This window comes from Thamnophis elegans, chromosome 2, assembly GCF_009769535.1.
Source record: "Thamnophis elegans isolate rThaEle1 chromosome 2, rThaEle1.pri, whole genome shotgun sequence".
NCBI lineage: Eukaryota > Metazoa > Chordata > Lepidosauria > Squamata > Colubridae > Thamnophis > Thamnophis elegans.
This window is the reverse complement of record NC_045542.1, coordinates 119,771,841-119,843,929: the sequence shown is the minus strand read 5'-3', so window position 1 is coordinate 119,843,929 and position 72,089 is coordinate 119,771,841.

The following is a 72,089-nucleotide window of genomic DNA, read 5'->3' as shown; positions in this document are numbered from 1 at the left end:
TGTATTTTGAAGCAGTTTTATTTTATATCTTGGTGGGGAAGTGCAAGATTTACTGAAGGAGTGTTTTATGGCACAGCTTTACATAATATGTGCACATAGGGAATCCAGGGTAGATTATAAATGCTTCTGTTTGTCTTTACACATAAATTACAGAGACTTTGTAATTATTCCCAGGAAACTAAGTAAGGGCTGAGGAAATGTAGGAACAAGGGTGCTATGCAGTTAATTGTAAGCACTGTCATGCCAGTGGCCTTCATGAAACTCATCAAAATGTATACTTTTAGACCAGCATTTTTTGATGTCCTTTAGAGCCTGTACATTAATCACAGTTGTTAGTTTTCAAAGTATTATATACATGGAACAGATGCTGTTTTATTTTTGATAAAATATAGGAAGTTGGGGAAGTGAGACTTGTGAGGAAGGTTGCAGGTCATTTATTTCAATCGCCCCCTTTAATTAATGTATAAAGTGGATTGAATAGATTAAAGCATTTCACTATTGATGCTCATTGGTGGAATAAAGGCAAAATTAAAAAATATATTTTTGCCTATATTTTATTATACACATTGTTTATGTACTTCCCAATTCTGTTGTATGGTTGTATGGTTATTAACATATGAGTTTCTCTGTATGGTCATATCATAACATAAGTGCAGTGAACATAATTAGATTAACTACAACAGGGTTGGGTACTTTGTGTCTCAGTGTCTTGTGGAAATCATGTTGTCAACTTGTATGTACAACCATATCCCATCCAATGACCCCTTCCAGTCCTATAATATGGTTTATATATGACATACATGACATACAACGATAGCAATTGTATCTGGATGATCTCTGATTATTGACCAGATTTCTAACATAAAATACTTGCTTTCCAAAGCATGGAGGGCTAATGGAGAAAAAAGAGGCAGAGATAGCAAGCACTCTTATTCTCATGATTCAGCTTCTCTGGAAAGTTTGACAAATTGCCCAAGAAGGGTTTAAGACCCAAGCAACCAAAATATGAAGCAAAAACAATAGAATCAAAGCATATGAAGGAACAGGAATTCTTAGTAGACTCTTCATTCCTTACTATTGATCAGACGAGGAAGGAGATGATCAGGTCCACCCAGGCAATTGGCATGCTGTACTACAGGAATGACTTGCAAGTTAATGTTCAAAAAAGTTCAGTGTGGTTAATTATAAAACAGCACTGCTAGCAATGGGATGTAGCTGAAAACAATTAACTCAGAAACTAATAAATTCTAGATAATTTTGCATTCTTTTGACCTATTTTGCAGAGACTCTGTCCTAAGATTGATCAGTCTCTAAGGTTTTCTGGCTAGCAGGGGAGATTTAATGGTTGGGTTGAAACATCACATTAAACCATAACTTGATTTAACCCTGATTTATTAAACAACCCATAATGATTACATTAATGCAGAACATTGAATAGCAATAGCACTTAGATTATATATTGCTTTATAATGCTTTTCAGCCCTCTTTAAGCAGTTTACAGAGTCAGCATATCGCCCCCAACAATCTGGGTCCTCATTTTACCCATCTCGGAAGGATAGAAGGCTGAGTCAACCTTGAGCCTGGTGAGATTTGAACTGCCAAATTGCAGGCAGCCAGCACTCAGCAGAAGTAGTAGTCCTTCACTCTAACTACTGTGCCACTGTGGCTCATGGAAATGGAACGCAATGCAAGAACCTGCCCCAATGCAGACCATATAATTGAGCATATAGTATTGCTTCCAACTAAGTGTTTTATTTACCTTGAGTTTCTCAGGAATTAGGGTGGATATGGAAAGGTCTATAATATCTGGGCCACAAAAATCTAGATGTTGATTTTTGATTGAAAACCCTCCTCCTGTGACAGATGGTTTTCCTATTGATAAGGTTACACTCTTAATGTTAAAGAGTAGATTCAGGAAAGATGTTTCTTACTCAAAGTTTCAAAAAATGGTTATATGTTAAAAATGACAGACAGATCCCTAATATCAAAAGTGTGTGAGAAAAAGAACAGGGATATGACCCTAGATACACATTTCACGTCAAGACTATTAGAATTCTCATGGCATTCTTGTGTTGTTACTGTAATCTTTTTTTAAAGAAAAATTACCAATCTAAGCAGAAAGAAATGTTTTGCTTGGACTGATTATTTTCAGTCCTGATTACACCTCAAGAAGCCTTATATCCCTATCTGTTTCTTTAGCCCAGAAATGAAAAGAAGCCAAGTTGCTTTTGAAGAACACCTATTACCATGAAATAGGAAACATGGCAAGAGCTAATGATAATGAAAACAATTAGAAAGATTTATTATTGTCATGAAATAGTTAATGCTGCACTCCATCTTTTCCAGTGTTCATTTTTTCATAATAAATATGAGTAATATAGCTTGAATTTACCTGAAAGAGGATTCCTGTTGCTGTAAACCATCCCAGGTAAAAGGGGCACATTTGCTGAGATAGGTAAATTTAGTTGAACTTTAGACCTTACCATACATGCTATGTTTATCTGTAAAACTGTAATCCATCCCTATCTAATATAGAAGGCAGTAGAATTATTTCTGTGACAACATGTGTAGTATTCTGCTCCAAGGGCTCTTTATGTAATCAGTTTTCATTCATATGATTCATCTAGGCTTCCAGACTAGAAATTTATAAAGTGACACAGCCATTGGTGCAGCAAAATAAAACCTGTCTGCCTTGTAAATTTCTCACCACAGTGAGGGCTGGGTTGGTGATGCTATAAATGACTAAGAGTCCTGTGGGATCTTATATAAACAAACAAGGATGAACTGGCTTTATGTACTTTGTGAGCTGCAGAGAATATTATCCTACTAAAATAATGATTTCAATCCCTTTATTTTATTTATTTGTTCAATTGATACAGTGCCCATACATGACTCTGGGTAGCTCACACAATTTAAAAATAAAAACCATTTTTAATAAACAGTTAAAATAAAATAAAAGCATTTAAACAGTTTAAAGTTTAATTTCTGGAACAGTACACTCTCTACAATTGACAACCTCCATACTGCCAGTGGATCCCCAGACCCATTGATAAAACCATGGGTTAAAAATGTCTAAAAGGCCAACAGGGTCTTGGTCAGTTCAACCTGACCAATCATACTTCAAAGGGCAGGTGCTGTGACAGAGAGAAACGGCTCTTCTACTGGGTCACATCAGAAGGCATTTCTTGGTAGACAGGACTCATAATCATTGTTCCCTCTAAGGTGCACGGCTGCGCGGCTGCACATGTGCCAAGAAAACACTGCGCAGCCATTTCTAACTGCGTGCAGTGATTTCTGTCACAGGCTCCGGAAGCTGAGGGGAATATCTGCTGCCGCCTGCTCCTCCTCCAAAAGCACTGTCGGATTTGCTGCCAACGCTGCAGCTGAGGTGAAGCCTCCAAAGCTCCCGTAGGCGCCCCCCCATGGCAGCGGCGGCGGTGCCTCCCCCTCCGCTCGGAGCACCTCAGCTGGGCTCTGGGTTACCCCTGCCGCCGCCTCCACCTCTGCCATGCTTTTGAGAAGCCATGAGACCTTTTTTCCTGCTCCCGTCCCCTCCGCCGCCTTTCTACTAGCTCCTGCGGCCAAATGGCTCCTCAAAAGCACGGCGGAGGAGGAAGGGGGAGGGATAACGTGGGGGCCAGCTCAAGTGCTCTGCTGGGCAGCAAATATGTTGGTGCTGTTGGAGGAGGAGGAAGAGGCGGCAGCAGCTATTTAGTGGCGGCGGGGGCTCATTGGCATCTTCAGCGGCAACCCTGCCCCCACTGAAAAAAACCGAAGATGGAGCAGATCCATGCAGATGACGTCACGGCAACATGACTGGAGAAGGAATTCTGGGAGGTGAAGTCCACAAGGCTTAAAGCTGTCAGGTTTGAAGACCCCTGGGTTTTTTTTCCCTAAAGGGTTAGGGGTGCAAGGGTCTTGTAACTTGACAGCTTTAAGACTTGCATGCTTCAATGCTAGAGTTTCTGAGCCAACATTTTGGTTGCTAAGCAGGACCGTTGTTAAGTGATACTGATATTATATAACACTTTTAATTAAGCGGGTACCTTGAATAAACATAACTTTGAATTTCAAATAATACTGATTTCGTTGTTGTCTTAAATGACATCTGTGAAAAAAATTCAGGTGCTCAGGCATGAAAATATGCCGCTCAAACACTATACTTTTCTGCTCACACTGAACAAAAATTAGAGGGAACATTGCTCATAATATGCTCTCTTGCCAGATCTGATGATGGGATGGGTAGATGTAATGAGGGAGTCATTGTCTCTCAGATAATCTGGTCCCATGCCACATAGGGCTTTATAGGTTATTACCAGCATCTCAAACTAAACCTGGAAACAAACCACTAACAAATCTTGGCAAAAAGGCAGAAGTGCTTTGCCGCTGCCTCTTTCCTAGAGGTGAGCGAGAATGATTGGCCCAAGATCACCCAGCTGGCTTTTTGCCCAAGGTGTAGGACTGGAACTTGGGATCTTCCCATATCTAGCTTTAACCACTACACCAAACTGGTTCTCCACACTAGCATCTCACAAAGCAGAGGTGTAATGTTTGCTTATTGAAAAGCACACCTATAATAAACACACATTTGCTCATTTTGCAAATCTCTGCTATTCTTCTGGCAAAGAAAAGGAATTGGGAAGCGTCTTCAAATTTTCAATTTAACCTATAGTCCCAGGGTTTCCAGATGGTTCCTCATCCAAGCCCTAAAATCAGATTTGACCTGTCCTAGTTTCTCAGGTAATTAAATATATACATGCTGCTATACTACTCATCAGAGAAATTGGCAAATATTGTATGTTTAATTGCAATATTTTTGTCCAGTGATTTAACCAGTTCAAACACTCAGTGAAAATGTTTCCAAGTTCTTTCGTTTGAAGATGTGCATTTCACAGCACTCTGGAAGCACTTCTTCAACTCCCTCCTTACCCAAATGTTTTCGAATCTTAGGAATCACATTTTGAATAACATTTTCTTTAAGTGCAAATTTACTTCCAACTATTACTATCATGGAGATAGTAAGGATCTAAGATTTCCCAAACTGTGTATTCGTGATTCTTGTATCTTTTCCAAGAACTAACTCAAATATTTCAAATTTCTGGGTAGTAGTCTTAGAATATAATAAGGTAGCCACCATATTCTAATTTATTATTTATTTATTTAAAGGACTTGTATGGCCACTCCTCTTAGGAAATATGACCCTGGACTGCTAACAACAATTATATAAAACCAAATACCATAAAAAACAATAATACACAATACACAATATACACAAAAACAAAAATCTAACTAATCTCTGTGATGCTTTTCAGCTCCAACCTTACCCTATGCCAATACTTTGCAGAGGGGGGCAGGACCAGCTCTTTACAGCCTTCAGAAAGGTTAAGAAGAAAGGGGTCAATATGGGTGTTTATAGGGCAGGGGCTGCTGGAGAAAAGTAATGCTTCTTAATGATAAAATTTAAAAGAATGGACCTGGAACATGCTTGTTTTGTGAAATGGGCAGATACCCTCAGGGAACATTGATAATACTGTGGCATGTACTGTAAGCCTTTAAAGATAATAACCAGAACCTTGAATTGTACCTGGAGAAAAAACTGAGGGCCAGTGCACCTTGTGTAACAGACATGCAACATGGGTGGACCTCGGAGCACTCAACACTGCATCAGCCAGCACATTATGAACACAATTGTAAGGGTAATCCCATGTAGAACACATTGCAGTAATCCAACATGAAAGTGGCCAAGGCATGTGTGACCATGAACAAGGTCTTACAGTTCAGGTCTGGCCTCTACTGATGAGAAGTTGAATCTGTGTGCCTCCTTCGGCAAAGAGATATTAACATTCCTTGGAACTAAGCACATGCCAACCACTAGGATGCCTTGACCAACCAAGAGGGGAATAGGTTCAGAGTACAGATGACTGAGCTCACAGCTAGGAGAACCCTGCCCACTCTTTCAGGCTCAACCAGGTCAGATCCCTTCCAGGTAACAGGACTGATATGTGTCAGTCGCTTCCATGGATCTGAGCATCCAAAATTAAACTCTGAGTGAAGTTGAGCAACTTTATCTAATAGATGCCTGAAAATATTCCCCACAGTGCCCGAGCATGGGCTTCCCCATCTCCTCTGTACCAAGGGGGCACGTGGTCACTAAATACTGGACCATTAGTCAGTTATTTTAGACATAATAAAAGCAGAGAAATAGGTTCACTTTGTTGTCGTTGTTGAAAGGTAAGTCCTAAAAATGCTCTTACCTGTGCTTGGTTGACATTTTGTCTTCCTCCAGAGGCAACTGGACATCTCTAGTGTTGTTTCTCTTCTCTGGTAAACTATGAGAATTTGAATAAAGGGGAGCCACTCCAGGGTCTCTGACAGGTGGTCATTCCAAAATGTAACAAGGGCCTCTGCTGAACTGTGCCAGAGAAAAATCCCCAAGCTCCCTCTGAGACCACCATTAACTGGTATTAATGTCCCAAAGATGCTTTTCCAAAAGGCAATTGTACTGTCTTGATTTTTCCTTGAAATCATTTCTCTTCTCATCCAATAAGCTTCTTTACTAATGACTGATGACTGAATGGTGGGGAATGGAAGGATTTATATTCTTTTCAGTTATCTGGTCATTAATACTCTACGAATTGATTCTTAGCACTCTCTGAGAGTTATTGAGACCTCTTGAGGGGTTATTTGTATTCTCAGAGTCACCTGAATCAAAGGGTAAAAAGGCATGGAACCTTCTTTGGACTTGTATTGTAGACTGGAGATAAGTGGTATTGTATCCCTTTCTCTGTGTTGAGAGAGACAGCTGTTCAATTTTAACATAAATGATTTCTTTGACTCCTCTTTCAAACCAGTGGTCTTCTCTGTCCAAATATGAACTTTGCTGTCTTAAAAAAAACAAAAAAACTAAAGTCAAGGTAAAGAAATACTTTGGGTGCCAACTGCTTTATGCGGCTCAGTCTTCATCCAGCACAGCTTTACTTCAATGAGATTATCAGTATTTCTTTGACTAGTGAGGGTACTTATAGATTTCTTTATATGGGCCAGCTATTACAAAACTTTGGTGATGATTCTGGTAGTACAAGCAGAATATGTTTTCCACTGATTGTGTGCTTAGTCAAACTTCATTAGCATTTTCAGTAGAGCACTACCTTGATTCTAATCAAAGTCACATTCTGTCACATTAGGAGGCCTCTGAATAGGAAATTCAAAAAGATGATTTCTAGCCTTAAATATCTCCTATCTTCAGACTGCCTGTGATTTCTGTACAATTGCAAATTCAGAAATATAAACAATGATGAACTGCAAAAGAAAATTTGCAATCATTATTTCCCCTTTGATGCTTGGTTGCATGGGGAAAATGTGTAAAACAAAATCTTTCTCATCTACCATTGGTCAACATTACCTCTGTTCCAATTTTCAATCTCTTAATGACATTGTTTAGAAAGCCACCACCCATCCTTGACAGATGTTCCAGTTGATTTAGGTAAAGCCCAACATTTGGAGAAGTACAGAAATAAAGAATCTCTGATGTGGATACTCCCTTCCCCCCAAGAATAATAAAGACTACTATGGAATGTTAATTGAATTCTATTTTGAAAATAGGAGATAAAGAGGAGATAAATAGAATGGAATGGTTGGGCAGCAGCAAGTACTATAAATTAAATGTAAATGGCAATACATTTAAAAGTAAATGGCAATACATATTTGTGAATTGTGACAATTATCTGACACGAAAAGCACTTTTTAACAAGGAATAAAGCTACATATGGATCTCTCCAACTGTGTTGATTTCTGATGTAGGACTGGAAACTGCTCGTTGTTGCTAAGGTACAACTTCCACCATTGTTCTTTACTGGTGTTACCTAATGGAGCCACTCAGAGTTATGATTCTGAAATATCTATGGGATTTTAGGTTTTCCATGTTGACCTTAAAAACAATGCACTGACATACTGTATGTTATTGAACATATTAAAATTAGTGCATACGTCCTGGTAGGATGGGAACATAAACCAAATGAGCCATTCAAGTTTTTTTTAAGGGGAGGGGCGGCAGAATCAATGAGTAGGATTTGACTCTTTCTAATTCAGTGGATGTAACCATGTGGCTTTCTTAGCAGCTATGTGGAAATGGTATGTAAATATATTTTAGTGAAATGTTTTGCAATTTCTTTGCCTATCTAAATAATAATGTATTTCCTATGTTCTCTCATTCAAGCACTAATTAGGTTGAACCCTGTTTATATTTTGAGATCTGCCTTGGGACACAAGTCAGTCACAAGGAGCCCAAGTCAAAACTTAACACTATTCAGACTCTGGCGCCAACTCTTCAAAGTTATTAGGAGATACCTGAAAGATCTGTTAGGATATCACAAGTAGTGGTCAGGATAGCCTATTACACAATTTTTAAAAAATGAAGTTAGAAATAGAGCCGAGGTGGCGCAGTGGTTAAATGCAGCACTGCAGGCTACTTCAGCTGACTGCAGTTCTGCAGTTCAGCTGTTCAAATCTCACCGGCTCAGGGTTGACTCAGCCTTCCATCCTTCTGAGGTGGGTAAAATGAGGACCCGGATTGTTGGGGGCAATATGCTGACTCTGTAAACCGCTTAGAGAGGGCTGAAAGCCCTATGAAGCGGTATATAAGTCTAACTGCTATTGCTATTGCTATAGAAATCACTGTCATATATATATATATGATGAATAAGATAAAATGAATTTGAATACCATGGGATATAGCCCATTTCTCAGGAAGAGGTAGATGCCTGTTGTAAAAGTATGTATATCTATAGCAGGAAGAACTAACAGCTCCTTGTTCCTCATTCTGCAACTGCAGGAAGCTAACCAAGAAAAGAAACAAGTCTAGAGCAGGGCTGTCAAACTCACGGCCCATGAGCTGGACGTGTCATGCACTGGCCATGCCCATTTCTGGTTTAGCGAAGGGGAAAAAGTCCCAATATGTCACATGACACCAGAGTTTGACACTCCTGCTCTAGAGAATAGCCCAGCATGCTTTTAACAGAGATTTTCATTGGCTTTGTATACAAGACATGCATTTGCTAAACATTGTGGCCAGTCCTAGCCTCCCATTGTATCTATTTACCATAAAATAATCAATGTTAGCACCATCTCTGAGAATCCACCCATTTATTTTCTGGACTGAAGTAATTGCCATCCAGGGTAATATATGATTTTGTGTGTGGGGGTCCCTAATTCTAACTTTCTTCTCTTAAGAACATCTCCATTTTTTAATAAGATTCCTTGATGTTTAGTTTTTTGTTCTATTGTGACTTGACAAATGAATCTGGGAACAACCTTCTGCAAGCTCTCCCACATTTCCACAGCTATTCTAGGCCACAGGCACAATTTCCAAGAACATTGACAAATCCCACAGATAAAATACTCTCACGTCTAGAAGGAACTTAATTTCTCTCTCTCTTTCTTTCACTGTCCATTCATTTGATAAACGGCTTGATGTGAGTTTCCAATTGGAACCATATGATGTTCTGGAGGCATCCCTTGCATAACCAACAGCTGATGTGGTTGGTTATGGCTTGTCTTCTGAAAATTATTTTATTTTTATTTTTAACATAGAGAGGAAATTAGAAAAGGAATCCAGCGATCTCCAAATCAATCTCCAAATCAATTGAAGTCTGTGGCAGCTGGAGCCCAGTTCATTTTCCTACTTTGCTCATGATTTAACTCTGGAGTTCTGTGTGTTTGCTTTGTAGGGTTTTTTTTTGCATATATAATGTAGATGACTTATTTGTAAAAGTGTTTTCCAGTGCACACATCCCTAAACCCAAACATTTTACTTAAAGGGCTGTTATTGTGTGGAAAAATGAGAAGAAGGAACACCATGGACACAGCATTGAACTCAAGAACAATAAGCAGGTAATAAATCAAGCAAACCAATCAAATATTTTTCCTAACAGAGATCTACCCAATTAAATACCATCCTAGTGGTATAAAGAGTAAGGAAGATTATTTTAAGGAAGATATGCAAGTTGCAATGAATGAGAGCCAGGGGATGAAAGAAACTTTAAGTGCACAACAAATAGTTAATATTCAGAAGTAACTCAGGTAGACACCTCCCAGTGGTGGGTTCTGGATCCCGTTGCAACCAGTATGGTGCAACGGGTCTGGGCATCTACTACATGCACACACACAGCACACACATGCATACTTACCGCTCATGACGCTCCAGCTGCTCGGCGGAGCATCACACAGGTGCCGTATACTCTGTGCGTGTAAGCCCCAATCGGCTCAAATACAGGTAAGAAGGGTGAGCAGGCGGGTGGGCCCTCTGGATCACTGTACCAGAATGGTACATGGTGCTACCAGCAGGCACTAGTATGCCCATATTGGGGTGTAACAGTCGTATCCCACCACTGACACCTCCCTATTTCATGGAACTACAACAAGGAGGAGAATGTGCAACACAATCAAACTTGCAAAATTCTGTTATTATAGTCAGTTTCAATAAAATAAGTTTTAGGTTCTTCACAAGCTACTGTCAACTTCCTGCAAATGATGCAAAACAAATCTTTATGGTCTTGCTGAAACCAGAGCTCCTGCAGAGACTCAAATCTTTTTGCATGTAGTGTTGCTATTATACTTTTGGGTCATAGTTTCAGCCAGTTTGGAAGGAAGGTCACAAGTGCTGTGGCAAACAGGTTGCTGAATATGCATTGTTCCCAGGCATGGGATCAGAATGTTGGTTAGAACCCATGAAGTGGTTGTGTTGATGGTTGTTTGTTGTTTATCTTGGCTGCTGGTTATGCATTTATTTTGTGTTCCTTGTTTTCAATTGCCCATTGCTTAAAGTCACTTTGATGAAAGGCTGGCCATATAAATTGGATAAAAATAATGCTTCCTACAGAAATATCAGTGATAAGTCTATGCCGATATAAGATACTGTTTATGCCAATAATATGCCAAGTTGCACAACTTCTTCTAGGCTGACGACCATAATTGGATTTTTGAATACCAGGAAAGAATTGCATTGCAAAAAGGAGTGAGGGAAACTATGACGAAAAAGTCTCATTTAATTGATAGTAAAATTTAAATAAAGTCACATTCTTTTTTCCCTTCATTCCCTTTAAAATAATCTGACTTGGAAATGATGTTTCCATGTCTGGGGAAGCTTCATGCAAAGCTTTGAAGGCCCAGGGCAACAGCCTGCTCAGTTTTGCTAAATACTAATTGGCAGCATTCATACTAGAATCCCCCAACATTGATCTAAAGATGCCAGAAAGTGATCCTGAAAGGAAATGTTCTGCCAATATCTCTTCCCCACCAGAAATGTCATGACTTATCTCCAGCTTCTGGGTGTCACCGTGACTCATTTTGTTGACAAGTAATTAAATGTACCTTATGTTGCTTTATTATGCAACTCTCTTGGAAAGGAATTATCAGGCAAAGTAGCTGGAAGCAACTTAAGGTAATTATGAGATGCCCAGTACAAATCTGAAATGTAATGAGATATAGTTGGGCTGGAAAATATTTTATCCTGGGTAAATGTCTAAATTCGATGCCAGTAGCATTTAAGCAAAAGCCATATGGCACTTCCAGGGCTTTTGTGCAAAACCACACTGTAAAAACTGATAAAGAAACATATTGCTCTTGGGTCAACTAAAACACTTGGATCAAGAGTAGAATAAAAATTTTCAAGTAATAAAATAAGATTTGGCTCCTTCTTGTTCTCTTCTGCCCAGGAAGGGTCTATGAGCCAAAGCAAAAGGAGAGGAAATATGTATTCCCTAAAACAAAGAAAAGGAGACCTTTTTCATACTGTGTCTCAAAAATATTGAGCATCAGTTCTGTTATATCAAAAACAGTTTTCATGATAAGTAAGCAGGATTAAGGTCTCCCACTTTTTAATGTGAATTCAAGCAAATAACATTCTTGTCCATGAAAGTCTATACCACAATATTTTTAGTGGTCTTTGAGAAGTAGCAGGAACCTTTTTCTTTTGAGCACTCGTGGCATCACATTTTCATCACTTTTCCCCTTCGCTAAAATGAGGGTCAGCATGTGACGCACCCAGCCTGTGGACCACAAGTTTGACACCCCTGCTTTAGAGAGTAACCAGAAATAATCATCCCCATAATAGTGGTAAGAAATAATATATTTGTTTAGATTTGCTTTATCCTACCTAAAAGAACATGTTAAATTGTTAGGTTTTGATAACTAATTAAATAAGTAAACATATTGGTGAATAAAGTTATGAAATATTCTGCTTGGATTTATGTCAGATCAAAGAAATTGTGGCTGGATGGAGTCACCGAAGCAGTCGGCATGAGCTTGAATGGACTTCTGGGGATGGTAGAGGATAGAAAGTCCTGGAGGAATGTTGTCCATGGGGTCGCAATGGGTCGGACAAGACTTCACAACTAACAACAACAATCATAACTAACTGGATACCTGTGCTTCACTACAAAACCATGTGATCAGGCCAGCCCGCAGCAACTCAAGAGCAGGCTAGAAAGCTTTGCAAGTTGACATGCTGGCCAAGCCCATAATATGGCAACTTACAGTTGGAACAGAGTTCCTTTCAGGAGGGAGGGGGAGTAGAACGTCTAACTCCTTAGCATCAACACATGTTAATATAATGCTGTATAAGAAATACTGATGATCTGATGGTCATTTCAAAAAATCTTTCTTAGTGAGCACCTAGAAGCCAAGAGGAACATATGTGCCAAATTTCAAGTTTGTATGCTTTACAGTTCTAGAGATTTTGTGATGAGTGAGTGGTATTTGGCTTTTATACATATTGAATTACATCTACTCAGTTATTTTGGTGGCGATTGTTCCCATGTAAAGAGTAAAGCCACCAAAGAAATAATTAATAATGCAATTACTGAATTCCACACTTATCTCTCAGAAATACATTGCAGGAAATTTTTAGGTATCAATAGAGTTGTTGCCTTGATCAGAAGTCAAGTCATTTGCTACTTGGTTTTTCTTGACTGTTCCCAATCAGTATTAATTTCCATTGTTGAGCCAGAGGAATTCTAATTTTTATTATTGGCTGTTCAATATTTAAAATTTCTTTCACTCAACAATGGAAATCAACACTGATTGTGAACAGTCAAGGCCTGATTCAGAGATTCAAAAGCCGGGTACAAATGTGCTTTAAAAAACCCGAAATGAAATGTTGGATCAGAATTTAAAATTTGTACACTTTTACTGAGGTTTGCTAGCTTCATTTCCTTAGTATGCTATAAGGGCTCTAATCAGGACAAAAGTCATTTCACCTATAATTTTTTTCTATGGAACATACTTTTTTTTATATGACTATGATCTTTTTTCAATTAGGTATGAGTTTAGAAATTAGTAGGAAATTTGGAAACTAAAATGGAAATGGAACCTCCACATTTCACTGATCACACAACCATAAACAGTGCGACATTGGAAGATATCCTTTCTCATCAGTTATACAACATTCTGAAGGTATTACTCCCTTCTATATACAAATAAGTTTTCTTAACATATAATCAAGAGTTCCAATAGGAAATTTTGAATACATATGCTAGTTTGTAAGCTTCATTTCATTTCTTTCTTATTTAAATGGGTCAGATGACATGAATGTAAAATTGAGATACAACGTTTTAAAAAACAATTCTAAAGTTTATATTTAATCGGAATGTTAAACTGGATGTTTCTTCTTTTTCCTCCTCAGTTATAAATGATATTTTTTTTAAAGCAAAGAAAATTGATAGCCTTTCTCACTATCATTTAACAAAATGGTAGGATAAAGTCCATGTACAAAAAAGATTGTGAATTTGTATGAAGGGATACGTAAGTTAACTGAGACTAAATGAGAAAACTGAATCAGTGTCACGATCCATGCTTTCCAGACAAAACGTGAATGAAAAACAGAGTTAGATGAGGAAAGGGCAGGGAGACAAGAAAATATGCATGTTTATTTATACTAACTTTAAAAAAAGATAATTTTGTACCATAAAGACTCTTAGTTTTCTCCAAAACCACTAAATGCCATCAGTAGAAGTTCCACTAGGAGCAACAACCACAATGTACTATCTCAAGACAGCATTCTTCTACAGAAACCATTACATTTTCTCTGTCCCAAAGTTGCATTGCACACCAAGCAATTCTATCATTTGACGCTCTCTACTTACAAAGACTCCATTGAGTTAGACTAAAGGTAAATTTTGGAACATTTTGCACTGTAGAGATCATTTCCAACATCCATGACATTTGTCAATGTTATATGGTTTTTATACTTAGCATCCCACACAGTGTGGGCTCTCGGCCCAATGGCCATGCCATGCATATTTTTGTATTGATGCACTATTCATTTGGGGTGTAGGGAGAGTGGAGCAAGAAGGATTTGCTAAACTGGGTACACCAAAATAATAATTTTAAAAAGAGTTTGTTTAGATGTAAAAGTCTGGTTTAAGTCAGTTCAACTTGGCACAGACATTTTGGGATGAGCTGTTTACACAATGAAGCAATGTTTGCTCTCAAGATCAAATGAGCTATCTCCATTTGCCAACTCCACCTGTATGCATCTGAATCTATGTAGCTATTATTTCTTTGTGATGCATTTGCTGAGTACTTGCTCAATAGTTAATATGGATTAATATCACCTCATCTCACTTGGACCTTCTCTACTGTGTTTGCACAAGCAAAGCATTGTTTGAAAAAAAGTAATTAAACAGTGGGTGTTCCCTGATTTAGCCCCAATGAAGAATGTTCTTTCCTGAATATTCTCCTGGCATAGTTCAATCAATAATAAGATGTGAAGCAGATCTTGATTGAAAAGCTGGACATGAGAATGGATTCCTAAAGTCTGAGCTATTAAACATTAAGACTAGTATTTTAAACTGGGTACATTGACAGCCAGTGTCATTTAGTATGTCAAATGTATTTGGCACAGCAAGATTCAGACTGTACATAACCTGTCACATTTTACAGCATGGGTGAATTTGATTCTATCTTTAGTGAAAAAAGTTTTAAATACAAGTTTAAAGACTTAAACAAATTATTTTGGAATAAACAGTGAAAGCATAATTAGAACTTTAATTTTGGAAAGATACCAATGGGCTAAGGGTCCAGATGGATTTGAAATAAGATTTTGGAAGTAATCATAAGAATATTTCTGTAGGATTTAAATTCTCTTAAAAGCATGAGAGGATGAGACTTTAAAAACTTGACATTAGAACCAGAAGTACCTAAATATTACAATTAAAGGAGAATATTTAAATTTGACTTACAATTACAGAATGAAGCAAAATGTTTTTAATAATGGATTCAGAAATTAATTTTAAGATTGTCTGCCTCTATCAATATACTGTGTTTAAAAGGTGATATGGAAGAAAAACAAGTTATATTTGACAAGACTGACTTTGATATGGAATAGGATTTTAAAATGACAGGCTGCAAGGATGGAAAAAGATGTCATATTGGATGTACAAAAGAAACAGGATTAATGTCTTAATAAGTAAAAGGGATATATAAATAACAAACCAAGTCCCAAAGGTGCTTTTTCAAGAGGCAACTGGACTTTCTGAAGATCTGAAGAAGCTTCTTGGATGAGAAGTGAAACACCTTCAAAGAAAAAACAGTAAGTCCAGTTGCCTCTTGAAAAAGTACCTTTGGGACAACCATGAGAATCTCCATAGACATTCAACAAATCAAGAGTATGACCTGAATAGTTTTGCTATATTGTATTTACACTTGTTAAAACTTTGAAGAAACTTTGAGATTGTAGAGGATGCATTTGGAAATGGGGAAATATTTTGCACTGAATTTATACTCCGCAATATTGATTAGAGACCTACTTTTTATAGATTTATTGCAGTGATGGCAAATCTTTTTAGACACCGAAGGCCCAAATTGCATGTGCATGCTCAAATAGAAAGGTGCGTGCATGCACGCACAAGCACATATGCAGATATGTGTGAATGTGCGCATGCGTGGACATGTGCATATATGCAGAAGAGACCTGAAGACCAGGCGGGAGGCAGGGCATCCCAACACCGGCAGAGCAGCAAGAGGGAAGATCTTTTTCTTTTGTGAGCTTGTTTTATTGTTCGCAGGGAAACAGAAGCTCATGAAAGAAATGCCATGGAGATCTGACCTGGGGCAATGGTGCACGTACTAGCAGGGAGGGCTCGGTGTGCCATCTCTGGCATGTGTACCATAGGTTAGCCATCATGGATCTATTGTAACTCTGACTATGCATGTTGAATGAGCACCCCTATATTTGTCCAGCTCTTCGACTATGTATGAAAACTTTGAAAGGAAGAAAAGCAAGCAAACAAACCAGCCCAAAGAGGATGCAAATATTTAGTCCACCCCCCCCCCCTACATACACACATACAATTGGAAAACTATTATTCAGTTCCCAACTTCATATAATTGTGCAACCCTATATAATTGAACTTTACTTGTCATAAAAACAGGAGTTATTTTGCCTCCCAAAATAGTCAAGCAAAATATAAAAGCAACTGCTCTCCTACTTTTGTTCCAAGAGTTATTTATTAGGAGGTGGGCTGCCTCTAAAACGGAGGCTCCACTTGGCTACCATGACTATTGGTCACCAATTCATTTATTTTCCCACAAATTTGTATAACTTTCTAAAAAATGAACTGTGCAGTTGACTATTTCATAACACGATACTATTTGTCCCAGTAAATTTTATATTTATTTTCATTGCATATTGTGAAATACAGTATTTTTTTTAAACTTCTATCCTGCATCTATACCAATTAATAAGTACTACAATAAAAATAAAAGGTATTTAAAATACCTGCTCTTTCTTTCTCCTTTCATCAACGCTTCCTAAATTTAACATCTCTGAATCTTAGGTTAAAGTTATTCCAATCATCACAGAAATGTTGGTTTTTCAGATATTGATGGATATCAGTAAAGCCAATTATTACAGGAGAATTCTTATTGTTGTATCAAGTGTACTGGCTAATCTGATCTCTTAATGGCTCTTTATTTGTGTTTCTAAAGTATATTTATTTAATTCCCCCTTTATTACTTTAAAAGCAGCTAACATACCTAATACTCCTTCCTCCTCCTGCTTTTCCCACAACAACAGCCCTGTGAGGTGGTTTGTGCAGAGAGAGAGAGAGTGACTGACCCAAAGTCACCCAGCCGACTTTTATCCCATAAAGTGGGATTAGAACTCACAAGCGTCCTGGCTATTAGCTTGGTGCCTTAAGCACTAGATCAAATTGGCTTATTATATTTAGAAGTATATAATTCAATAATTTCTGTGACATGCCCACATTGTTAATGGGCACTGCAAGAAAAAAAATTCCAGAAAAAAAATCTGTGGAACACACTGGAACATTAATTTCAGATGCTGAGAGAATGTTCTCTTACGATTCCACCCCCACTCCTCAACCTCCCAGTTTTCCACGTGCCTCATTCTTTTGCTCTGCTTCACAGCTGATGTCTAAGTTTTGATCCATAATTGTCTTTTTCCCCTATTCTGCAGGCAGATGCATGATAAATGCCTAACATCTCAGCTATTTCCTTCTCTTCTGCCTCCAATTCTATTTTTTTTTCACTTTTAACACAAAACATAATTTCTTCCAGCAATGATCCACAATGGCACTGTGTACAACTTTGCATAAAATTTATGTTTAGGGACCTAAGACAATCCATCTCTGGCAAATAATATTTGTTTTTACTATATCCCCTCTTCTCTCCCCACCCCTTTTAGCTTCCTGTATAAGATACACAGAGAGGCACTGTGTTTTTGTGGGGAAATGACAGAAAAGAATGCCAAAGAAGAAGGGAACTGTGGAAATTATACAATAATTTTAAATGAAGTACACATATATGTAGTATATGTAAGGACCAAGAATGGCCCATGCAAATATCATGTTTTATTGTTTTCAATAAGCAGAGTTTTCTGACAAGAACAATACATTTATTATAGACTACCGTACATTCTAGAAAGGATAGTAACAAACTAGAGCATATACAGAAGACAACAACTAAGAAGATAATGAAGAAAAAAATAAAATAAATTGAAAAAAATGATAATTGAAGACAAAAGGGAATGTGGCATAGTTGGAGACATTAGATATGCTTAGCTTTGAAAAGACAAGATTGTGAAGAAACATGGTAGCTGTCTTGAGGATCTCATGCGGCAGTGATTCCCTAGAATTGTTTCATAAGACAGATTTAAATTACAAGGAACTTCTTCCTGGACATCAGGAAAGAAGGGTTCAATTTATTACCTCAGGGAGTGGTGGGTTCTCCTTCATTGGAAGTATTTAAATGGGGACTGAATAGGCATCTGATGGAGATGCTATAGTAGAGGTTTCCTGTCTAGGGGATTGGACAAGGTGACCTCTAGCTCAAACGTTTCATTCTCTGTTCTTAGGATGCCATGATTTAAGAACTACTAATGCCAGGCAGAAGCATAAATCTTCTGCGGAGTTTCTGCCAGCTCTAATTCAACTTCAACAAAAGATGATCTGCTTTAGCAACCCTTGCAAGATGTGTTCTTGGGTACATTGAGTTATGAGGTGTGTGTGTGTGACTAATGTGACTTTCTTTACATAATTTATCCAGTGCTGTTCCATTTCCTTTCTTAAATCCCCAAAGAAGTCCTCATGCGGACATCCTTCCACTGGGCTTTGTCAATAGTATTGCTACTGTACAGTAATATAACTGCTAAAGGGGGATTCCACCCTTCTGAAATTGTCATAGAATTTCTCATTTTTCCTAAAAAATTTGAAATAAACTCTTCAGTAATTTGTGGCCAGCTTTACCAATGACATTAAATATTGCAATCTTTTCCTTCTTTCTCATCTCTTATAGCCCTAAAAGGCAGTGAGCAAAAGGCTTCAAAAGCTACATCTGGAGTTTCCCTTCCTCGTGAGTAGCTGGTTTCACAGTGGAGGATGGATTATGGTCTGCCTTTTGTTTAAAACTATTCCTACATATGTTGTATAACTTTAAAGCATTTGAATCACATCACTTCATTAACAATGCCATCAGCTTATTTCATACTGCAAGTATAAAACAAGTATATCTAAAGGGTAACTTCTTTGTTAGGACATTTGTTTTATAGTAGCTAATATATATATATATTTAAGGCTTCAATAATTTCAACAGCTGTGATAGTAAAATGCAGAGTACAAGTCAATATACTTTTTGTATGCAATTTGGAACTTAATCCTTTGTCATTATGATTGACACCCACTTATTTCACAACGTGAAGATGTGTGTAAATGAAAGACTTTTATTGCAAGTTTCCATTAATGTAACACAGAAGTGGCAAATAAATACTCGGTCCGTACAGGGTTTGGCTCCATTGAACACCATAATGCCAATTTAATTGTGCAACTATGTTGAAAGCTTTCTTGCAGCAGCCTAAACTCCTTTGCATGCATAGAGCTTGCTTCAGCTTTAGGCTCTCCATGCCAAAGCTGATCTTTCCTAGCCAAATCTCTGGGGAATGTAATTATCAAAAGTCTGGAGTGAATTCACACTCTGAGCTCAGTCAACAGGTGTTTTGTGTGATTGTAGTTTATAGTCTGGCTACCATATATGAGATTCAAAGCTCTGAACAATCACTAGATGGCAGAAAAGAGATAAAGAAAAGTAACCTCGAGAATGCTGTGTGAATCCAAGCACTGTTGTTGGTAAAATCAAGTTTATGACTTGATATGTTGTGTCAACCCATATCATTCCAGTTTACTTAGCAAACTATCTGTGAAAGAATGGTTTACCGGTCTGTACAAATCCAGATATGGCAGATTCCTCAAAGAAAACAAGTAATCAGATCAAGCTCATTTATAAGCAGTTACGAGTCAGGAAAAATGCTGTCCTACTGGTAGAAATCTCCAAAGCAAATACTTTGCCCTATTCCCTTCAAAGGCTATTGATTATTTTTTGAAGTATGGAAAATATGCAGCTGGTGAACTTGGTGCCATAATAAAATAATACACAGACTCATACATAAAAACTTTTTTGTGCATATAAGCAAACAAATGTTTTAAGCAGCACATGTTGGTTTATGTATTTATTGATTGGTTAATTTGATTTGCTTTGATTTCTATAGCAAATGACTCTCCCCCCCTCCCTCTCTCTCCTGCCTGCTTCTTGTTCTGCCTCTGCCTCTCTCAACCATTGAAAGGCATTAATCTCTCCCTGTTTCCAGTTGTCCATGGTATAGGATTCTGATCTAAGTAACAGTTATGGGAAAATTGATTTTCTCCAAGCATCTTTAAAAGTGCTAAAGAAATAGACAAGGTTTTTATGTTTCTACTGTAAATTTTTCTGTCTACCTGTGACGAAGCCCAAGAAAATATAATAGTCACCTTCGTGGGCATTCATGAAAGGAGGGAGAAAATGACAACATACTAAAATACACAATGCTATCACGCAAATATAACATGCATTGCATACCTAGGTTGTAATATTTGCAATGTTATTTTGGTATTATGATGGTTTGCTGAAGATGCCAGTGGGCTTGAGGTATTATGATTGTCATATGATGTCATGAAAGTCCCTGTTCTCTAATAAAATTGCAGAGCCTTTTAGATTCCATTTTTATTTAGCTTGATCTTCCCAGCTCCATGATTTTAGATACTGTAGCTCAACAATAGGTGTTCAAGATCAACAATATATGCCACAAAAGTATGTCTTATTGTGACATTGGTAGTCACAATTTAGGATACATGAATCTCCTTCTGCTAACAAGATAAATAACATCATTAAGTATTATAAATGTATAGGTTAGGACAGGTAAATATATAAAAAACTTAAAACTTAATATATGGCTAACTAAATCTATCATAGTACAAAACATTCAACTAACAAATCCTGGCATCATTGTATGTGGTAGCAGGATTAGTCTCTGCAAGCAGAAGAGAGGTATAAAATTGTCATATGTACCCTGGGTATTTGTATACAGTATTGGTGAGATGAGACTATTTTGAATGTCTCTGTAGTACAGATCCTGGAGGAGCACATTCTCTGTTGTTTCTGGGTCTAGAGCAGGGGTGGGCTGCTGGGAGTTCGCAAGGGTTTGGGAGAACCTCTAGCTAAGATTCTGTGCAGTTTGGAGAACCCCCAAATCCCACTCCTGGCTGGCCCCGGCCACCCACCCACCCCTCCCAGGAATCCCCACATGTCCCATTTTGAATGCAGGTAAGTGCAGGGTGTGCATGGAGGTTCGGGGAGGGTGAAAAACGAGCTTACCGGAAGTTCAGAAAGAGGGCCTCCAGAGCCTGGGGAGGCCGTTTTCACCCTCCTGGAGGCTCGAAGAAAGCTTTCGGAGCCCAGGGAGGGCAAAAAGCTGCCCCCGTCCCAGCCATGGTGCAGGAGGCTTATTTAGGCCACACCCACCATGGCCACGCCCACTCAGGAACCGGGCAGAGAAACCCTTGCTAAAAATTTTGAAGCCCACCCCGGGACTCTAGAGTTACATTGACATTACTTCTCAAAGTAGAGAATTTGCCTTCCAAGAACAGCTGAGGGCAGAGCATAACACCACCAGGCCAGAGTGAACACTCTAAGTACTTTGAGATTAAACATATTATGGGAGAAGCAGAGTAGGTGTTGGATTCACTGGCAATAAAGATTGAAGACCTGACCAGGTCCAATTGGTGCTCAGTGGCTGCTAAACACTGTTTAATAAGAGCTTTATCCAATGCTGAATTTAAAAAAAACGGGAGAGAAGCCCAAGGATGAGATTTTAGTTGCCACTACCTTCTTCCATGAGGATTTAAGGTCATCCTCATAGTTAGAAGGATGAAGCCATAGGGAAAAAAGGATAGTTTAAGCCAATAGTTGTATTGTAGTAATGCAATTACTACTGGGAGGAGGGAAGTTGCTCAAAACATATTAGAAGCCAAGTATCACTATAATGCTCTACAGGGTCTTATTAAAAAAGCCAAATTATGCACTTGCAGAAGGTCACATTTTTCTAGACAAAGAACATATTGAAGGTACACAAATGAGGCACACCAAAGTACCACATTCAACTGGCATGGTTTTAAAGTGCCTAACTTTTTACAGCTGACAGGTCTCCAGTAGTGGCATCATCCCCTATTAATTTCATGAGACTGTTTCTCTAACATGCTTCCTAGAAGTCTCACCCCTTCTGTCTACCTCAGCCAACTGTCTTGTTTTTAATCTCCCTTTAATCTCTGAGAAAATATATGTCCAGAACAACTCCACTTTCAGGATAAACATACCATTCTCTTCTGTTTCTATGAAGGGAGCCATGGGGAATCATCAGAGGAAAAGCGTAAACAATACTTCAATTCATAATTTATGCACACTGTGAAACACAGCTTCAATTCATCTGAAACATTCCCCAGCGTAAAAAAAGGAAATTACTAGGAAATACTAATTTAAAGCTTAGACTCATGGGTTTCAATAGTATAATGAGGAACAAGTTATAATGATTCTTTTGAATAGGCCAGCATTGATCACCCAAATTAAAGTTTTCTAAAAAAATGTTTTGAGTTGAAAAAGATTCTTAGTTTTGCCATTCATTCCAAATCATTGTCATTCATTCTTTTATCTGGAACAATTGTGGGACAGTGTTTTATATCGGTGGGTTGAATTTACAGAACATAAGTGCTACATATTACCTCTGTAGCATTTAGGAGAAGATATTATTAAACAAACATCCTTCTCTTTTCATAACCTCACTGAACCTAGCAGAAATTTAGAAAAGTTTTTTTTTTCACTCTGAAGATGCTTAGGAAGTTCATCAGGCCTTGAACCAATGTGGGCACATCCTTCTCTTCTATTTCTTAGGCTAGCCTTCTCAGGCTTTTGTGAAACCTGGAGGAAAGATATCGAAGTGTTAAGAACTGTTTTATACAGTCAATTCCCTAAAGAGGTTGGAACTCAGAAAAAGAATAAGGGTTTTTAAAAAATAGCAGATCTCTTACTTGAGATCTGAAGTACTTCTGAATAATTTTTGAAGTGTGTACAGCTCAATTTATCTTTATAATGGTTATGATCATTGAAGATATCATCACAGTTTATCTCCAAATCATCAGGTTACATCTCAAAGATTGTCTAAACGTCTATCACTTTCTGTTGAAATTGTTGTGTCTTTTATCCTCATAATGGTCTACTTAGAAAATTGATAATAATCTATCTCGTGCTTAGAAATATCATCCCATTTTGTCAACAAACAAAAAGATTTAGCTACTTATGCTTTGTTCAACCACAAAAAAACTGAGGTCCATTTTCCCGAATTTGTTGCAGATCCATACAGGAAGCTGGATCAGATCATTTCTAGAGTGATCCAGATTAGGCTGGGCAATGACTGAACCTCTGGATCACACCCCTGAATTGTACTTGGCTATGGTGCAATCTTGAGTATCCATTAACACATACATAATACACACATAAAATTAGAAGCATGCAAAGCTGCTTTCAAAAGGCCAGATGATTGCACACTCTACTCCTTACTGACTGACAAGAATTCTCCAGAACTTCAGAAGATAACATTTTTCCAGTTATATCTGGAAATGCCAGGAAATGAATCTGAAGTTTTTTGCAGATAAAGAACATGCTGTAGCTTCAAGCAACAGCTCAAAACACTTCAATAAAACTGAAAGAGATTCTACTACATTAAGACAAAGAAGCATAATAGATCCTAATGGATATTAATTCATTTTTAGACCACCTTTATTATTTTTATAAATAACCCAAGGTGGCAAACATACCTAATATTCTCCTTCTCGCTCTGATTTTCACCATAATGACAACCCTTATGGTGGGTTGAGCTGGGAGAGACTATCTGGCCCAAGATCACCCAGAATAGGATAGGTTAGGTTAGGTTAGGTTAGGATAGAATGGAATAGAATAGAATTCTTTATTGGCCAAGTGTGATTGGACACACAAGGAATATGTCTTTGGTGTATATGCTCTCAGTGTACATAAAAAGACAAGATATATTTGTCAAGAATCATGAGGTACTGCACTTAATGATAGTCATAGGGTACAAATAAGCAATCAGGAAACAATATCAACATAAATCCTAAAAATACGAGCACAAAGTTACAGTGCTATATTCATAAGTGGGAGGAGATGGGTGGTAGAAATGATGAGAAGACTAATAATAATAGTAAAGCAGCCTTAGTGAATGGTTTGACAGTGGTGAGGGAATTATTTGTTTAGCAGAATGATGGCATTCGGGGAAAAAAACTGTTCTTGTGTCTAGTTGTCTTGGTGACAACTTAGTTGGCTTTCACGGCTAAGGCAGGACTAGAACTCACAGTCGCATTGACCGATGATCTCTGGAGGGCCAGAGATGGAGGCCATGCGTCCATCCTGGTTCTCCTTGACCTCTCAGCGGCTTTCGATACCATCGACCATGGTATCCTTCTGCGACGACTGCGGGAGGTGGGGGTGGGAGGCACTGTCTTACAGTGGTTCTCCTCCTACCTCTCGGACAGGTCGCAGTCGGTGTTGGTCGGGGGGCAGAGATCGTCCCTGAGGCCCCTAACATATGGGGTGCCGCAGGGTTCGGTCCTGTCCCCCCTACTATTTAACATATACATGAAACCGCTGGGCGAGATCATTCAGAGGCACGGGATAAAATACCATCAATATGCGGACGATACGCAATTGTATCTGTCCGCCCCGTGCCAACTCAATGAAGCAGTGGACGTGATGAACCGGGGTCTTGAGGCCGTTAAGAACTGGATGAGTGCTAACAAACTGGTACTCAACCCAGACAAGACCGAGTGGCTGCTGTGTTTCCCTCCCAACAATTTGGCTAATATTCCATCTCTCAGGCTGGGGGGTTAAATTCTATACCCCTCAGATAGGGTTCGTAACTTAGGAGTCCTCCTGGACCCACAGCTGACTTTTGACCATCATTTGTCGGCTGTGACCAGGGGGGCTTTTGCCCAGGTTCGCCTGGTCCGCCAGTTGCGACCCTACCTGGAACGGGAGGCTCTCGCAGCAGTCACTCGAGCCCTTGTGATCTCTAGGCTGGAATACTGCAATGTGCTCTACATGGGGCTGCCCCTGAAGTGCAGTTAGTTCAGAATGCGGCCGCACGAGTGATAGTGGGCGCACCGCGGTTCGCCCACATAACACCCATCCTCCGCGAGCTGCACTGGCTACCTGTTGATCTCCGGGTGCGCTTCAGGGTGTTGATGACCACCTTCAAAGCACTCCATGGTAGTGGGTCTGAGTACTTGAGAGACCGCCTCCTGCCGATTACCTCCCTCCGACCGATTAGATCGCACAGACTGGGCCTCCTCCGAATCCCATCCGCCAGTCAATGCCGACTGGCGACTACACGGAGGAGAGCCTTTTCTGTTGCAGCTCCGACCCTGTGGAATGACCTCCCCGTCGAGATACGCACCCTCACCACCGTCCAGACCTTCCGCACAGCCCTCAAGACCTGGCTATCCCAACAGGCCTGGGGATGAATTTCACCCCGCCCGAGTGTTGAGTGTTGAATGCATGTTGTGTTTTTTATCAATTTATTTTGTTCACATATTGTTTATTTTTGCATTGCACCCCCTTCCCTATGATTGTAAGCCGCCCTGAGTCCCCTCAGGGAAAAGGGCGGCCTATAAATTCTAATTAAAAAAAAAAAAAACAGTCTCATGGTTTGTAGACTGGTGCCTTTGCTATTAGATCAAACTGGCTCTATAAACAATATCATTATTCAAGACTATCATCAAACTATGCAGAAGCTTCTGCTTAAATCTTTCCTAGTTATAAATAAACAGATTTCTCAGATAGGTCTGCCATTATATATGCCGTTCACAATATGCCTTTAAAGGCAAACACATTACTAGTACATTTCAAAGTAGAAAAAACAGGAGATAGCATAAAGAGACTCTGAATTTGGAAGTATATTACATTAAAACATGGTTTGCAGAGCACATGAGTAAATTCTGTAGCCATCAGTTGCTTGCACAAAATCTTGATTTATAGTTCGTACCTCAAACTGTGGCAACCTATCTGATGATCAATACATGCAATGCACCTTTTTTCATAGTTTCTTTCTAGAAGAGTTAAGAGCAATTTTTTTTGAGCAGAATCCACCAACTTCAGTTGTTGTAAGCGTAATCGTCAAAGAAAAAGAACTATATGGCTACACAAAGGATTGTGAAGTATGTTCTGTCATAAAGAATATAATCTGGAAAACCATAGACATGACACAAATATTGAAGGAAACCAATGATGAGTTCAGAGCTAGATTTATCAAGAAATCAGAAAATAATGTCTTCCATTTTAAGAACATGGGAGAAATTGATCTCAGTCAGTTAGAATTCTCTGTTCTCATTTAGTGGAAGAGTTAGACAAGAATGAATTATTGGACAACTGGAAAGGTGAGTTTTTTTTATCACACTGCTTAAAAGTATTTTATAGTTCTACTATGTTAGAACCTACTACATAGTGTTCCCTCTGTCTATTCACTGAGATCCTTCCTTATATGTCTTCTTAAGCAAATTTTAAAAAATTGATTTAAATATCTATCTAGACAATGTGTGCAATTATTGCCTTGCACAACAGTGGAAAAAACATTTCCTAGAAGACAAAACTTTCCTTTTGGTTTTAAGATCATCAAATTTCATAACATTCTGGGAATTCCTAGCCATAGTAAAATAGATTCTTCTAAGAAGGTTTGTGCATTTTGTTTTTCTCCAAAGCACCAGTGGGAACCATATTTCTCAGCAGCAATGTGAAGTGTTCAATTTGAAGATAAATTACTATCATATAGAAAGCCTTTTTGTTTACTTAAGGCACAAGAGAATGGAAGCCAGCCAAAAAGAAGTTGTAATATTTCCCATGTTAGCTTGTATAGCGGTGGTGGTGATATTTTGGTAATGTAGAAAGAAACAAACTAATTGCTTTATTTGTATAGTTACTGCTGGTTGCTTTAGGAAAATATAACAATTCAGTGTTATTGGAAGTTGCAACTTTAATTCTATGCAAATGACTGAAGTATCACAAGACAGTCAATTTAGTGTAGTGGTTAAAGCATCAGGCTAGAAATTGGGAGACCATGAGTTCTAGTCCCAATTGAGGCACAAATCTTACCGGGTGATCTGGGCCAGTCACTCTCTCACAGCTCTAGAAAGGAGCCAAAAGCAAATTACTTCTGAAAAACTTGCCTAGAAAACTGCAAGGGACTTGTTTATGCAGTCACCAAGAATCAAAGACCAAGTCAAAGGAACAAAAACAAAACAAAAGTACTATTACAAAGATCTAATCCACTATGATGGAGCTAACTGAAGCACTTAAAAAACAAAAGAATGGGAAGGCTCCAGGCCCGGATGGGCTACCAGTGGAATTTTATAAGACCCTGCAGGAATCGTTGTCTTTCCCATTATTAGAAGTTATGAATGAGGTGATGTCAGAGAGGAGAATACCCAAAACATGGTCAGAAGCATATATTACACTTTTACCAAAGGAGGAGGCCGATTTACTACAAATTAAGAATTACAGACCAATCTCCCTATTACATTCAGATTATTTGCTTCAATATTGGCAGAACGACTTAAAAAAATACTTGGGTGGTTTCATTCATTCTGATCAAAAAGGGTTTCTGCCAAAGAGACAAATTAAAGATAATATGAGGATAATCTTAGACATTTTGGAATATTATGAGGCACATCCTGAAAAACAATTGGCATTGATGTTTTGGGATGCTCAGAAGGCATTTGACAACGTGAATTGGCACTTTATGCTGTTACAACTGGAACAGATGGGCTTTGGTGAGAAATTTACTCAAGCCATACAAACTATATATTATAAACAAACAACTAAGATAATGATAAATGGAGATTCGACAGAGTCTATTGAAATAAAGAAAGGGATGAGACAAGGCTGCCCATTATCACCATTACTTTTTGTCTCAACGTTAGAAGTTTTAAATAGAAATGTCAGAGAAGGAAAAGAAATAAAAGGAATGAAAATCAAAAAAGAAGAATACAAGCTACAAGCATTCGCAGATGAGTTGGTTTTCATTCTAGAGGATCTATTAGAAACAGCACCTAAATTGATAGAAAGAATAGAAGAATATGGAAAAGTAGCAGGATTAAAAATAAATAAAGACAAAATGAAGATCTTGACAAAGAATATGTCAACAAGACAAAAAGAAGAGTTGGCAGAAACCTTGGAGATGCAAGTTATGAACAAGGTTAAATATTTGGGAATATATTTAACAGCAAGATGCAGCGCTCTTAAAGACAATAACTACTATAAACTCAAACAACAGATTACGATGGACCTGAAGAAATGGGAAAATCTACAACTTTCGATGATAGGGAGAATATCTACAATTAAAATGAATATTCTACCTGGAATTTTATATCTGTTCCAGACAATTCCAATTAGACTAGGGAAGGAATATTTTGATGATTTAAATAAAATAGTGTTGAAGTACATATGGCGGGGGGGGGGGGGAAGCAAGAATAAAACTAAAATTATTACAAGATGCAAGAACAAAAGGAGGACTGGGCCTGCCCAATTGGGAAATATATCACCAGGCAGCAAGTTTGAAGTGAGTTAAAGAATGAATAACACTAAGGAATACCAGATTACTGATTCTTGAAGGACATGATCTATTGTTGGGATGGCATGCCTTTTTATGTACAAGGGAACTTAAACACAGGGGTACTTTAGAAGACATTACCTACAGGAGACTTTGCTACTAAATTGGGAGAAGATTAAAAGACAATATTATTTAAAAATTCCAGTCTGGCTATCAACTATCGAAGCCTTTTCATACGCAATAATATACAAAAAGGAACAAACAAGGTGAAATGTTGAATGCAGAGGGTGAACTTAAATCTATGCAAGAACTGGAAAAGGAAGGCATAACGATGAACTGGTTTTCATATGTGCAAATACAATCTAGATATGACAAGGACTGTAAACAGGAAGGTTTGTATGATAAAATGACTGAGTTAGATAAAATTTTGATGGGTGCTGATGAAAAAGTAATTAAAAAACTTTATGGACACTTACTAGAGGTTAAGTTAGAAGAAGAACAAGTTAAAGGAACTATTATAGCTTGGGGGGGGGATTTTGGGCATGGGATTGAATTAGAGAAGTGGCAGAAATTGTGGTCCCAAAATTACAAAATGACAATGTCAACAGCATATAAAGAAAATGTGTATATGATGTTTTATAGGTGACATCTACCCCCAACGAGAATAGCAAGAATGTTCAAGAATAAATCAGAAAAGTGTTGGAAATGTCATCAGACACCGGGTTCGTATTACCATATGTGGTGGACTTGGGCAGAAGCTAAAAGATATTGGACTAAGATCCACATGTGGTTGGAGAAAATGACACAAAAATGTATAGACTTTAAAGAAGAAACTTTTTTATTGGGAATTATACCAGAAATATATAGTAGAGACTTGAAATACTTGATTGTAAATGTTTTAACAGCAACTAGAATTGTATTTGCAAAAAATTGGAAAAATGAGAAAATACCAACGCAGGAGGAAACTATTCAAAAAATTATGCAATGTGCAGAAATGAGTAAATTGACATTTGAAATTAGAGAACAAGAAGATGAACAATTTTACAAGGTTTGGGATTTGTTTTAACAATGGTTAGATTAAAAAATCATGGTAATGGAAAAAGTGGGAGAACTTTTTATATTTTAAGAATAATAGTATATGCAATACTATATATGCAGTATATAATATATGCAATACTATAAGGGTTTAGCACTGTTAAACAGATTAGAACAATGTAATGGAATATGTATGATTTAAAACATAGGAATGATAATTGGAGTTGAACTATTGATGCAAAATGATGTTGTATATATGGATTCAATATTCAGAATATCTTGTTTAAAATTAAGGAATAATAATTACAGTTGAAAAATTGACATTTAATAATCTAATCCACGTCAGATATTTGCTGGTTGTGAGTAATCCTGTCTGAACAACTCCTGGGAAGAGAAACTCTACACTTTTAGTCCTGTGGCAGGTCCAAATGCAATAGGAATGACTCTTCAGCACCTCATGCCCTATTGATCAGAAAGGAGCAAGTATACAATTTATCTTCTTATCACTTGAGCAGATTTTATGTTTAAGGCTACATCTGCACTGAATTTCATCCCATCATCAGAATTGGCTAGCGACCATTACCAAGGGTAAAAAATGTTTTACAAAAAATTCTGCCCTCAAAGCAGCAGCTCCATGCATTTGTCTGCTGCACATCTAAACAAGTGGTTTTAGCCTGAAATTGTCTTGAGTGCTGAGCCCTCTTTGGATTTAGGCATATTAATCAAATGTAGGATAGCTTCAGCTGCTCGATGGTTGGTGCAGACAGTAGGAACACTTTCTCAGACTTCCCTCGATGTATGCTAGGGTTGTGTTCCACACATTTGCAAAAAATGAGAATGAACTAATGAGAAAAAGGAGTCATGGAATCAGGAGACAAATTCTGTAACCCAAATACATTGATCAATATATTAATGTATTTTGAGAGTTTTATTCCTAAACATGTTTTTTTTCCCTGGTCTTGTGCTCCATGTATAATGAAAAAGAAACACCTCTTTTGTACAGCTGCATTTCTAGCCTGGTTATCTTGGCAGACAAACTAAGAAAACACAACCTTCTGTGAATGTTGCCCATTCAAAGTTAAGTAAAAGAAACAAAACAGCAGCACACATTCCTGCCCGCAGGAAGGTCATCGACAGGCAGAGGTGGGCCACATCATTCTAATAATTCATGTTTACTTTGCAATTAACTATTATTCTAGGATCATTTTCATAAGTCAACTATTCCCATCTTATATTTTTTGCGTTTGTGTGCTTTCAAAATAGCGTTCATGTTGGGCAACAGCTGATGTTTTCTAGGCAGGGCTTCAAAATTTGCCATTGGCACCTTCTCCCTAGGGCTGAGAGAGAATGACTGACTCAAGATCGCCCAGCCAATTTTGTCCCTAAGGCAGGAGTAGAACTCCTGATTCCAGTCTGGTGCCTTATCCACTACAAAACTGGCTTTTCTCTCTGATACTAGTGCATGTGAATGAGTACTGCAAGCTACTTCTGCTGACTGCCAGCTGCCAGCAATAGCAATAGCAATAGCAATAGCAATAGCAATAGCAATAGCAATAGCAATAGCACTAGACTTATATACCGCTTCATAGGCCTTTCAGGCCTCAGGCAGTTCAAGTCTCATCAGCTCAAGATTGATTCAGCCTTCCATCCTCCCGAGGTCAGTAAAATGAGAACCCAGATTGTTGGGGGCAATATGCTGACTCTGTAAACCGCTTGAAGAGGGGTGTAAAGCACTATGAAACGGTATATACGTCTAAATGCTATGTAATTTTTATTTTCTAATTGAAGACTTTTGCATTTTTGCATTTTTCTGACTTAAATTTCATTCCACTACTTTAAACTGTAAAGTTTTAGATTTTATTTCCTTCTTTTAGATACCCAATTATGGCACCCAATTTTATGTCATCTGTGATGTTGATCAACATTTTCTTCCCCCTTTTCAGCAAGTAAATAATAAAAAAAATTAAAAGAGTACCATAACTCAACCAGCAGCCTTTTGCTTGGTATCACAGTCCTGTTTTCTTGCAAATTGTTAACGAGACTGAGCATGATTTTTAAGACATGTATGTAATTGTCATGATATTCAATTCACTTAATGAGTTTACGAACTAGGATTTCAAGAGTCACTTTTATCAATGTCAAATGCTTTGGTGAAATCAGTGTATACTACATCTTTAGCATTCCTACCATCTACTAAGGCAGTTACAAAAAAACAGATGTATGTAAGTTGGCAAGACCCAAAGTTCATGCAGCCCCAACCCTGCTGTTCTTTGAAGCCTGGCTCTTCTACTATATCCTGGACTGTAGGATTTTGTAAAGTCACTTGTAGAATATGTTTTTTTTAATTGCCTGGACAATTGCTTGCTGTTTGTTTATTTTTTTAATTTTAACTTCTTTAACATAGGGCCTTCAGTTTTTTGACAATAAAAACAGCATTACAAATCAAAGAAATAAATTCTTTCCATTCTAATTTTTGGGCATTGCCACGTTATTTTTAAGGATGTTATGCTATTTTATTATTTGATCTAGAATCTTCCTAGGATTCAAGGTCTATAATTTAGCCACTTTTTTCTCTTCCAATTTCCTGGCAGTTTACTAATTTTCCAGAGTTTCTTAAAAGTTTGGCCAGATCACCAGCTACTCTGTTCAGTGCCCAAGGATGCAATAATTCTGTTTTTGGGAATTTCAATCATTTAAAAATAACTAGTATTTTGGGGTCATATTTCTATTATGTTTCATCTTCAGTTTTACTTCTTTATTCTGCCATTCACAATTGCCAGATGGAACACATACTTTTACATGGAATTTAAAAAAAAATATTTTAAAAAAATATGTTTGCATCTTGTAGTGTTCACTTAGCAAGTGGCATGCAGATTTTTTTCCTTTTTTTAAAATTTTTGGATCCGTCAGAATAACTCTTGGGTTATTCTTAGCATCCTTTCCAAACATCAGATTATTCTGAACATTAGCTTTCTTGATATTTTGTCCACAATTCCAGCTATCTGCAGGTATTCCAAGTGCTGATTAAAATATGTTTTAAAATGCAAAAAAATGAAAGCACATAAAAGTACAACCAAAGGCAAACTGCAAAGGGAACAATGCAATTTACAGAAGTCTTACTCAAGCAATGAATTCATTACTGGTGCTCATGTAGAAAAAATAGAAATATGTCTCCCCTTTTCTGTTTTTATGGGAAGAGCCATATTAATCTATGGTAGGCAGGGATGGGCTGTTTGGGAGAACCTGTAGCTAATGTTATGGCCGATTCGGAGAACCTCCAAATCCTACCCCTGGCTGGCCCCGACCATCCTACCCCACCCCTTCCAGGAGTCTGCACACGGCCTGTTTTGGATGTGAGGTAAGTGCAGGGCCCGTGTGAAGGCTTGAGGAGGGGGGAAAACAGGCCTCCTGGAAGTTCCAGGACCCTGGAGAATGCATTTTTCACCTTCCCAGAGCCTCAAGGAAAGCCATCGAAGCTTGAGGAAGGCAAAAACAGCCCATCCCCACATGGTGCAGAGCCACGCCCACCATGACCACACCCACCCAGCAACCAGGCAGAGAACCTGTTGCTGAAATTTTTGAAATTTTTGAAGCCCGCCTCTGATGGTAGCTCAACATCAGGAAGAATTTGGTAGCTATTTGTTTTCAAGCAAACAAATTTTATTAAATGCATAAGCTTTTTTGTGAGATGTACTGTATATACTCGAGTATAAGCCTAGTTTTTCAGCCCACTTTTTGGGCTGAAAAAAGCCGCCTCGGCTTATACTCGAGTCAGTGAAAAATTTGCCCGAAATGGAGGAGAAAAAGGGGCGGGGCCATGCCGCTGGGTGACACTCGTGAATGGCCCAGTGCCCCTGTGAGTTTCCCCTCCCTCTGTGTCAGTTTGCCGCGCAGCGCGCACCGCACCATCCCCCCTCCTCACGTTCTAATGTAATGCAGGGCTGTCTTACGATTCCCCTTCCTCCCCCTCCTGCCGCTCTGCAACGATGTCCCACCTCCTCCTTGTTATGGCAAGCAGCCACATAGCGATGTCCCACCTCCTCTGGTACAGTGATCCAATGATAGGAATCACTGTGCCGTGTGTCATAGGAGGCGGGACATCGCTCCCGCGGCTGCACGGGACATCATCATCACAGCGGGACATCAGCATCATGAGGTGAGTGAAGTATTTCATTGAATACACCGCTAGTTTACTGTTTTTCTTTGAAATAAATATTCAAAAACATTATTGGTATCTATTTTTATTTTTGAAATTTACCGGTAGCTGCTGCATTTCCCACCCTAGGCTTATACTCGAGTCAATAACTTTTCCAGTTTTTTGTGGTAAAATTAGGTGCCTCGGCTTATATTCGGGTCGGCCTATACTCGAGTATATACGGTAACTGTAGCCCACATAGAAGCTTAAGTCCTTTAATAATATCTGTTCTCTGGAAAGATGCTACTAGATCTCTTCCTCCTTTTCCCATTTTTAAGTTTACTTTGTTATGGGAGGCAAAAAAAGATTGTCAGGGTTGGTGCTGTGATTTTTGTGTCCCCTCTTTCAGTCATTCCGAAGTTCCCTGCTTGCCTGCCCGTCTCAATTTCAAAATGTACACAGGAGGAACTCTTTCCTGTTTGCCTTATCATAGGATTTCATTGAAAAATAGGGAACCAGGGAGCTGGAAGACCAGTGAGAGAAACTTCAATAACGAAACACCGGACATTTCTTGGCTACCTTGTGACTAAATAAGTGCAAGGACACAATGTTCTGCCCATGAATATCGCACCAAAATGCCATTCATTTAATTTGAAAGCAAATCCTCTTTCATAGACTAAATGAGAACTGGAAGAGGATAATGTTTCTGAAAAACTCTAACCAAGGCCCAGAAGTCATTATAGAGATTGTTTCTTGCTGATATCACCAAACAAAGCTATAAGGTATCTAACAAAATCACTGAATGACATTAATTGTGAATCTATCCTTTGTGTTTCACAGACAGAGCTTTGGGCAATGTTCAGTGAGTTTCCTAAATTTTAAATCATGCTAAGCTAAACCCAAAATTTCCAAATAGGACCACAGATGCTTATATTTTTAAGCTTCAATGTTGTTGTGGACTTTTAGTTTACCACTGAAATTTGGAACTTCTTATCTAATATCTACATGAAAAAGCTTCTTTAAGAAGAGTACTTTTATATAGTATTCTTGTCATGTTTGCCTCTTTTAGCTCAGCTTAATGTCTGTAGAAGAACCTGTTTCAGGACATAGTCACAAGTGGCCCATGTTTTAAATTCTGGATCTGAATAATATGTCTACTTTTTGATATGCTTTTACAGAAGATAGAAAAACTGCAGCAAATTTGGAATTAGAATTTGGGGAAAGGAAACTGAGATGTGTAAAACTTATGAATCAAAAGCTATTCAGCACCCTGAAACTCATAACTCAAAAGTAGATAACCAGAATTTAATATTTCTAATATTATTCTTGTAATGAATAACTTTCCCTACATGCACAACATACTGAGATAAACTTTTCCATAATACAAATCATGATGTGGTGCTGGTGACCTCTATCCGGCTTGGCTAATAAATATTATATTTTTATTTTTCCATTCAAACTTTGTCCTACATGGAACTACACATGTAATATTACTGTGTCTGATGGAGAAATTAATTCAGGACTCTTTTTAAAAATAAGATCAATTGGCCTCACCCCACAAACACGGGAAAGCCAACTAAAATATAGTTCAGTATTTTCATTTATCATATGGATCAGTATTTTTGCATTCACATAATAAAAACCAATCAATTAAAATATAATGTCAATAATTATTTCAATATCTCATCTCTCCTGCTCTCCTTCCTTTGTCTTCTCCATCCATTCTTTCCCATGCCAAAAATAGGACATGTGCCCATCTTATTGAGTCTTTATATAATTAGCTCTTGCTAATCAATCACATACTAGTATTTTTTATTCTTCTTTATTGGTTCATTTATTGGTTTATTACTTATTTGATTTCCTGCCAGGAGAAAAAGGCAGTATAAATAGTATTTCATTGTGGCTGGAGATATAATTTAATCATACAATGGAAGATTAGACTTTCACATATATCCCTTGGGCATGCTGCAATTCAACAAGTGTAAGTTTGCCATAGCTCACCTGTGAAATCAAATGGAAAAGCAGATAGTTTCATCAGATTCAGGAAGAAGAAGAAGAAGAAGAAAGTCTCTGTGATGATAGCTGAAAGGCATGAGCTACAGAGGCCTTTGTGTCAATTGCATATCCAATTGAGACAAGCTGAATCTACAATTGGCCATGTGCTTTTCTCTTGAATCGTTAAGTTTTCTTTAACAAATTGTTGGAATAGAGGATGCCACTTCAAGATGCAGTTATGGAAAAAAATAAAATAAAATTCATTTGATGTATCTGCCACCTCAGTCTTTCTAGGCTTTAAGTAATCAACCCTTTGTTCCCATCATATCATTATCTTTGATCCATTGTAGCTCAGCATAATCTAAACCATCTAACTTCAATTTTTTTTGTCCATCATATAAATTGGATTTCAAGTCCCATAACCTCTAATAGCATGATGTTGGAACCAGACTTTATGGGAGCTGAAATTGTTATACTTGGAAAGATCTTGTTTTCAATGGAAACTCACTCTTGCTGGAAGGTGCAGATAACATTTTTTTTTGTATCACTGTCTTGTGACTTTTACCTTGACATATACATACATTAAGGTGACCAGACATCCCGCTTTTGGCGGGACACCCCCGCTTTTTGATGCATTTTCCCGCGTCCCGCCCGCTTTTTAAAAAGGCACGCTTTTTTTGGCGCTCGCAGCTCCCGCCCATCAGCTGCTGGGCTGGCTCATCGTTCTGTTCTATGCTACCTACAAATTTAAGCCAGCCCAGCCTGCCGCTCACTGATTTGATTGGCTGGACTCCAGCCAATCAGTGAGCTGGCCAACCAGCTCACTGATTGGCTGGACTCCTTAGCTGAGGACGCATGCGCGAGTCTCCATTTTATTTTGTCTTTCTTGTTGGGGTTGCAGCTGCGCTTACTGGTGGTGAGTAAAATAAATCATGTTTTGTAAATAATGTACTTATTTTATTCTTATTGTCTTATTTGGTACCGTGGGAATTGTGAGGCGCTGGGCTGGGGGAAGGAGACAGCCCCCTTCTCCCCCTTTGGCTTTGCGGAGTTCACAGCCAGCCCCTGTGCTGCGGTGGCACGGGCAGCAAGTCTGGATGGAACCACGTGGAAGTTCTCTGCGCGACCGGCAGCCGCTTTTTACTCCCGAGTAAAAATTTTACTCGGGAGTAAATTTTACTTACTCCCGAGTAAAAATTTTACTCGGGAGTAAAATTTACTCCCGAGTAAAAAATTTACTCGGGAGTAAAAAGCGGCTGCCGGTCGCGCAGAGAACTTCCACGTGGTTCCATCCAGACTTGCCGCCCGTGCTGGCTGTGAACTCCGCAAAGCCAAAGGGGGAGAAGGCAGGGGGCTGTCTCCTCCCCCCAGCCCAGCAAACAGAGTCCGTTTTTCAGCCATGCAGACAACTTCCACGTGGCTTCCGCGGCTCTCGCAGCCCGGCAGAAGCATTTTTTCCGGGGAGGGCTCTGCCTTAAGCAAGAATTGCATTAAAGACCAGAGCAACAGGTATTTCCTTATTTGCCTGGAGATAGATAATTCCTAGGGATACTTGCCATGTTCTTTCATCTGTGTGTGTGTGAGAGAGAGAGAGTGTGTGTGTGTGTGTGTGTGTGTGTGTGTGTGTGTGAGAGAGAGAGAGAGAGAGAGAGAGGTAATTCATAAAATCACTTCCCCCTCCAGCCATTCTTCCCTGGCTTTCCTACAACTGACATTTCTGCCACTGCATGGTTTTTTTTTAAAAAAAATTGTGGCGGAGGCTGTTTGCTTCAAGGTGGCTTGCCTCGTTGGGGGGGGGAGGGCTCTGCCTTAAGCAAGAATTGCATTAAAGACCAGAGCAACAGGTATTTCCTTATTTGCCTGGAGATAAATAATTCCTAGGGATACTTGCCATGTTCTTTCATCACCATGACGATCTTATTTTTTGAGCTAAATGTATTTTTCCAGTTTGAATTGGGCATAATCTTTTTTTATTGATCCACTGTCAGGAAGAGGGATTATAATTTAAAACAGATGATTTCAGTGGCATCTTTTTTATTAATTTAAATTTCTTTCCGTTCTCCATACCCATCTTCTTGTATCAAATAATAGCTGTGGATTCATTGGTATTAAGTGTATATGTTTGAAGCAGTGCAGGAAATCTTGAAAACTTATGAATTTCTCTCCCCTCTGTGGCATTAGGCCTTAGTATCTGATTTGCTATATAACTTAGCAGTAGTTATTAGCACTCTTGGTGAATGATTCCCTTTTCTCAAATTATCTTGAACAATAGTTTGCAGTGTTTTCATATCTTGCATCCAGCTTTTTAAATTTATTATTAAATAATTTGTATTCTATCAGGGGCTTTCAGCAGTTTACAGCAACAAAAATGCCAAATAAAATTATATTATTATAAAATCATTGTAACAATTCCACAAAAACAATAAAAAGAAAATCCAGTGATAAAACCATATTAAATCCCAATGGCTCTAGAAGACAGAATAATTTGTACAGCCTTCCTGAATGGACAGCAGGTTAGGGCTCCCTGCTCTGGAGGAGGTTTCCAAAGGATGGGCACCAGCTGAGACCTTCCTCCTGAGAAAGCCCTACCTTTGTCATGAAAGTAGCAAGGTCCAAAATTATAGACCCATATCCCTGTTAAATGCAGATTACAAAATCTTTGTATCAATATTGGCGGAAAGACTAAAAATAATATTAAATCAGAGTATACATTCGGATCAAAACGGCTTTCTCCCAAAAAGACATATTAGAAACAATACAAGAATAATAATTGATACCTTGGAATTCTATCAAACAAGATCCGAGAAACAACTCGCATTAATCTTTGTCGACGCTCAGAAAGCCTTTGATAACCTAGATTGGAACTTTCTAACCACTCAACTAAAAATGATGAAATTTGGCGATAAATCTATTAGGATTATAGAATCTATATATTCACGGCAATCTGCAAATATTATAGTCAATGGGGAACTAACGGAGAGGATACAAATTGGAAAGGGTGTTAGACAAGGGTGCCCGCTCTCCCCACTACTATTTATTACGTCACTAGAGGTCCTTTTAAATCGGATAAGATCAAATCAGGAAATTAGGGGCTTGACCATAAAAAGAGAACAATATAAAGTACAGGCCTTCGCGGATGACATGGTCTTTATCGTAGAAGACCCCTTACTTTCAGGACCGAATTTGATGAAGGACATTGAGAACTTTGGGTGTGTGGCCGGTTTAAAAATAAACAAGGAAAAAACAAAAATGATTATAAAAAACTTCCCCAAAAACCAGATTGGAGAACTAGAGGAAACAATGGAATTAAAGGTAACTAAAAAAATTAAGTATTTAGGGATCTGGCTGTCTGCGAAATATTTTATTTATTGTGCATATGATTTTTTCTGTGTTGATTCTTTTTTTAAATTGTCTTAGACTATTTAAAAAAAGATTCTATCCAAAATAAATTGAAACAAGCCATTTTTAAAATTTCTATGCACAATACTTTGAAATGGACTCAGGAGTCATGATTGACACTGAGTGAATTTGCACTTTTAATAATCAGGAAGATACAATGGCATTGAAAAAAGTGACTGATGACCATTTTTCACACTTAGCGACCGTTGTGGCATCCTCATGGTTACACGATCAAAATGTTGATGTTTGGCAACGGATTCGTATTTCTGATGATAGTTTGAAATGGTGACAGTATAAATTATTGCTGGTGTAATACTTAACAATGGTTTTTAAGGATTTCTTTTATTTATAGAATACCTTTTTTATTATTTTGGGGGGATTTTTACTTTTAAATTGTTTATAAAACGTATTTACTACAAGAAATGTTCCTTTTTGCAAATGTGATCTTTGCAAATCTTTGTGATGCAATATGTTCAGACCAGGTTTATGTGTCTCAAAGTGGCTGCTATTCTATGGGCAGGCCAGGTTGGTGCAAGGCAGCTTTGCCAGATTTGGTGTGTTTCACCCTCATTGAATTTTATATCGTATAAAGAATGGAAGGAGGAAGGAAGAGAAAAAAGGACGAAGGGAGTGAGTGAGGAAAGAAGAGGATGGAAGGAGGGAGGAAGGAAGGAAGAGAGGGAAAGAGCAGAAGACAGATAAGGTGAAGGTAGATAAGCAAGAGGAATGAAGGAAGAAGTGAGGAGTCTCGAGGAGGGGGAAAACATTTAGTGACCAAAGTTACAATGGCATTGAAAAAAGTGACTGATGACCATTTTTCACACTTAGCGACCGTTGCGACCATTTTTCACACTTAGCGACAGTTGCGACCATTTTTCACACTTAGCGACCGTTGCAGCATCCTCATGGTCACGTGATCAAAATTTTGTTTGGCAACAGATTCGTATTTATGCTGGTTTCAGTGTCCTGGGGTGACCTTTTGACAAAAAAAATTTTTTTTAATCAACCCCCCCCCCCCCCCAGTCAAGGGTGTCCCTCTTTTCCAATCTGAAAATCTGGTCACCTTAACATACATACATACATACATACATACAGACAGACAGACAGAGGTAGGTAGGTAGGTAGGTAGGTAGGTAGGTAGGTAGGTAGGTAGGTAGAAGATGAGACAACACACACACACACAGGCACACACGATTGGAAGTTTTGATCTGATATATATATATATATATATATATATATATATATATATATATATATATATATATATATATATATATATATATATATATACTTAAAGTCACAACCCCTGGTATGCCCAAGTGTGGGAGGAAGGTCACACTTCCACTCTCTGTCATTAGGCTCGTCACAAGAGTCCATCCAGACAGAAACCCAATATTTTTACTGTTGCCTTTGTTATATTTGTGTTTTTATTTGTGCTGATAAATAAATAAAGGAAGACTAGTATAGATCTATTTCAAGCTATTTAGCTCTCATCAGCTAGCCATATCCTTACTGGGATTCGAACCTGTGCTCTATTGCCTCCCAGGCAGGGAGTTAACCATTTGAGCTACAGAGAACGACTCCTTTTATCAGCCAGCCAGGGTGGGAGGTATATACTTAAAGTCACAACCCCTGGTATGCCCAAGTGTGGGAGGAAGGTCACACTTCCACTCTCTGTCATTAGGCTCGTCACAAGAGTCCATCCAGACAGAAACCCAATATTTTTACTGTTGCCTTTGTTATATTTGTGTTTTTATTTGTGCTGATAAATAAATAAAGGAAGACTAGTATAGATCTATTTCAAGCTATTTAGCTCTCATCAGCTAGCCATATCCTTACTGGGATTCGAACCTGTGCTCTATTGCCTCCCAGGCAGGGAGTTAACCATTTGAGCTACGTGAGCTATGGCTAGCTGATGAGAGCTAAATAGCTTGAAATAGATCTATACTAGTCTTCCTTTATTTATTTATCAGCACAAATAAAAACACAAATATAACAAAGGCAACAGTAAAAATATTGGGTTTCTGTCTGGATGGACTCTTGTGACGAGCCTAATGACAGAGAGTGGAAGTGTGACCTTCCTCCCACACTTGGGCATACCAGGGGTTGTGACTTTAAGTATATACCTCCCACCCTGGCTGGCTGATAAAAGGAGTCGTTCTCTGTAGCTCAAATGGTTAACTCCCTGCCTGGGAGGCAATAGAGCACAGGTTCGAATCCCAGTAAGGATATGGCTAGCTGATGAGAGCTAAATAGCTTGAAATAGATCTATACTAGTCTTCCTTTATTTATTTATCAGCACAAATAAAAACACAAATATAACAAAGGCAACAGTAAAAATATTGGGTTTCTGTCTGGATGGACTCTTGTGACGAGCCTAATGACAGAGAGTGGAAGTGTGACCTTCCTCCCACACTTGGGCATACCAGGGGTTGTGACTTTAAGTATATACCTCCCACCCTGGCTGGCTGATAAAAGGAGTCGTTCTCTGTAGCTCAAATGGTTAACTCCCTGCCTGGGAGGCAATAGAGCACAGGTTCGAATCCCAGTAAGGATATGGCTAGCTGATGAGAGCTAAATAGCTTGAAATAGATCTATACTAGTCTTCCTTTATTTATTTATCAGCACAAATAAAAACACAAATATAACAAAGGCAACAGTAAAAATATTGGGTTTCTGTCTGGATGGACTCTTGTGACGAGCCTAATGACAGAGAGTGGAAGTGTGACCTTCCTCCCACACTTGGGCATACCAGGGGTTGTGACTTTAAGTATATACCTCCCACCCTGGCTGGCTGATAAAAGGAGTCGTTCTCTGTAGCTCAAATGGTTAACTCCCTGCCTGGGAGGCAATAGAGCACAGGTTCGAATCCCAGTAAGGATATGGCTAGCTGATGAGAGCTAAATAGCTTGAAATAGATCTATACTAGTCTTCCTTTATTTATTTATCAGCACAAATAAAAACACACACATATATATATATATATATATATATATATATATATATATATATATATATATATATATATATATATGTTATATATGTTATATTTATGCTGATAAATGATTCCCAGTAAGGGTGTGGCTAGCTGATGAGAGCTAAATAGCTTGAAATAGATCTATACTAGTCTCCCTTTATTTATTTATCAGCATAAATATAACAAATATAACAAAAAGGCAACAGTAAAAAATATTGGGTTTCTGTCTGGATGGTCTCTTGTGACGAGCCGAAGACAGAGAGTGGAAGTGTGACCTTCCTCCCATATTTGGGCATACCAGGGGTTGTGACTTTAAATTTTATATATATATATATATATATATATATATATATATATATATATATATGTGTGTGTGTGTGTGTGTGTGTGTGTGTGTGTGTGTGTGTGTGTGTGTGTGTGTGTGTGTGTCTGTCTGTCTGTCTGTCTGTCTGTCTGTCTGTCTGTCTGTCTGAAGGTAAAAAGACAATGGAATCTTTTCAGTAACCCAATCCATCATGGCTACTATTTTTAAGTCAGATCAAAACTTCCAATCGTGTGGAGGAGTGTTTGTGTGTTTGTTTGTATGTTGTTTCTTTTTTAGTTTTTTTCTTCAATTGTCAACTGAGAATAATGGATTCTGGAAACATATAAAGCTGCTTTATGACAAGTCATATTCTTATTCCATCTCTAGTCTAACATCTTCATGTTAGTGATACAGTTCTTGAATGGCATACTCCGTCTCTCAACTATAGCTCTTCCAAAAAAAAAAAAAAAAGACTTGTCCATATAGTGATCAAAACATGTTTTGCACTATTATTACAATAAAAACTACATTTCCACTATTGGTTAAAGAAGCAGCTCCCAGCTTTGTTTGCAGTAAATAGAGCTGATTATGAATTTTGGGACTTGTTTTCCCAACAAATCTGGAGGCCATGAAATTAGGAAATCTTATCTTAGAACAACTTTTAATGTACTAATTCTTAACTACAATAATACATTTATATTCCTAACTCACTTCCCAATGAGCAAAACATACAACCCAGGTCACATAAGTTAGTCACTTTTATCACTTGTATCGACTATAAATAAGCATCATTGGAATTTTAAATCTCTCAATTAACATGCAGGTAAAGCATTGTCTAGTTTGGTGCTAAATCATGACTATATCTTCTTGGCCACCAACATAAATTAAGCAACCAAACATGATATGCCTATAATTTTTCAGCCTCCCCCAGTGACAGTCGAGAATTGAGAAATTCTATTTGTTCACTTGGGAGGGGAGAGTGTCACATTTCCATTATCAGTTGAAAGTTCTGCATAGTCTTTATAGCACTGTTTTCCTTTGGGGGAAATAATACTGTAGGCTTATAGTCTTTGCAATGCTTTTTTATTTATTTATGATTTTATGACCGGAGGAGACTTCAGGAGGCCCAGGAGAAAGATTGCTTACAAACAGCATTACGTGGAATCCAGCATCTGCCTTTTGAAATTCAAAACTAACTTTTTCCATCCCACTGTAAACCTTCCTTCTGACCTGTTCTAACCCGTTCAAATAGTTCTCTTGTTTTATATAATGCTATAGGTTGTGCTGACCATTAGGTATATGATGTATGAAGCCACTATTATGGCTCATTGTGAGTTGGATCAGTTTGATATGTTCAATAAACTTTTTTAAAAAATTCCAGATTAAGATCATGTATAAATTTAACTAGCTTGGACCCAACAGTTTCAGTTCTTTATCTAATCAAAGATATATTGATACAGGAGAAAATATATTGTTAGGTCCAGTTGTGGAATACCATTTTTTTTTTACTACCGGTGTGTGGGTGTGGCTTGGTGGGCATAGTGTGGCTTGGTGGGCATGGCAAAGGAAGGATACTGCAAAATCTCCATTCCCACCCATTCCAGGGGAAGGATACTGCAAAATCTCCATTCCCACCCCACTCTGGGGCCAGCCAAAGGTGGCATTTGCCGGTTGTCCAAACTACTCAAAATTTCTACTACCGGTTCTCCAGAACCTGTCAGAACCTGCTGGATTTCACCCCTAGTTAAGTCAGAGTGTTAGTGATAGGTCATGAACTACTATGTTGCTTTGAGTTATTTGGTCTCATGGCTACTGTATTCATTGTTGTGGGTTGTTGTTTTTTTACTATACTTTGCATTGTTTTTATCCACACTAATAGCAATAGCGCTTAGACTTATTTACTGTCCCACAGTGTTTGACAGCATTCTCTAAGCAGTTTATAGAGTCAGTATATTGCCCCCAACAATCTGGGTCCTCATTTTACTGATCTCAGAAGAATGGAAGGCTGAGTCAACTTTGAGCCCTGTTAGGATCAAACTCCAAGCTGTGGGCAGAGTTAGCCTACAGTCTTGCATTCTAACCACTGCACCACCAAGGCTGTAAGTCAGGGCTGTCAAACTCGTGGCCCACAGGCTGGATGCATCATATGCCATGCCCATGTCCAGTTTAGGAAAGGGGAAAAAAGTCATGTGAGGAAGCTGTGATGAGGCAAATTTGACAGCCCTGCTCTAAGCCATCCAGAGTTAATATGTGAGATAGGTCACTGTTCTGACCCCCTCCTCCGTCCAGTAACGAAAGCCGAGACACGCTTAATGAGAATGTCCTTTAATAACAAGACCACACTCTCGGTGGCTGAAACCAAGTAAACAAACAGATAAGGACCTTGGCAGCAAGGCCGACAAACCTTTGCAGCAATTCAGACAAACTCTGGCAGCAAACCAGCCTGCCAAGTTTGTTTCTCTTTAGTCAAAGCATTGACTTCTGCAAGAAGGGCGTGGCACAAGCAGTCTCTTTTACATTCTGGAGAGGAGCCTAATGACCATCAGCTGAGCGTAATTACCTCCTGTAATTAAGTAGTTGTTCTTGACGCCGAGTAGCTCTTCAACGGCGTGCATCCCAGAACAACTCACTGTTGGTTTCTGGATCACTCTCCCTTGTCTTCTCCCCACTGATCCAAGGCTCAGGCGCCACCTGGTGGCCAACCAGTCTCTCTGCACCCCGCTCGGAGTCGGAACCCTGTCCAGGGTCCTTCACTTCCTCCAGGGCCGATTCATAGGGCCCCTCGCTGTCGGAGTCTGGTGGCAGCTCCAACTGCTCCTGCTGGGCCACAACAGGTCACTATACAGATCAAATGTAGGAATAAATAAAATCTTTATTGTAACTAACCAGAATAACACAAAAGAAAAGTCAAGTTTTTTCGTTCTCAGAAATCTTTAGAAAAACCTGGGGTTGGAAAGAAGGAAGTCCAAAAATTTAGCTTAGATGTGACAGCAGTGGCATTGCAGTTTAAACAAACACACAATGAATTTGTTTACAGTTTAATTAGTATTCCTGGTGTTCCCTATCCATAATCAGCAAAAAAATATTAAATATTTTTGGTTTATGTTTTGTACAGAGAACCAAATCTGATCTTGGGTTGGGGTTTTCTTTTATATTGTGTTTTTATTGTTTATTTTATTACGGGCTGTCCAGAGTTTGTTGGAGTCAGGTGGTGCCTGGAATAAACAAACAAACAATCAAACAAACAAACAAACAAAGCATCAGACCTTATAGCAACTTTACATTGCTCGTAATTACTAGGAGAGGCACAAATCAATTTGTACCAGGTGCAAATAAGTAGCACTAATTCAATATTGTTGATTTAACCATGATCCTCTTCAAAGTAGTTTTCGGAATGTTTAACAATTATTCTCCCTGACAAGCAAATGGAGGCAATTAGTTAAAGAATTTTTCATGGGCAATATTTTCTTATAAAACAGCCTACCTCATCCTGATGCTCTCTACACATGCTACAACCTCTTGCCAAACTATTCTGATGGGAGGTAATAGAGACTATAATCTAACACATCTGGAAAGCACCATTCAGAGAAAAGCTGTGCTGTAGTCAGAATGGATCTGTTTAGGCCTGCACTGACTTTCTTAAGGAGAGAATCCAAATAATTAAAATAAATTAAAATCACAAAAGAAAACAAATCAATAAATCACTGTTCTGGATTTTTTTATAAAGTTTGTTTTCTGATCTGAAGATGAAATAATTACTTCATGGTCAAACACCATTGATCCTTTCCCCCTCTCCTCTTGGGTGGCAAACCAGTCACAAAAATAAACAAAATCAACCTTTTTTTAAAAGAAAGGAAACACATAGTATTTTAAAAATGTAACTTGAGATGTCCAGAATACAACTATTCACTAGCAAGAGATATTAATTACACACTGTTAAGATTAGATGCTGCCTAAATTTGATAAATTACTGTATTTTTTGGACTATAAGATGCTCTGGACTATAAGACACACCTAGCTTCTGTGGAGGAAAACAAGAAAAAAAATCTGCCTCTGCTTCCCAGCATCCATCTGGCCCATTCGCCACCACAGCCCATTTGCCACAGCCCGTTCACCACAGCCCATTTACCACTGCTATCCATTTACCCATGACCCATTCATCACTGCTGCTGGGGCCCGTTCGCCATGACAGCCAATTTGCCTCTGCCACAGTGGCCATTCTAGAATAGGTGATCAGCGCTGCACCAACCCCCCTCCCCCGCACTATTCACTGTAAAAGACGCACAGACTTTTCCACCCACTTTTTGGGGGGGGGGGGAAATGCGTCTTCTACTCTGAAAATATTATGAACAAATGGCAGCTTGATTAAGAAGTAAAGTTCACAAAAGAAAATGTAATGCTCCCAACAGAGCATAAGATATCTCCGATTGGCTACAAATAGCTTATTGCTGCTAGAATCTATTGAGAGAGATGCCAGAGAAGTTTCTCAGTTTATTTTATTACAGATAATAAAATCTGAGATGTAAAAATCAATATCCTCAGGTTCAGTCTGACAAAGGAAAAGAGCAAATGTATTCCTAAGTGGTACAGAGAAATAAAAGGCTGGAGTTTCAAACACAGGTGCAATGAAACAGAGATTGCTTGGCAACATGATAAATCTCACTCCACCTCACTTTATTTAGCTACTTCCACCCTTGTTTGAAAAGACCCAAACATTTTCTTTTCCCAGTTAAGGAGAGGAGCTGAGTTATTTCTTTTTGTGTAGACGATGATAATGTTATCCATTCAGTTGTGCCTGATTCTTGGTGCTGCCATGGGCCAGTTCTCACCACATCTTCCTATCTTTTACTACTTCTTTGTTTATGTAGATAATACAGAACATCTGTCCCTCATCACAATGAAGACTGGGAATGTCTCAGATGACATGCTGGAAGACTGAAAGTGGAAACCCATAACTTGCAACAACAGATACTAAACTATTTTGGGAAGTGGTGGTTTAAAAACAAAAAAAAAGTGATGGCAAAGAGCTCCAAAAATATGCTCGACCAATTTTTTGTTGTTCAGTTGCTAAGTCGTATCCAACTATTCTTGACCCCATGGACCACAACACACCAGGTCCCTCTATCCTTCACTGTCTCCTGGAGTTGGGCCAAGTTCATGTTCATTGTGACGATGACTTCTATTTAACCATCTCATCAACCAACCATCTCCTTCTCCTTTTGCTTTCCATCTTTCCCAACTTTAGGGTCTTTTCCAAGAGAGGCCCTCTCTTCCCATTAGGTAGCCAAGTTTCCAATGACTCCTCTCTTCTCATTATCTTCGCCAAAATATTTGAGCTTCAATTTAAGTATCTGGTGCTCAACCAAATAGCAAATGAAATACATTTAAATTAATGAACACAAGAACTCAAATTAACTGATGGTGTCTGAATTGATTCCAACAGAAGAAAAAATGGGGGTTATAATGGACAGATCAACTAAATGTCAATTCAGTAAGGTTAGTAAATGATGGAAAGTTACACTTAAAACCAGAAGGGTGTAGAAATAATCCTAGAGTTCTAAAATTACCTAACCACACAGCTGGTTAGAAGTCATAAGTCATACCTACTAGCAAGATATATCATTAGTTGTTGCACATGAGTGTTAATTTTCAGTTTTTGCAGTTGAATATATGCCATTGCACGGTTGCTCTGTTTATCTGGCAATCCCACAGAAGATGGACAGGAACCCACAAGAAATAGAACAACTAAATAAAATTGTCCTGGTACTTTTTGAGCACCCAAAACTATCCATCTGGGAGGCAATTCAATGCGTCTTTTTTCTGATTCATCTGTTGTTTTCCTTTAATATTATAAAAAAATCTATTCTGAATTCTCAGAAATAATTCTTTTGGCCCTAAAATTTTATCCGATTTTTTTTTTAACAGAAGTAACAGTTATACTCAGATTTTGCCGATGTTTTCTTTTTCCAAGACAAGAACAATAATTTATATGCATGAGTAATTATTTTTAATCACTAAAGCTTGCAAACATCTGTAACTACCCAAGGGGAACATAGATTACTGGTTAACATCATGTGGGTTGGAATTTGCTCTCCCATCTCTACCCCCCATTGAGCCCCAGCTGGCTATAATTCTGGGGCATTTCCAAAAAGGTTTTATATTTCTTTTTTGCTATGCTGCTCCAACCTTAGCAATCAATGTTCCAAATACATTCAGCTGCTTAAGATACTAGTTTCAGGCCTTGGCATTCTTCAGGTTTTTCTGGTTCCTTCTGCCATTGTATACCCTTTTCTTCATCTGTTCCATCAGGGAAAAATATATAACTCTAAAAATTCCAGTAAGGTTAAAACAGCTGTGTGTTGGCTGGGGCGGGGAGGGGGGACTATTTGTCCCTAAACAGTAGCTGCTGAATTGCATACACTCCTTTTTGGTTTTCTACTTCCAAAAGTTTTAAGAAAGACAGCCCTGTGTACAGTACAAATAAAAATAATTTATTTTGGAAAGTTAAATAAACTATAGGCCAGTGATGGTGAACGTTTTTCTGCTTGGGTGCCAAAAGGGCACGCCCACACCCATAATGCAATGCCCTCCACCCCATGCATGCACACAACCCCCCTGCACTCCCCCCATGCATGCGCGGAGGCCTCACTGAAGCTTTTGGACTACCAGTAGGCCCATTGGGCCATTTTTTGCCCTCCCCAGGCTTCAGGAAAGCCACTAGAGGCTGTGGATGGCAAAAAATGGGCCCAACAGGCCTACTGGAAGTTCAGAAACAAACTTCCAGTTTGCCCGTTGGGCCATTTTTCATCCTCCCCAGGCTTCAGGAAAGCCTCCTGAAGCCTGGGGAGGGCAAAAAACAGCCTGTTCCACCCTCTGGAAGGCCAAAAATCAGCTGGCCAGTGCGCACATGCGCACTGGAGCAGACATAAGGCAACGCCTCACTTTCCCTCAGATACATCTCCGTGTGCCACCTGTGGCATGCATTCAGGGCTATAGGCTATTATTTACATAGGAGTAGGCCCAAATAATTAGAGAAGGCTCTGATCATGGTCATCTGAGGACTTGAAGCAAGGCCTTCTCAATCCTAGGCTAATCCCTTAACCTTGAAGCTGATTAAAATGCTACCTTGGCATAATATTCAGATCTACAGGAGAGTTTATTGAGATGAGAAAGGGAATATTGGATTCCCTATAGGAGGAAGAAACCATTCTACATAAAAAATATTGTGTGTGAATCACATGATTCTGAATGGCTTTTAATGTTTCACTTTGCTCATATATTGCTTTATTTATATAGTTTTGATGGGGTTTTTTTTTGGTACTGTTTATGTTTTAATTATAAACCTCCTAGAACCACGAATGGGCGAATAAAATAAATTGAATAAACAAATAAATATTCTATTTAACACAATTTCTCTTTTACTTTAACAGTCATAAATTACATATAGTTTTTGTAAGGAAGTGGAGGACCTCTGGAGCAAAGAAAGAGTAGAGAGGAAAAGGTACACTTCCATTTGACATTGCTCCAGCTTCCCATGTTGGTGATGTGGCCTTGTGCAATTCTTTGTTGTATGATTTTGTTTATAGGCTCATCTGAAATTATACCTGTGGCTTTTATATTATAACACATGTTTCCCACTTTTTTGCCCTATTCATGCAGCAGCACTTCAGCAGAGAAATAGGAACCTGCAGATAATATTAGGTAATGCATAACATTTATTTTGGTGGGATTTAATAAAGGTTAAAAATTCATAAGAATTCTGAGAATTACTCCTTAAAATAATCTATAATTAATCAACTGATGTCTCAACAAATGTCAGTTCATTCCAAAGTCCAAATCAAAATAGTACCACAGAGAAAGTGATATTCAGTGAGATGGCATCACATTCTTAAAATACTACAACTGGTCTCCTTTTTCACCATTGCCTTCATCCTTGTGGATTAGGAGCAACTCCTAAACCTGTCCCTGAAACCTAATTTAGATCACTCTAGATCAGTTTGGTGCCTTCACTGTCTGTCTTCTCCCCAGCTATCATGATAAAAAAAAAAATTTCAAGTTTGTAACTTGTTTGGGAATTGGATTTTAATACTACAAGATGTTTTAAACTAATATTTCATCTACTATATTCCTTTTTGTATAGGAAAGATGTTAGATAGGGTGAACAGAGGAGACAGGACTCAGGCTTCAGTGACAACAACAGCTCTTTATTCAGTAACTATGTACAGATTCAGTAACTATGTCAGACAGCTCAGCCAATAAGCTGAAATTATTTTCCCTCCGGAATGGGGGACTTTGGTGAAGCCTATTGCATCAGTCTCAGTATCTAACAAAAGACAATGTTTTTATCTAATGCTTTTGGAAGACAAGAGGAAGAACTAGTATTGTCCAAATATTTATTTGTTTACATAACTGACTTGGCCATCTAGTTCATATAATGACTGTAGGCAATTCACAACACTCACTAAAAACAAAACCACCCTCACTTCATTTCTGTTCAACAAAGATAAAAACAAAACCACCCTCATGTCATTTCCGCTCTAGTAAAGAGGAATGAGATAATACAGAGACTAATATTACAGAATCTCCTTGTGCAACTAGTCACAGGTTAAATACATCTGTTTTATAAAAGTTTTTCAGCTTGGAACATTCTGTGCTACAAAAACACCTAGGCTGACTTCACTTTTTCAGACAAACTGATTTGGCAAAGCTTTTGAATTATTGATATGAGCCTGGTACTTTGGAATGTGGCCCTAAACCAGATGTGTAAAGTCAGATGTTGCTTGTTAGCTTTTCCACAAAGACAGCCCTTGTTACAGAATAATGGAGTTGGAAGGGATCTTGGAGGTCTTCAATCCACTGCTGTCCAATCTCTTCTTAAAAGCATCCAGTGATGGAGACCCACAACTTCTGAAGGCAAACTGTTTCACTGGTTAATTGTTTCTCACTGTTAGAAAATTTCTCCTTGATTAATTTCCATCCACGCATTTAGTGTTTAAGAACTCATTGTGCTTAATACAACTATTTTGTTTATTTTCCTGTAATCCATAAAAAAGAGGTGGATCCTAAAGTTTTAATCTTGCTCCTTCAACACTTGGGGAATAATGTTTCTTTCAAGTACAAAACTTCTGGTTAGAAATAAGTTATTCACCTTGATTTAGGGAAGTTTAACAAAGCAGCAAAAACTCCTTTACTAACAAATGCCTTTTGGTTAGCCTATAGTGTGATGCCAACCCAACCCAAATAAAATGGAATTTAATTTTGGAATCCACTGTTTTCATTTTAAAACAGCACCCAGAGGTCTCTTTTCTATTTTTCTCTCTCACCAGTTCAAATCTTTATTGTTGTTGTTGTTAGTGTTATATAGCTCACAGAGATGTTAGGAAATAGATTCCATTCAAAATGAAACTAAACTATACCTAAATTGAATTCCGTGCTGTTCCAATTCCAAATTTCATTAACTCTCCAATATACAATGGCTCAATCTGGTAAGAATCTTTTCACTTAACTGGTGAAAATCTAATCATTTCCCCAGTTTCTCAATTTAGTAAAAGAGAAGAAACAATTCTCTTTCCCCCCCAGGCTACGTAAGGCATTCAAAAATGATCTTTGGAGAGAGAAGTAAGATTATGTGGTATAGTGGTTAATGTGTTGGGCTTGATCAGGGATCCACAATTTTTTCAGCTCATTGACCCCTTACAGAGTATCAGATTGTTCATCGATTCCTAAACATTTATTACATGAAAATTATTTAAGAAATGATATTTAACTAACATTACTATTAATAATAATTAATATTATTAACATTACTATTAATACTGATAATTAATACTATTAATAATTACAATACTGGATAGTCCAATCAACCATTTGAAAGTTTATGCTGAGGTCTTTGGGTGCTTTGTATCTTTCAGCTCATTTTTTCACAAGGTTATGGTGAGGAAAAGTTAGAGGATGGAGTTTATGTACTTGCTGAGCTCCTCTAATACAGCTACCATATACAGCTAGTGTATTGATACATGAAAAATGCTTCTTACCTTTTAGATCTAATCTAAATTGGGATTTGGGGATTTATGGTAGGATATGTAGAGAAGCATATTACTTAACTCATATGGTTGTGCATCCCATTGGTCAAGGAATTCTGGCTAGCAAGATCCAGAAAAGCCTTTTCTACCATTTCTATGCATCTGGAACATCACGCTCCATGTAGTGATGGGTTTCCATTTTTTTTACTACCAGTTCGCGTGCGCGCGATGCTGAAGTCTGAAATCTGAAGCCTTTTCTGTCAGAACCTCTCCATTAGATAATTAGGAAAGAAGACCACGAGACTCCGTGGGTAGAAATCAAGTGTACTTTTACTAATTATAAATGATTAAAGGCATAGCGAAGCGAAGACTGATTATTTAGGCGCGAAAGCGATTGATATATAGAATAACCCATTCCCCACCCCTTGGCATCACAGTTACAGTCCAATCATAATTCTCCCAAGTGTCAGGTGTGAGATAACTTCAAAAGGCATCACGAAGATGGAATGTCGGTGCCGTTAGTCCTGGAGGGAACCTCCTATGCATGCGTAGTCCGACAGGCAGCTGAGCTCCAGAAACTTCCTCCAGCACAATTAGTAACCCCTCCCAAATACCATGTCCTCCCTCCCCGTTTCATGGCAGCCGAAGCAACAGCAAAGAGATTTGCTCAGAGATTTTTAGATCACATTGTATGTATTCTGATTCCCAATAGTTGTTAATTTAGATCATTTTGGTAATCCCCAGAATGCTCAGAGCCTCTGGTTTTCATTATCTTCAAAAACATAATAAACACACCTACCTGAGACTACAAGACACATTCTTGTTCCCAACTCCAAGAAAGAAAGCTCAGTGAGAACAAGTTCACTAGCAAAAGAGATTAAAAGAGATACCTTGCTTCTTGTTCTGGCTTATCTCCTTGATAGTACAGCTGTGTTTATGTTATTGACTTTATATATTCATCAATATGGTAGATGTATGCAAGCGTCTGTTTGAATATTCTCTTAAAATATTATTTGCAGGATACAATATTTACTTCAATAAATATTGCTTACATTTTAAATGTCTTTTTGGATGATTGTTTACTCAGCATGTCTTACTCAAGTTAATGAAATAACCTGGAACAGGGAAGAATATGGAGAATTGCTGATGTACTTTTGCTCAACTCTAGAAATCAAATAATGCCAATGACCTATCATCAAAAGATACAATAAAAATATAGCATTAAATAATGGAGTCAAAAGGTATATCTAATTATATTTGAGGGATGTACTCTTTGTCCATAGGTGGGTTCCTACCAGTTCGCACCTATTCGGTAGAACCGGTTCGTCAAATCTACCGAACCGGTTAAAAGAGGTTCCACCAGTGGACCCGGAAAGCAGGCCACACCTACAGAAGAGGTTCCAAAAATTTTTGAAACCCACCACTGCCACACACACACACACACACACACACACACACAGACAGACAGACTGACAGAGAGAGAGAGAGAGAGAGAGAGAAAGAGAAAGAAAAGAAGAAATAAGTAAATAAAAAAGAAAGAAAAAGAGTGAGAGATGAAAGAAAAAAAGAAAAAAGGGACAGAGAGACAAAAAGGAGAGGGGGGGGAAACACATGGCCGGCAAGCCACTCCCACCAGGTCACATGGCCGGCAAGCCACTCCAACAAAGGAGGCCACACCCACAGAGTAGGTTCCAAAAAATTTTGAAACCCACCGCTGTCTTTGTCCAAGAGAATAAGAAAATTATCTATTCACGTGACTATATTCTAAAGCTGGATCAATTCAGTTTTGGAAAATTGGTTGTGAAGATACCACATGCCCTAAAAGAAAACAGCAAGATATTTAAAGGAAAAGTGAGCCTTCTCTACATTTTTCCATTTCTATCCATCATTGCAGTTTTGGAATACTGGAATCCAACACACTGCCTCTTGAATTAATTTTATGTTTATGGCAATTTAGAAACTCAAAGTTCAATGCTGCAAATTAAATTACTAGACTTTCTGTTTATAATAAAAGGGGAAACACATGAAAAGTATTGTGTGAGTTTAAAATACCATGAATAGAATAATAAATACATAAACACTCTTCCCGAAAAATGAAGGGCGGGTGGGTGGAACCCAAAACATTTTGGCTTCATCTACATGCAGCAGCTCCCCATCCCCAATCCCTGAATGTTAAAACCAAAATTGTTTTTAAGGATATATGATATAACATTTGATCTGGAGAAATTTGTTACCCATTAAGAGAAGAGTCATAAAGACACCTATTTATAAAGGGTATCATGATCTCTGAGGACTTGCTTATGTTTTACATTTCCGAACCCTTTTCTTTCATCCTTTCATACAACAATGTTAAACCACAAACCCAAATGAACAAAGGTAACTGCTATGAACAAACAATATGCATGTTTGTGGAATAAGAAGATTTTTCACACTATTAAATAATGAAGCATAACTTTCAAATGCATTAAAATCAATTTAAGCTTCACTTATGGTGCCTTCTTTCCAATTCTAATTCATCCTATGAACGACAATATTTATTCTTAATATAGCCATCAACATTTTATTAAATATTAACATTAAGAATGGGGATAAATCTACCTGGCCTATCGCTGTTCTGCATGGCTCCAAGACAAGGGAAGGTAGAGATAGCTGGATTAACTACTGAGGCCACCTCCATAGATGAGCCAAAGTTTTAATAGTATTGCCAATAAATGGGGATGGACATTTCTCTTTTGCCTCCTCTCAGAGAGGCTAAGTGTCAGGGTTCCAAGTAACACCCCCAATGAAAGAAGACTCCGAGGCTTGAGTCTCCTCAAAGTTCCATTTTATTAGAGATGTCATATGGGCACATCTGGGAAAACCCTAATCTGAAAGCTTCCAGGTTTTCCCCACCCAAATGAAAGTTCAAGTCCCTGCCCAGAACCCACATGTCCATCACATGGCCCAATCAGGCACCGTCCCAACTGGAGATGCCTCCCAGTCACACCACTCAGATGCAGGGCAAGATGTCCTTGACTCTCTGAGAAAGGAATTTTATTTTTTTGACTATATCACCCATACACCATATAACACCCCCCCTCCCATTTTCCCACATCAGAAAATGTGGCAGGCCTGAAGGCCCAATGCAAAAGATGGCTTCCAGGCCTGACACAGAGATCACCTGCACATTTTAAACATAAACCATTTAGGAGTAAAAACAGACCTTTTTTTCCAAATCAGACAGTAACTGCGGAGAAGCTATTATTTAATTGTCAGCTTTGACATAAATTGAAACAATATTTTTTTAAAAATATAGTATAGATGGGACTGTTTTGCTGACACCCCACTCTCTCTCCCCAACTACCATATCCCTCCAAGCACAGCCTTTGATTTCAAATAAATGAATATCTAGGTAAGTGGTTTAGTCTATTTCCATCTCTATTACTGTTTCATAAACCGATGGAAACATTTTGATTCAGACAAAATGGGTTTTTAAGCTAGCTTGCTTGCTGATCAAGGTTCTTCAGGCAACAGCTATTTCTTTCTTTCTTAGCCATTTTTTTAAACTAGTATGATTTTAGTTGTGTTTCTGTTCACACACAATGGCATTTTAATGCTGAGATTGTCTTTTTCTTTCTTATTTTTACTGAGTGACTTTGCTTTTCTATAGAAACAACTAACCAGATACACTCCAAAGGATATTTTAACTTCTCCTCATAACTACGGTAAGCAGTTCAACATCATGCAAACACCACAGCAATGTATTTCAGACGTCTGTAGCTTCAAAACATATTTATTCACTTTAAGTGAGGCAGCACCATGATTAACTCAAATGTGAGTGATATATATATATAGAATAGCAGAGTTGGAAGGGACCTTGGAGGTCTTCTAGTCCAATCCCCTGCCTAGCCAGGAAACCCTATACCATTTCAGACAAATGGTTATCCAATATTTGGGTTTGGTAGTTCCACCATGAGATGGAAAAGAGGATTTTCTGATTTTTTCAGAACTAATATTTTTCCCTTCATCCTAGATTGTGTTGGAAGAGATCACAGAAATGCGTACGATCTTAGAAACTACTGTTCAGAATGCTCTGGGCTTTCTTTCCTTGGTAGATTTCTCCCTCTCCTGTCTTTCCCACCTACCACCCCTTCCTAAGGCCAAATGTACCTTCATTGGGGTTTGGAAAATGGCGTAGTGTTACCTGGGCTGAAGACAGCAAAGCATTGAGGAAAACTTCAGCACATGTAAGTAGCACAGAGCTTTCCCTTCAGTGAGAGACAGACCTGCATTATGTAATAGTTGTACTGCCAAATACCTCTGCTGGCATCACTTAACTTTCTTTGCACCATTGACAGGAAAACCAGGCAAGATTTAATCCAGAAACTGGATTGGAAAGACATTGCAGGCGGGAACAGTTGTGTTAGTCTATGGTAGCCAAAATCAGAGGGAGTCGGCCATCCCCTTTCCCCATTAACATGCTTTATTAGAAGGCAATATACTTTTTAATACAAGGCTTATTCTGAGCATCTGAAAGAATGCCTTTTATTTTTTTCCCCTTTCTCTCATCTCAATATAGTGAATTTATCTCAGGTTTTGGCTGTTTAACAACTATTGTTTAGGAAAAAATGGATTTAATGAGTCTCCTCTTACAGGTATAGATTCCTTACATTCTTAATGGCATGTAAATCTTAAGTACATACAATACAAATATTAGCAGTCTCATAGCAATGATGCCTAGACATTTTACAAGAACATATAAAAAAATTAAGAGATTCCTGTAAAAACTTTGGATTTCATTGTTAGCTTTAAAAAAAATTGCAAGTTATTCCCATGAATTCATCTGACTTGTTTATTTGGAAATGCATTTCAAGTCTGAAAGACTCTCTTCAGAAGAACTGAGTCATGTTTAGGCAAACTATATCTTAGTTAACATGCCGTTAACAAGTTCATTCTGTGAGTAAGGTAACCATGGACAACAGGCTCAAAATAGCAGCTGCTGGAAAGTGACAGTGGAAGAGGGCTGTCACCTTCATTTCTTAAATGAATGGATCCAGTTGGCCACTCTCTGGCACAAAATGGACTTGAGAAACTGTTGGGTTGATCCAACAAAGCTTTTCTTGTGTTTTTTTAAAAAATAAAAAATAATAATCCCTTTCCAGCAAAAAAAAAAAAAAAAGAAAGAATATTGTGTTAGGTTGGTAGAATAGCTTTCTTTTTAATTTCTTAATCATTTTAAAAGAAGAAAAAAGAAAAACAAGTGAAAAGAGAGAAAAAACCCAAGCTGTACCAAGAAAAGGATGGAATAGTTTTTATAACATGTAGGGAAAGCACGTAGCACAAGTCTTCTTAAATTCTCTCTTATTTAAATTCTTTCTCATCCCCTTACTACAGGAGATGGCTGTAATGTACATTCTTCTGTCTAACATAGTAAACATCACATCTATGTTTACTTTCTCCCCTAAAAAAACCAATAGCAATGTATGTTTAGTGTGTTAAACATGTACACATGTAAGAATCTATTTGGGATTAAAGCTTGTCAGTGGCCTTTATATGTTTGTCTGGGGGTATGATCAGGTTGGAGCACAAGGATTGTATTTGTGACACTAACCTTAACCCCTGTGTTGCATTTGTGGAGGTATGGATGTATGTGTGCATTAGGAAGAAGAGGGGGTGCCACATAGGGCTCTGAGTCATATCATCAGGAGGCAGAAGGACTAGTTAGAATGGACTAGTCACCAACATTCTGATTTCTTGCTTGACTGCTTCTCCCTAGGAAATCATTAGAGGAAGTTTTGGGGAAATTTATTTTTCTGCAGCCTCTGACCAGTACATCATATTTCTGAATTGAATACTTCTTTTACTAATTTGTTTCCCCACCTCTCCCTATCCCTGCCACATATTTGGTCCAGTTATGGTCTGACTTCAGAGCATTATCCCAGTGATAGAAAAGACAAATGGATGAGGTCCTGAGCCCATTTGTACAATTTCTTTCTAACATTATGTTGGGTTGAAAAGAATAGAAATGGTTTCAACCTTATGTTCTGTAGCATCAAGGACTGCTTACCCAGTGATTCCATCCTATTACAAAATGCATCCATTTGTGGGTTCTATTGGCAGTGAAACAGAATATACACATTAGCAGGGTCAGGAATCAGGGTATGGCTGGCCCAAAATATTTCCCTGCTTTGACTGTTGAATTGTTTTCTGTTACTTCTGATGCGAGAGGGTTCTTTATGAAGCCAGGCTAGCTAAAGGGACAAAATATAGTCCCACCTTAATTAGCACTTTCTTAATTGCAAGGCCAGGTCTGACAGAGTTTGACTAGAAGTTAATGTTCTGCAAGGACTCAATTTTTGGATGCTGATTTCAATGTCAACCTTTGTTCTTTCAATAATTTTAGTCTCAATTATCAACTGAGTAAAGCAACTGGAGCAGTAGGTCTGCTGTAACTGAAACAAATTCACCAAGGTTTTGGGCAATAAAGCCCAATGTTTGCTCTGCTACTTGTGCCATGCCCGATTGAGCAAAGATGCCAGGAACTGAATCTAGGACATTTAAATGGTTATCTGTATTTAACTGACTAGGCAAGACTGGATAATTACATAAAAAGGAGGAGCATATCTTCATTATTTGCAATTCTATTAACAAGAACCATGAAATCCTTATTTTGGTTTTTATTACTTTGCTAATTTTATTATAGCTTAGTGGTTTTTTCAAATACACATATCCTCTCTCACATGCATACATGGTTTAAAAACATACGTTGGCATTGTGAACTAAATCAAATTTTATCTGATCTTGCATTCCCCCCCCCTCTAGCCATTAACTAGATAGCTTTTGAAGCTGCTGAGCAAGGAATGAAGCTAACAGATTTCTAACTTCTAAGAATCAGAGATATAATTTCCTCTGAACACGGATCTGGCACTTATCTGTAATGATAAATAACTATTGATGGACTCAATTTTCCTCTGAATTCCACTGAGAAATTTAGAAATAAAAGAAGTAATGTGTGTAGTGTAAATTTCAAAATTTGTTCTGGCAGCACATCAGATAAGTAGGCTTACGTTAGATAGGGTGAATGGATGAGGCAGTCTCAGGCTTCAGCAACAAACAGCTCTCTATTAAGTGACAACTATGTACAATCCAGCAAAGACCCTGTCTGACAGCAGCCCTTTTATAGGGAGCTGTCAGACCTTTCAACCAATCAGATTTGAATACTGTTCCCACCAGAACAGAGGACCTTGGTGGAAACTACCATACTGTTTGTCAGTATGTAGCAGCTTACTTGTATTATTTGATAAAACAGGAACTTGTCACAGAAATAAAAAGACAACCATTAGCATCATTGCCTTAGGGAGGAGGGAAGGAGAAAGACGGAAAGAAGCAGAGCCATCAACAGCTGTTATACTGTCCATTCCTTGAGCCTCAACAAAGGCCAACATGTGTATGTGCCATATTTCCTGCACATTTTTGGACCTAGGGCGCCTTTGCTTTCCCATAATCCTTGTGAACCAGCATTACTCCAGGCATTGTGCGGAAGTAAATAAATGTATCGAGCACAATCTATAGCACTACTAGTTTTGATAGGTAAGATTTCTTGGATTTCACCAGAGAATATTTGCCACACCTCAGGCTAACCCTGAACTAACATAAATTTTGTCTTTCTGTTTCTGTGAGGATTGTATGTATATGTTTGCCAGCAGCACTGAATTCAGTATTAATTTTTATGCAGCCCATACAGATAGTTGCCAGGAGTTTTGAAGGCACAAACACAAAATAAAACAAAAACTATCTTACGTTTTGTTGTTTAATCAAGAAAATGTGCTAAGCGTAATAGCATTCCACTTTGATTTGGGAATTATTTGTATTTATTGTTGGTTTATTGCAATAGCCTTTCTAGTATGTCAACCAGGCAGGAATAAGATACTGTGGAATTTGGATAAGAAAGATCCAAAGATCCCGGTTGCATTATCGTATGCTTATTTTGCAAGCATGTCAAGGCATAGAAGACAAAGTAGAGAAAAGAAAATTTAAAGAATAAGAGAAAATAAAAGAGATTTGGAGATAGCTTAAGGAAAGTACCATTGGAATAATTAATTCACATATCACTATCTATGTTGAGACTTATTGTGAACATTATTTTGGTTAGTAACCATGTTGTATAATCCAAGGGCAATTGTGATTCATTTATTTAAGCAAACCATTATATTTGGAATCCACCTAGTAGACATGTTTAATCCTCCAATATCAAAATCAGGAGCTAGTCTGCTAAAGAATATGTACCCTTCTGCCCTGGGAAGTGAACCACTGAATTTCAGTCTATGGAGATTCTCAACCATCCAGGTCATGGTTGTCCCAAAGGTGCTTTTTTCAAGAGGCAACTGGACTTTCCGGTTTTTCTTTGAAGACTTTTCACTTCTCACCCAAGACATGAAACATGTTCAAAGAAAAACCAGAAAGTCCAGTTGCCTCTTGAAAAAAGCACCTTTGGGACACTGAATTTCAGGTTTTGAATAAACCACTCTCAGGGCCCTAGATTGATCCCAGATATTGAGGCTAGCCAGTACACTGCTCCTTCCTGAGCAGAAAGGCTGAAGGAGAACGTCAGGTTCCACTTCAGTTTTGCTTGTATTAAATATAGGTGCTGAATCCAGTGGTGGATTCTCTCTATGTTGGAAAACCCTTGGATCCTAAAACCTTTGACTGTGGGTCCCTGGCTCACTTTAGACTGCTGCACCCAGCCCAAATCAGACAGTTCCACTTAGTCAAAGAACATTTTCAGATGTCCATTATAATAAAAGCCTTCAAAACATATTTGCACAGAAGTAAATGTGAGTTAGTTAATATCTGTACATGTTATGGGCAAAAAATCTTGTTTCAAACCACTTTCACCTCTGGAAAACAGAGCAAAAAGTAACTGCCTTCAGCCTAGAAATTCCAAACACCCTGATAATTTCATGTATGCGTGTGCATGTGTGTGTACGTGTACACGTACATGTACATATATATGTATTTCCATTGCAATTCAGCAATCACAACTCTTTGGCAATTGCATTCAGGATATTTTATTCTGTCTTCATGACCACATTTGGAACTAAAGCTTTGTACCTTCCTGCATTTGTGCATGCATGTGTGCAGTGATCATTGGGAGATTGATTCCAACACTTGAGCCAAATCTAGCTTAGCCTGATTTCTGCTTTGGGCTCTTCCCACTTTTGTTTGAGAAAAGAAAACTCATAGACACCACGAGCTCTGCAAGATCATGACTTGGAAAAGAATGGAGAAGGTACTTCGATTCCCATTGTTTTTAAGTGCAGAACATTGGACTGGATCATATCATTCTTGCTCTCAGATGGCCAAACAACGACAGGGTTGTACATGGGTTTCGAAATACCAGTATTAATGGAGATGAAAAAGAATATTCTGGAAGTTATTCATCTTGATGGTTGTTCTCTCTACTGGGCTTCCTGGATTTTGAAAAGGAAAGCTATCTGGATTGGCGAGGCTCTATCTGAAGACAAGTCTGGCTTGGAAGATTGGCCTCCAGCTGAGCCCATTTTCCATGCCAAGTTGATTCTCTTGTTTTGTTTTGCCTTTTCTTTGGACACTCTGGACCTGCACAGGGAAGCCAAATAAAACAGAGCATTCATTTTTCATTGGCTTGTGCTTGGCTGACATTTCCTGAAGGGAAGAGCCCCTTGGTAGTTACCAAACAGGAATGATAATAACATTAAAACATTGTTTGATTAATTACAAAAATGCCCTCACACTTTTTAATATTCCAGTGTCATCAGTAAGTTTTTCAGACTGAGAACCCAGGGTGGAATTTTGATGAGAATTAAATTTCCTAATATTGAATAGCTTTCATTGGGTGGGGTGGGAAATGGGACCAAATCTCTTGTTTTATCTCCATACCAGTGGTGGGATTCAGCCAGTCCGCACCTATTCGCGAGAACTGGTTGTTAACTTTCTGAGCAGTTCAGAGAACCGATTGTTGGAAGAAATCTCCTTTTGTTTTTCCCTACTTTACAGGGCTAATCCTGTAAGGAAGGCAGGAAGGAAACATTCTGGTGTTGTTTCTAGCCTAATCTTTATTGCCCTGCTTACAGAAACTGCCTCTCTGGTTAACCCTTATTACATTATAGCAGCTAAGGCAAAGCGCCCATCGACATGAGTGACATTGAGTTCACCATGCCCACCCAGTCACATGATCATCGAGCCATGCCTACCCAGGTGGTCATTAAGGCAGAGAACCGGTTGTTAAATAATTTGAATCCCACCACTGCTCCATACATAATAGTTTTATTGTGCAAAACAAAGGGCAAGACACTACTGCATTTGTTCATGTATCTAAGCCTCCAAAGTAAAAGAAAAATGCTATAGGTATTAGGGATTTATGGATCAGTATCACAGAAGTGTAAAGTTGATAAGGACCACTTAAGCTATTAAATCCATCCCCTGCTCAAGGTAGGAACCTACTTAAAGCATTCTCAGTTAAGGCTGCCAAGCATTACCTAATAGCTCTGTTGCTATTGTATGGCGGGGGGAGGTATTCTCATGACAGCAACTCCACCCACGTTAGCTTAAAATTAAGCTGCTCCAATGCTCTTTATAATTAGCTACCTTTGAAGGTGTCTCAGAAGCTTCAGTTAGGGCAGAACGCAGCACCCCATTTATTGAAAGGAGACTTAATATTGTTTTGAAAATATTGCATGGATTTTCAAGTGCTTCAGGATCCTATTTAGACTGCTAGTTTTAATCTCTCAATGGTGCAGAGGTGGTATTCAGCAGGTTCTGACCAGTTCTGGAGAACCGGTAGTGGAAATTTTGAGTAGTTCGGAGAACCAGCAAATACCACCTCTGGCTGGCCCTGCCCCCATCTATTCTCCGCCTCCTGAGTCCCAGCTGATCAAGAGGAAGTGGGGATTGGAAGGTCTCTGGTGTGGACTTTTTTCATTTTTAATGGAGTTTTGTTTGTATTTTGCTTTTTCATTGTTACTGTATTGGCTTCTAAGTAAACCAGACAACACACTATTACATTAAAGGTAAAGGTTCCCCTCACACATATGTGCTAGTCGTTCCCAACTCTAGGGGGTAGTGCTCATCTCCGTTTCAAGGCCGAAGAACCAGAGCTGTCCGAAGATGTCTCTGTGGTCATGTGGCTGGCATGACTAAATGCTGAAGGTGCACGGAGTGCTGTTACCTTCCCACCAAAGATGGTCTCTATTTTTCTACTTGCATTTTTTATGTGCTTGTGAACTGCTTGGTTGGCAGAAGCTGGAACAAATAATGGGAGCTCACTCCATTACACGGTGGTGCTAGGGATTTGAATCGCTGAACTGCCAACCTTTTTGATCGTCCCATAGAACCCACTATTAGATGAATTAAATCTACTTTCTTATAAGGATACATTAACAGTTATGCAACTTTGAAAGTACAATATTCATGGCTGCCACTTTTAACTGCTTGATCTATTAGGGGAGATCCCTTCTACATTTCTTTCTCTGACCATTAAGCAACTCAGGGCTCCTTACTCTCGTTTGATGTTTCCTAGGCAGCATCTCTTTTTACCTTTTTCCAAGATGATTGCCACATCAGATTATATTCTGGATGAATTGTTATGCAAAGTTTATAAAGATTGTAAACTAAAAATGGATCTGCAGTAACTGCAGATTGGAGTCTTGAAGAATGTCATTTCATTGGCAATTTTAAGCAATACCAATTTCTTGCTATATGAAGCTATATAAATGCGGTGATGCTTTCAACTGAACGCTTTTTGTAATATAAATCTTGGTTTTAAAATGCATATGGTATCAAAAATTAAAATTATTTAGGGATGCATACAGCTGAGTGCAAAGCAGCCAAAGGAGAAAATCTGTCTGTCAATAATATTTATAGCATGCCTTTCTGCTACAGCAATAGCAGTAGACTTATATACCGCTTCATAGGGCTTTCAGCCCTCTCTAAGCGGTTTACAGAGAGTCAGCATATTGCCCCCAACAATTTGGGTCCTCATTTTACCCACCTCGGAAGGATGGAAGGCTGAGTCAACCCTGAGCCGGTGAGATTTGAACCGCTGAACTGCTGATCTAGCAGTAGCCTGCAGTGCTGCATTTAACCACTGCGCCACCTCGGCTGACAGAGGCTGATAAAATAAAAACAATAATAGCTACAATATATTAAAAACCCTGCCACTGCTGCAAGACTACTTTTTTTTGAAATAGAGAATAAAATTAAGGTTTTTTTTAATTAATTTCACTAAGAACCCTTCCAACCATGTTAAAAGATTTCTATTTACATTAAGGATGTACCACCAGTTTGGGCACAAAACCAGCTCTAGTCTCTAAGAAGAGTGCTGAGTACAGCCATGTATTTAATAGTTTTACCACTCCATCCCACCAAACGTTACAAGTGTGTAGTAACCGTGGAATGGAAAATGACAAGAGGAGAAGGGATGAATGGCTACAAGAGCGTAAGGAGGAGGACTACTGTAATTAGGGACTTTCTATAATAAGCAATATGAATATGCTATGCAAGGTAGACTGTGAGGAGTAACTGCCAAGGTACTCAAGTATCCTTTTCAGCTCCTTCAAGTACGAGTCAAATGATGACATGTGAGCAGCTACAGATGCACTACTTTGGATTTCAGAGGTCTAGGAAGCAAGCTGAAGAAGCTAGTGGCTCAAGTAATATTCATATCCAGTCCATGGAAGGGGACCAAGAAAGGAAAGGATTTATTGCAAATCAATCTATAGAAACAATGGAGACAAGAGATGGTGTGCACCTTAGAAAACATAGCCAGTTTAAGAAAGTCCCAAAGGTGCTTTTTACAAGAGGCAACTGGACTTTCTGGTTTTTCTTTTCTTTGAAGATGTTTAGCTTCTCATCCAAGAAGCTTCTTCAGCTCTGACTGGATGGTGGGGAAAGGGAGAATTTATACTCTTTGCAGTAGCTGGTCATTTGCATTCTTTTATTGAGGTATTAAGGCCATCTGGAGGTTTATCTGTGTCATCAGGGTCAGCTGAGTGGTGCAAATGGGTGTGGAGCCTTCTTGGAAGTGTTGAAAGACTGTGTTATAGACTGGAGATAGATGATGCCATATCCCTCCCCCCTCTGTTGAGAGCGGACTGTTCAGTTTTGACATAGATGAACTCTTTGATCCCTCTTTCAAATCAGCAGTCCACTCTGTCCAAATGTGAACTTTGCTGTCTTCAAAAGTGTGGCCTTTGTCTTTTAAATGCAGATAGACTGCTGAATCTAGTCCTGATGGGTTTGTTCTCCTACGTTGTGCCATGAGTTTATGAAGTGGTTGTTTTGTTTCCCCAATGTACAGATCTTGCACATGGCTCACTGCATTGTACTGCATATACCATGTTGCATCTTGAAAAAGCACCTTTGGGACAACCATGACCTGGATGACTGAGAATCTCCATAGACATGCAGTTTAAGAAAGTTTTACACTGAATTCTATGAGAGCTAAAAATGAAAACTGGGGATTGAGAACTTCAGATAATTTTGGCATGGTAAAGATGCCACAGAATAACTGACATGGTGCCTATTAAATACAATACAAAATTAGAAAAAAGATTGAGATGCAAAAGATATCATTTTTGTTGTCTATATACTATTGCTCATGGCATAGGAAATGAACAAGATAAGTGTTAACTTTTATAGGATTGAATTTCTGATTTAAAAATTATAATTGATGGGATAATTATCATAACTGAAATATAGCAAGTGAAAGATACAACTTGTTCAAGAGCAACAAAAATATTAGAAAGGACATGCAATCTATGTTAAAAGTATCAACAACTGCAAAAAATGAGCGGAATAGTCATAGAATATGGAACATAGAATAGTGGAGTTGGAAAGGGAGGTTGGAAGTCTGTTAGACAGTTTAGTCATTGGAGTGCGTTTGAGTTAAAAGTAGACACGGCGGCGGCAGCATTTTTGATGATATGAGTATCAAACTACACATTCAAACATAAGTAATATCTTTAGAAAGCAAATTGCAGATATTTCAAAGAGGTGTAAAATATAGTAATGGAGAAACTTTAATTATCCTAATGTTAATCACAAGACAAACTCTGTCAACGGTGGCCTTCCTAAACAATTTTGCTAAATTTCTATTCCAAGTGTAGATAGAAAACACAAGGAGACCACTATCTTTGATCAGATCTAAACAAGTGAAACTTAATGAACGAACTACCATGAATGGGAACTGGGTGATTACACTGTGATTACATTCTTAATATTAAGGCAAATGAAAAGCAAATCAAATCAAACACATATCTTGACTTCTATCTTTAATGAACTGAGAACAATATTAAGCAGGAATCCACAGCAAGTTAAACTAAAGGAAAAGAAGCTAACTTCTAACACTGGTGGGGTTTCCTTTAAAAAAAAAGAAGCACTAAAAGCATAATAATGAACAATTGCAATGTGGGAGAATATGGAAGACAACAGATGTGGATATGCAACATATGGATATATAACATGTGGATATACAAAAAATTTATACAAAATCTGAATTTTTTTTAAAAAACATAGGAGATAGAAACAAAGAATAGGTCACCAAGAAATAATACATAAAGATAGTCTGAATTTGTAAAAATAGTAATCAGGAAAGTTAAATCTTAAAATGAACAAAAGTTAGTGAGGAATGCAAAGAAAAACAAAATTGCCTTTTAGGAAGGAAGGAAGGAAGGAGAAGCTTTCTGATAGCTTTCCATTATTTTTACAGTGATGTGAAGATACCATTGAGAGTTCTAATCTATGCTTGAATATAGTAGAAGGGTATGGAGGTGAGGATGTTATAAATCAATCAGGAAGCCAACAAGGAGTTGGAAATTGGTCCCACTTGCATTGCTTTTTTGCCTACCCACAGTCATTTTTTTCTCTGTTTAGCTAAGAAAATATCTCTGAAAAGATGATCCAACAGTCATGAGTTGTCCAGTATCTACTCATTTTTAGTTCCTTGGAACTCAAGTTTCCAGGCTACTAAAAGAATTTGCTGGTGGGAGTTTTATCCATTACTAACTGATAACCCGGCGTTGCCCGAATAATTATAGACATTAAAGCATTTGTCTGACAGGGAGCCATTGAGAGGGGCCTTTCTTCCCCCTACTCACATGTCCATCATCCCCGTTCCCTCCCTTCCCCCCCCCATGAGCTCCTCTTTCCTGCCCTGTCTACGATCCTGGCACTTTGCTCCAAATTCATCAGGCGCTTCCCCATTGGTCCACTGGAGGGCGAAGTTTGCAGCTGGCTTTCCAGAGGAAGCTGTGAAGGAACTGACATCACAAACAATTGTTACTCTAGGATGCCAAACTCACTTTCCTTAACGGGCCAGGTGTTCCAGAGTTATGCTGGAACACACACAAACTCACACACTCACACACACACACACACAAACACACCAGGGTGTTTTACACACATACACACACACACCAGTATTAGTTTCCAGAGAGTAAGTCATATGTGTACCAAGTTTGGTTGAAATTGTTCAAGACGCTCCAGAGTTATGTTGGAACATACATACATACATACATACATACATACATACATACATACATACATACATACATACTGTACACACACACACACACACACACACACACACAGGGAGCGGGGGAGGGAGATTTTTGAGACATAACTTTATCCATTATTTTTGAGAAATCCTGGTGGATGAATGAGATATCCTAGGGCCTGTAATCCAATCAGTTTGGTTGAAAAGATTCGAAACTAAGAAGAAATGGGAAATTAGCACTTTCAAGAGAATGCTAGAACTAGATAGAACTCCATTCAATCCTGTCCAATTCTCTGAGACTGCCTGGATAAATCCCTGCAATTTTCTTGGCAAAGCTTTTTAGAAGTGGTTTTCCATTGCCTCCTTCCTAGGAATGAGAGAAAGTGACTAGCCCAGGGTCAGCCAGCTGGGCTTTGTGTTTAGGGCAGGGCTAGAACTCACAATCTCCAACTTTTTTAGCTAGATGCCTTAACCTCTATACCAAAGCAGCTCTCAAATATTTCCAAAGTTCAGAAAATACCTATCCTCTGCTTCAATCCCAAATTCTGTGCATTAGAAGTCACACATTCTGCTCTGATGATTCATAAAACAAGGCCAGGCTCTCCAGCTCGCAAAGTCCTGAAGCTAGATTCAACCAGCTGCCTTGCCTCAAAATAACTAGATTTTGCAGATGTTTGTATGCAATACAATGAAATACAATACAATTAAAAGTCATTAAATCAATACAATTTAAAGTCATTAAAAATTGGTCAACGGACGTGTTCTGGCTTTTGCAAAACTGAGCTTCGGGTCTAAATGAGCTATTCAAGAAAATTATATTGTGCACATAAGTGCACGCACTTGCTAAGCACTGAACAACAGAAACTATGACGCATCAACATAACACATGTAGAAAGTGGTCTTCAGCATCCTGCCTCGGAATCATAAAACTCCAGGCACTTGAGTGATTTACAAGCTTGCCATACATTTCTTAAGACCCAAATAAGGTGCATTCCATATGTCTAATGTCTGGAACTAACTGAGTTTATGCCTGTTGCTCTATGGCTCCCGATATCACCATTTGCAAGAGCCAATAAATTGCAAACCTTTGGCAAAAGCATCCGTTATTCTCTCTTAAAGATATTGCTGGCACTCTATTCCCTGGCTAGGAAGCACATCTAATGAAGTGCAGATTATGTGACCTAATCTTTTGAATAAGCGATCAGTTTGCTAGCCAATTTATGATTGCTGGGTTTTATTTTCTGGGTGGGGGTGTAAGCAGTAGTATTCTCTAACTCTACATTTGAAATTTGTGAATGCAACCAGAACATGCTGGCAGCTGCCTCAGCCTGGACTTCTCTTGTGTGCAAGGTAATTAGAAACACAGGAGCTAAAAATCCAGAAAATTCAACTGGGGCTCTCCCAGACCAAATCTAAGGACCACATCAGCCTCCTCAATGGTGCTTTATGACACTTGCCACGAATCAAGAGCAAACAGACACCATCAAGACATTTGGGCTGGAAATGAAAATATTTTCCCCGAAATGATCAGGAAGCTTGGCTTGCTTGCAAACCAGATTTAAATCTGATGTATTCTCATTCTCAAATTAATCCCTCGTCATGGGAATAGCAGTTGTTATTGGGCACCAGAAAGAACACAACTCAATTGCAGATACAGCAGAAACTGATAAATCAGAACTGTTCTTGGGGCGTCCAAATGGCTCAGATTCATAGCTAATCTAAGGAGTTAATTAAAGAGGGGGGAGCTTTGGTGAGGGCCCTTATCATGCAACAAGAGTTCTGCTCTGTTGTTAACTGCCTGTACAAATGTAATATATGTTCTGTTTTGCATTTTAATCTTTTCTCTATGAGATGTAACTTATGCTAGACCAGGGGTCAGCAAACTGCGGCTCTGAAGCCGCATGTGGCTCTTTCCTCCCTCTGCTGCAGCTCCGTCACCAGTTGGCACCACGATTTTGAGAGGAGCTTCTGGTGGGAGAGGAGAGAAGCACAGTGCACCAAGAGAAGACTCTATGGCAAGGGGAGGATTTTCCAGTTGTCTCCACAATTGATAGAGCTTTCGGTTATGACAGGTAGAGAAAAAAATACGCCCTGCTAGGAGGAGACTCTATGGTGGGGGAACTGAACTTCCGGTCAGCTCCAGAATTGAACAGGGGGCTTCCAATTAGCACCTTTGTGGCTCCCAGTATTTTCCTTTCTGTGGGAAATGGGTCCAACTGGCTTTTTGAGTGTTTAAGTTTGCTGACCCCTGTGCTAGACCAATCTTAGAATACTGTTCAACTGTTTGGAAGCCCTACCATATATCTGACATTAGTACGATCGAGCGGGTTCAGAGGGACATTATGAGAAAAGGTTTGTATTCTTCTGTACATAATAGAATTCCCTATGCTAAGGTAAAAGTAAAGGTTCCCTCGCACATATGTGCTAGTCGTTCCTGATTATAGGGGGTGGTGCTCATCTCCATTTCTAAGCTGAAGAGTCAGCACTGTCCAAAGACGTCTCCCTGGTCATGTAGCCGCCATGACTAAACTCCAAAGGGGCACAAAACACTGTTACCTTCCCACCAAAGGTGGTCCCTATTTTTCTACTTGCATTTTTACGTGGTTTCAAACTGCTAGGTTGGCAGAGGTCAGTAATAGGAGGTCACTCTGTTATGCGTTGCTAGGGATTCAAACCACTGAACTGCTGACCTTTTGGTTGACAAGCTCAGCATCTTAGCCACTGAGCCACTGTGTCCCTTCCCTATGCTACTATGCTCGAAATTCTTGGTTTGGATAACTTGGAACAGTGTCAGTTGCGATCAGTCTTAGATATTGCATACAAAATTGTATGTTGTAATGTTTTACCTGTAAATGACTTTTTCTGTTCTAATCGGACTAATACGTGCACAAACATCCGTTTTAAACTCAATGTAAATCGTTCTAAACTTGACTGTAAAAAATATGATTTTTTGTAATAGAGTTGTCAAAGTCTGGAATGCTCTTTCTGATACAGTTATCTCAGCTACAAATTTTCATAGTTTTAATCACAAATTGACTTCCATGGACCTCACTTCATACTTAATAGATCCATAGAGGAGGCATGCATAAATGCACTAATGTACCTATTGTCCATGCCATTGTATTTTTATAATTATTCCTGTTTTTATTTTTGTTTGACAAATTACAATAAATAAATAAAATAAAAATAAAATAAATGTAAAGGCAGCATTGGAATATTAACAGCAGCAACAAAAGCAAGCAACCTTTGGATATTTTTCAGCAAACTAAGGGCTTAGTTGAGCAGGTCACTCAATGATAGAGAATGTATGGAGGCCACATAATGAACTCTGCGCTGTTTTCTATATTGATTCATGAACAGGTAGATCCATCCATTTACACATACCGTTTTGGTCATCCTTGCATACATTTATCTGCAGAAAATATGAGAAAATAGTAAACACATTAAAATAAACATACATCAAAACAATAAAATAAACTTCTGTAGGGCTGGGAGATGAGAAGAAGCTAGCATAAAAATCTCCCTAACTTTCTTGTACTACTAGAGGTAAGACCAAGCCTGCTAACTTCAGACCTCCAAATTCCTCCACCTTTACTCTCTGGCACAATTCTAATCCAGAATGGGAAGCATGTTGTAAAATGTGAGTATCGCCAATACTAAATAAGGATGGTGGAGGGTGAACCCCAAAATCTTTTGGCATCATCAAGTCTTTCTGTTCTTTCCACTCTTTGCTGAAGAAGACAAAAATAACTACTCCTCAGAAAAAGTTAATAGAATCATGAAGCCCTTTCAAAGTTCTGGTTGCCTGCATTTGGGATTTAGTAGGACCAGGATTTTAAACACACGAAAAAGATAGGCACAGCAGAGTTTTAGAAATGAAAGGGAACAGTGATTTGTCCAACTTATTTTGTATCTGCAAGACAAAAATCATTTGAATAATGTAGCAGCACCTCCAGGTTTGTTGTTCCCAATTCTTTTTCTGATACCCTTAGTCTTCAGAACAATGATTTAAGAGCAAACTCTGTTAAACTGTGGCTTTTTTTCCCCTTTCACAATCCCTTTAAAAAGAAAAATGAAGCTTGGCAAAAGACATCTTTTGAATTTTGAGTCAGCTTTTGAATTAAAAAATCTTTGAAAACTAAGATAGAAGGGTGAATTTTGTCTGGATGATTATGCTGGCATTTCATGAGTGAATGTCAAAGCATGAACACCCCTACATATG